Source organism: Helianthus annuus, chromosome 13, assembly GCF_002127325.2.
Source record: "Helianthus annuus cultivar XRQ/B chromosome 13, HanXRQr2.0-SUNRISE, whole genome shotgun sequence".
In the NCBI taxonomy this organism is placed as follows: domain Eukaryota; kingdom Viridiplantae; phylum Streptophyta; class Magnoliopsida; order Asterales; family Asteraceae; genus Helianthus; species Helianthus annuus.
The window spans coordinates 68,243,164-68,315,252 of NC_035445.2; the positions used below are offsets into that span (position 1 = coordinate 68,243,164).

The following is a 72,089-nucleotide window of genomic DNA, read 5'->3' on the forward strand; positions in this document are numbered from 1 at the left end:
AGTTATCGGCTCCAGTATCAAACAAACATGATGCATATATACCATTCACGAGGAACGTACCATTGACCACGTTGTTATCAGCTTGAGCCTGGCGTGCGTTGATGTTGAAGGTTCTGGCGTGAGCGGCTTGTTGTTGAGGCTGCTGTTGTTGTTGCTGGGGTTGTTGGGCTTCTTGTTTCACCACTCTGTTCGGGCACCGGTTTGCGAAGTGGTTAGGGTCACCACATGCAAAGCAGGTCCGAACATTGTTTGCCGGGGCCTGTGCAGCTTGAGGAGCTTGAGGAGCAGGTAGCAGGGCTTGGTTAACAGCGGCTTGAGCTTGCGTTTGACGAGGACCATAGCGGCAATTCGCAGTGAAATGCCCGTAAACGTTGCAGTGGACACAGAAACGGCAGGCCACACCCACCGGGTGATGATAAGAACATGTAGCACAGAGTGGGTGGGGGCCGGTGTACGCACGCTTAGCCGGCGGCGCATTGATCACTGGCGCAGTGCGCTGTGGTTGTTGCTGTTGAGGCGGTACTGACTGAAGAGGAGCAGCATTGGTTGCGGCGGCGCAATTCTTGTTCTTCTTTCTTCTTCTCGAGGACTTGGAGACTTGAGCAGTAGGGTTGTCGGTTGATGCGGTAGTAACTTGATGCAACGACTTTGATGGCTTATCCCAGACACCAGCCTTAACTCGCTTGTCGTTAATCTCGGCAGCGAGTAGGTAGGTTTCCTCGATTGATGCGGGTTTGGCGGCGAACACGTAATCTGCAACACAATCCGGAAGAGCACGGATGTATTTCTTGATGGTCATCTCGGGAGTCTTGACCTGGTCTGGACAGATAATGCTCAGTTGTTTGAAACGGGCGGTGAGACCAGCGTTGTCGCCCTCCTTCTGCTTGATGGTCCAGAACTCATCCTCCAACTTTTGGCGTTCGTGGGGAGGACAGAACTCGTCCAGCATGATAGCCTTCAGTTCCTCCCACGTCAGCTCGTAGGCAGCGTCGTTCCCGCGCTTATTCCTTTCGGCTGTCCACCAGTCCAATGCCCGCGACTGGAAGACACCGGTAGCATTGAGAGTTCGAAGATGATCCGGGCATCCGCTTTGACGAAGGGTAACTTCCACAGAGTCAAACCAGTGAAATAAGCCTGTAGGGCCCTCTTCACCGGTGAACTCCTTCGGTCCACATGCCTTAAATTGCTTGAAACTGAACGAAGCTTTGCTGGGTTCAGTGAGGGTTCGGGATTCTTCCGACGACTTGCTGGTGTTTTCGTACACCTCACTGACAGCTTTCGCTACAGACCTTGAGATGAGCTTGGCGAGACGTCGGTCTCTCTTTTCCTGACGGGTAAGGTTTTGGCGAATTCTTGATGATGACGACATGGTCTGCAATAGACATCGCCATAGGGCTCAACATAACGAATTCGAATCTCGCACGTCTTAGTTTACTAAAGCTCAGAATCACGTCGCATCTCACGTCACGTAACACATATAATCACATAAGCACATAATCATAGAGGCACATAAGCACAGAAGCAATTAGAGCACATAAGCAATTAAGCAAGTAGAGCACTTAATTTCCTAAACACGTACGCATTTTTATCACAGAGGTTGTCAGAAAACAGAAACCTATAACCACAAGTCGAGTGTCGTTCGTTTTGCGTATCGGATAGCATCACATTGTATCGTCTAACTTAGTCGTATAGCGTAGCATAGCACACCGGTTTCGTTTAGATCACATCAACAGGGATTTGAATCGAGATAAGATAGCAACAAAAGTCACACAGATTGATAACAAATGGAGTAATCAACGAATCTTAAAACACGTAAACAGGTAAATCACATAAAATCAACGAAGCAACACTCAAAATCGGAAAAAAATGGATTGTCTGCGGCTACTAGACTTTGACTAACCATGGCAATTTAACTATTCACAGTTGACTTGTCGTCACTTTCGACTCTAGGGGACATGTTTCTGCCTCGATTCTTGGGCATTACGCATGCGTATCCTAGGCCATACTCGTGGGTTCAGGTCGTTGGAGTCCGTCAATTGCCTTGGCGAGATGAAATAAAGTCGGAATAACTGCCAAGGTTAGGGTTTCACCCCTAGCTCAGCAATTTCTTCCTTGTTTTAAGAAAATTTAGAGGAAAGTTTTCATCAAATTACGGGTTTCAGCCCTAATCTGGTATAATTCTCCCCCGTTTGTTGATAGAAATTTGCACAAAGTAATTGGCAAAATTCGTAATTTTAGGCAGGAATTTGCGGGTTTCACTCCTAATCCCGTCCAAATTACGAAATTTGGCTCGGAGTTCGGATGTAATGATAGAATAGAAGGAAACAACATAAGATAAGCACATAAACTTGGTCTCTTGGTTCCTAACTATAGTCTAGGTCTCTAAGACAGCGATCCGGACTAGATCGTGTCTAACCTAATTCCCTATAGTTATGGCTCTGATACCAATCTGTCACACCCCAACCGATGGCGGAATCATCGGGGCGCGGCACTGAGCGAAACAGATTGTTCAGAAGTTTCCACAACAACTATCATACAATTCAGTTATATAACACGTCCCATACCGTGTCCCAAATAATAACAAGTTATCGTAGAAATCAACTAAACAATATGGGAACTGTTCCGACAACTCAAATTCTTAATTATTACAGACCGAATTAAAATATTGTTTTAAGACTTCTAGACGGCTAACTATAGATCTTACTGACTACAGGTGCCAGTACAAGATCTACAGATAATTATGGCCCTGGAGCAGGTATATGGACACTGTCCTAAGGTCACTGGCTCCTAGAAGCTTATTATTGCCTCGCTTCCCTAGCACGCTAGTAGCTTAAACACCTGTCACATACGTTAAAATAAAAGTCAATACATATAATGTAAAGGTGAGTACACAAGTTTGATATAGCATATAAAGTTCGAAAGGTTTACGCATAACCAAGCACGTACACAAGGGCAAACGATGCATGTAAATTATCAACATGGGACCATCGATACCAATGACTTCAAGTTGACTGTCCGAGACAGTTCGCAATACATGATTACCACCGTAATCCATGCAAGTAATTGTCCTTAGCAACCCCCGTGTGAACGGGTGCTGAGTCCAAACTATAGTACTACGTTGCTAAAGCAGGTAGATAGCACTCCACGTGTAAACATAATAAACAGCAATCATTTAGACAAGTAATACATGCAAGTAGGTTAGCGTTCAAATAGTTTGTGTTGTTCGTGAATTTGATAGATTACGTATGTAACACCCAAAAGTGCTGAAAGCAAAAAGGGATCGAGTATACTCACAGTGGTTGATCGTGGATTGAAAGGAGCACTGAGAATAGGTTAGCCTGAATAGTTCGATAACACAACGATGAGTAACGCGGAAAAAGTAAACAATGTACTTGGATCGAGTAGGCCATTCGATCGGACAGCAGTTCGATCGAGTGGGCTGTTCGATTGGTTTGAAAGTCCGTTCGAACATCCATTCGATCGGCCGGCTGGCTCGATCGGCTGGTTCCTTCAAGTGGATTGTTTCTTCCTTTGATGTGAAGGATGTGTTTGTGTATGATGGTTTGTACTACCTTTCAAGTTGGTCGATCGAACAGCTGTTCGATCGGTTAGCCCAACCGATCGGCTAGCACTTCATTGTTTTTCAAATATGTCACTCGATCGGTTGGCATGCTCGATCGGGTGACATTCCAATGTTTCGAAAAGTCTAAGTGTTTTGGAAGTATAGTATCTCATGATTCGAGCAGTAATGATTACAATCGAGTGGCGTAGTCGATCGAACAGTACCTCGTCAATATTACACTTCATGAGTTTGTGGGACTAAGTGCTAGTCGATCGGTTAGCCTAGTCGATCGGCTGGCATAGTCGTTCGGTTGGGCTGTTCGATCGAACAGCCTAGCCGTTCGGCCAGCTTCTCGATTCGGTTAACCTATCACTTAACACTTGGTTATTCCCGTTAGTTGTTGATGTTTTAGAGATATTTTGACTACGAGTTGAACCACAAAGCTGAAGTCCCTACTTAGTCTACTGACTCGAGCAGGAATCACCCAAGCTCGGCCAGAGGCGGTTTGGAACTTAAGTTTAACGTTTAACCCGAAATCGGTATATCTCCCGGTAGAACCCGAATCTTGAACCATGTGTTTGTGTAGATTGATTTGTAAATCGGTTCAAGTCTCGTTTTCACCTTTTTGAGTGTAAAAGAGTTGAAAGATAGATGAAAACCCATCTTCCAATCCTTTTTCACCGTGAAATGTTAAGATCTTTGGTAGATTTTAGGTTATTTATGTGGAAATCGGTTAGATCTAAGTTATTCATGGTGGAATGATGCCAAAACTTAGTGTTCTTGAAGAACACATGATGACATCACCCAAGAACACCTAGATCTTGGTGATTTCATGGATGAAATCCAAGTTTTGAAAGATAGAAAGATGGAGAATCGATTAATGAACAAAAACGTACAAGGATTAGAGCGAAATACTTACCGGTTTGGGAGAAATCTGAGATTTAGTGAGAAGAAGAGGCTGGTCGGTCAGAGCTTTTCCAAAAGTGGAAAGTTTGACAAGGACAGCCCTATTTATAGGCTTCCAAAAGAGGAAAGGGTCAGCTGATCGAACAGCATCTCTGATCGAGCAGCTGCCCGATCGAACAGCCTGTTCGATCGGCTAGCCTGTTCGATCAGGTTGCCCTGTTCGATCGGCTAGCCTGTTCGATCAGGTTGCCCTGTTCGATCGGCTAGCCTGTTCGATCAGGTTGCCCTGTTCGATCGGCTTGCCTGGTTTTGAGTGTTTCGCGACGATTTTTGATATTTCGACTTCGATGAACGATGATTTGAGAATGATAGAATTCCTAATCAAATTACTTTTAGTCTAAACTACTATATCTAACATACGAGCATCCTTACAACCATTTCGGGTTCGATTTCCATTGAGTTTGATTCACCTTTGAGTCTTGATTGATTTTGATTGATTCACCACACACTTTAACATAAAAGTAAACATGCACAAGTAACACATAAGGCACACACACACGTATAAAAAGTACTAAAATCCCCACACTTGAGTTTGATGATAGATTTGATTAGCTTGATTATTGATTGACTAGCTTTATTGCATTGTTACTTCCTATCATTCACAGTCGGTCGTTGATTCACAGTTCGATTATCGGCCGATTAGTTTGATTATACAACACTTACTCCAAATAATACGAAAATCAAAATGAAACTAAAATGAAATTAATCTTTATTAATCTTTAATTCCAATAACAGTCAATTCTTGACTTTGACTTTGACTTTAGGAAAACACGGGGTGTTACAGTTAGTGCTTCTATGCCTTTTACTTCTGAACAGATTTCAAAATTGTTGAATTTTGTTGGTGAGAAATCTGGTGGTAAGCAGTCTAAATCAAATATGGGAGGTGAGTCTTCAGTCACTTGTGGTTTTACTGTTGGGTTTGTTAGTTGTTCTAGTTCAAATGTTTTTGGTTATGAATATAATTGGATTGTTGATTCCGGTGCGAATCAACATATGGTTAAGTCTGATAGGGATATGTTTGATTGGGTTGACGTATCTGATTTTGATTTAAAGGTTGGTCATCCAAATGGTACTAATGTTAAAGTGTTCAAAATCGGGAAACTAAAGTTAATAGATGGTGTTATTCTGGAAGATGTTTTCTATGTTCCTGAGTATAGTGTAAATATGTTATCTGTTTTTAGGTTGGCTAGAGATAATAAGATAGCAGTTGTGTTTAATGAAACTGATTGTTTGTTACAGGATTTGAGGTCAAAGAAAGTCCTGGTGACTGGTAGCCAGGACAATGGGTTGTACTTTGTTAGGAAAAATGGTAATTCCGTAAATATGTGTTATAATAGTTTCTTAAAATCTAGTATGTGGCATAGTAGATTAGGCCACCCGTCTGATCAGGTTCTGGCTGTTTTAAAAGGTAATCTAGATATTAAAACCATTGATCATGGTCCTTGTGAAATTTGCCATAAGGCAAAACAAGTAAGAGTTCCTTTCCCTTTAAGTGAACATAAAACAAAAGAGATAGGTGATATAGCTCATTTAGATCTGTGGGGTCCGTATAAAGTGTCTAGTTATGAAGGGTTTAGATATTTTCTAACCGTTGTTGATGATTATTCAAGGTCAGTGTGGTGTTATCTTCTAAAGAACAAAATGGAAGTTTCTGAAAATTTAACCAGTTTTTATGAATTAATTTTAACTCAGTTTAAGAAAAAGGTAAAAATCTTTAGAAGTGATAATGGTACTGAATTTGTGAATAATCAAATGAACATTTTTTTTTAAAGTAAAGGAATTTTACATCAAACTACTTGTTCTTATACACCACAGCAGAATGGTGTGGTAGAACGTAAACATAGGCACCTTTTGAACATAGCCAGAGCCTTGATGTTTCAGGGTGGTCTTCCACTGAGATTTTGGTCTGATTGCATTCTAACTGCTGTTTACCTGATTAACAGGTTACCTTCCTCTGTGTTAGTAGGTAAGAGTCCTTATGAGGTTGTATTTGGCTTTAAACCCTCTTTGTCACATCTTAGAAACTTCGGATGTTTGTGTTTTAGTACCATATTAGATGAATCTGATAAATTTACTTATCATGCTGATAAGTGTGTTTTAATTGGGTATTCCAACGTTAAGAAGGGGTATAAGTTGTGGAGTTTAGATAATAAAAAATTTTTGTTTTCTAGAGACGTGAAATTTTATGAAAATGTTTACCCATTTAAAACCAAACAATTTGTTAACCAAGATTCTTTAAATAAAAGTTTGAATCATGTAACATTTTTTGACTGTTATGAGGCAGAAACATCTGAAGTTTCACAAACACCCAATGATGAAGAGGGTAATAATGGCTCACATGGTACTTCTAGTGATGATCAGCAGCCATTAGAACCCTCAACATCTGCCAGTACCAGTACTGCTGACCATTGTCAACAGTCTACAACTGGGCCTGTAGGTAGTAGTGAACAGGGGTTCAATGGCGGGGCAGAGGACAGTGGAATACCAAATGATGAGACCAATAACCTGTCTGAGGGTACTGTTTTAAATTTTAGGAGATCTGTTAGAACTTCAGTTGTTCCAAAAAGGTTTGAGGAATTTGTATTAGATGGCAAGGTTAAGTATGGTATTGATAGAACTGTTAACTATGCTTGTTTGTCTGGTGATAATCTTTGTTTTGTGAGTACATTAAATAAAACCGTTGAACCTGTTAGTTATAATGAAGCTGTTAAAGATCCGAGGTGGGTAGAAGCAATGAACAAGGAAATGGACGCCTTGTTTAGGAATAATACTTGGACTCTTGTTGATTTACCACATGGTAGAAAGCCTATAGGCTGTAAGTGGGTGTACAAAGTTAAATATAAGTCTAGTGGTGAGATAGAGAGATTTAAAGCTAGGTTAGTAGCTAAAGGGTTTAATCAAAGTTGGATTTTGGTGAAACATTTTCACCGGTTGTGAAAATGGTTACAGTTAGGTGTATTATTACACTTGTTGTACAAAATGACTGGCCTTTATTTCAACTTGATATTAATAACGCTTTTTTATATGGTACTATTAGTGAAGATGTTTATATGTGTTTGCCACAAGGTTATTATTCACAAGATGAAACTAAAGTTTGTAAGTTAGTCAAATCGTTATATGGTCTTAAACAGGCCCCTAGAAAGTGGAATGAAAGATTATCTAGTGTGTTAATTGATTATGGTTTTGTCCAAAGTAAATGTGACCACTCTATGTATGTTTTGTCTAAAAGTAGTGTGTTTGTGGTTTTGTTAGTCTATGTGGACGACATTGTGGTTACTGGAAATAGTATAAAAGAAATTGATAAGGTTAAAATGATTCTGAATACTAACGTTCAAATCAAAGATCTAGGAAAACTGAATTATTTTTTAGGTATTGAAGTGTTGTATGATAAATCTGGTATTTGCATGAATCAAAGGAAATATTGTTTGGAATTGTTGAGTGAATTTGGTTATTTGGGGTGTAAGCCAGTTAACACTCCAATTGAACAAAGTTATTTAGTGTCAGCTAAACTAACTAAAGATCAACAACCACTAAAAAATGTTACTGGTTTTCAAAGATTGATTGGAAAATTGATTTATTTGTCGTTGACCAGACCTGATATCAGTTATGCTGTCCAATTTTTGAGTCAGTTTATGCATTGTCCAACAGAAGTTCATTTGCAAATTGCATTGAGGTTGTTGAGATATCTAAAATCTAGTCCTGGCAGTGGTCTGCTGTTTAGGAAAGGTGAAAAACTTGACTTAGTTGGTTTTGTTGATTCGGATTGGGCAAAGTGTTTGTCCACAAGAAAGTCTGTAACTGGGTTCTGTATTTACCTGGGCAATTCACTTGTTTCTTGGAAAAGCAAGAAACAAAGTACAGTGTCTAGGTCAACGGGGGAGGCCGAGTATAGAGCTATGTGCTCGGCAACTTGTGAGATTATGTGGCTGTTGAATTTGCTTAGGGAAGTTCAAGTTGAGTGTGATTTACCTGTGAAGTTATATTGTGACAGTAAGGCAGCTATATCTATAGCAGCCAACCCTGTCTTTCATGAACGAACTAAACACTTTGAGTAGATCTACATTTTTTGCGAGAAAAGGTAGCAGCTGGTATTGTTGAAACTGCAAAGGTTGACTCTGAAAGTCAACGCAGATGGGTTTACAAAAGGTTTGGGTATTTCACAACACAAATTTTTTTGTGAAAAAATGAATCTTGTAAATTGGTTTTCCCATGTGAATGAAGGGGGATGTTAAAAGGGTGACATCTAAAATATCATTCATATGGCATTTATATTATTTGCGTTTCTAATCTGGTTGTTTAGTGCTGGTATATCAGGAATATAACTTGAAGGGGCTTTGTGTAACTCTGGAGGGGCTTAAGTGAAATAAGTTGCAAAGGCGGTGTACTTATCTCAAAGTTCAAGGGGCAAAGTGTTATGTGTGAAGATGCTGGTATAAAAGGAAGGCCTTGTTCCAGATGGTTCTGTTGATACTCGTTCACTACCACCTGTTATCTGGTTAGTTGTTTCTTTGATCTGTGGCGATCAGATTGCTTCTTGTGTGTTGTTCATCATCTCGTCCGTAAGATAGTATTGGATCTGATTGTATTCATCATCTCGCCTGTGAGATAGTTTAGATCTGGTTGTATTCTTTCCCTGTACACTTTTGTTTTTGCTGCTTGTATTGTGATCGGCTGTTTGTATATATCAGTCGATCTGACCTTGTTGTTAACAAGATCTTACTAAGTGTAAGATCAAGGGTTTGGTTGGGAGTTTTTTGGTTTGGGTTAATAATAAAATTTTTGTCACCGTTTTATTGCTTTTTTGTGTGTTCGATCCTGTGTATTATCGATACCATCAGTTTCTACATACCTTTTGCTTTGTGACTACTAATTTAAGAATGAGAAGGTTGAAAGAAACAGAAGATGCCTTTGGGAGATTAGGGAGATAACTTACTCATTTCATTCATATAATAGATTCAAAACATAATTAATAACCTTATAAATAGCCATACATTTAAACAAAAATTATAATAATGTTAAATATATATTTATATTTCATGACAAAAAAAATAAAGAGTTAATTGCTCGGATGGTCCCTGTGATTTCACGTTTTTTCATGTTTAGTCCCCACCTTTTGAAAATAGCAGGTATGTTTCCTATGGTTTGTTATTTTGTTACTCGGATAGTCCCCTGGGTAGATGTCAGTTAGTTTGGAATAGCAGGTATGCTCCCTATGGTTTGTCATTTTGTTACTCGGATAGTCCCCTGAGTAAATATCAGGGGACTATCCGAGTAACAAAATGACAAACCATAGGGAGCATACCTGCTATTTCCAAAAGGTGGGGACTAAACGTGAAAAAACATGAAACCACAGAGACCATTCGGGCAATTAGCTCAAAAATAAATTAATAATATATCTTATGTCATATGTAAAAAATATAATTATAAACATACATGTGCAACTCGAGTTCGAAAAACGACTTAAAGAGCCAAACTCAAGTTTTAGAAATAGACCTTGAAACAAGCCGAGCTCAGATCGTGATAGGAATCATGTTCTAGTTTCTAGTCTAAATGTCATTTGTCTATTCTAGGAGGGGGTAAGTGCATATAATATACTATAAGTATGAGTCATTAATTACTTGGAGAAGGGGGATAGGAAAATACGTAGTTTGTTAGGCTCTGTTTACAGAGAGAGGGCGTAGCCCTGGGAACACTTCGGTGTTAGTTATCGAGTCTCTATCATCTTCTTCGTATCAATTTCAATTCCAATATATTGTACTTTTCTCAATTTCAGTTGAATTGTTAATAATCAGAATCAAACCCTATCAGATCGTTTACACCCCTAATGTGCAGTGGCATCCAGACTATTTGACAACTTGCTAAAGTTGGCATAGTTCCACTTAGATTGACTTTAGACTTTTAAACGTTTTAGACAAGCTTAAAGTCTTTTTTTCCAATTTGTATTGCAACAATTTTAACTTTGATTAAGAAAGTTTGTTGTAAATTCCATCTATCACGCCTTGAAAGACTGATACAACCCCCCCCCCCCCCCCCCAAAAAAAAAAAAAAAAAAAAAAAAAAAAAAAAAAAAAAAAATCTAAGCTATGGTTTTGTTTGTCTCTAGATATGGATTTAATAGTTGGTATGGTATCAAAAATCCCCAACTTTAAACACACTATCCCTAATGGAACCAAAGTTTTAATACAACAAAAAAATGGAACCACTGGAAACAAATAACCAATGTTTCATGGTTCAAACAAGAGCACAATCCTAAACAATTTTTTTACCAAAACTTCACCAATGGGCAAAGGGTGCAAAAAAAGAACATAGAAATTACAGAAATGACCAATTGACAAAAGAGAATCCAAGACAATGGACACTACTTTCATCCGCTGCTAGAACCTTCCACGCTACGGCTTGTTCATATGTTACATGACGTCCCATCGTCGACATACAAATTCCACCGGGTAAATGAGCATATCCCTGAAAATCCCACATAGTTTTACATAAAAAGATGCATAATTAAGATCTTTAATTTAAAAAAAATGCAAAAAGATATGATCTTTTTCTAAAATAGCGCCTAAACTTGCGATCTTTTTCCTTACAGATTTAATGAAAAGGTGCATATTTATGAATTTTAATTAAGAAAACATGCATAATGATATGATCTTTTACTAAAATGGTGCCTAAAGTTGTGATCTTTTTCCTTAAAGATTTAATGAAAAGGTGCATATTTATGATTTTTAATTAAGAAACATGCATAATGATATGATCTTTTACTAAATGGTGACTAAAGTTGTGATCTTTTTCATTAAAGATTTAATAAAAAGGTGCATATTTATGATTTTTAATTAAGAAAACATGCATAATGATATGATCTTTTACTAAAATGGTGCCTAAAGTTGTGATCTTTTTCCTTAAAGATTTAATAAAAAGGCGCATATTTATGATTTTTAATTAAGAAAACATGCGTAATGATATGATCTTTTTACTAAAATGGTGCCTAAAGTTGTGATATTTTTTGTTAAAGATTTAATGAATGTTGTTATAAAAGTTGAATGTAATATACCTGTTGCATTATCTTGGCGAACTCCGGAACTAAGGCTTTTCGCCCAGATTCATCGAACATTTTGTCCAATGTGATGTCTTGTAGAGAAACAAGAGTTGTCTCCAACATGTCCAGCCCCGATTGATTCGCAAATATGAAAACAGGTTGCGACTGCAAACCATAGCGTACACATATTTCAATAAAACCTCATCTTCTAAATTTATAAAGGATATACATATAGTGAAAGTGTAAAATACAATATTGCTTAAAGTACGTTGTGGAAATTACGCATGTTGAAACATAATTACGCATGTTGAAAGGATGAAGATTCCGAGTTTGTGAATGAATGAAGGTTCCGAGTTTATGATCTTTTACGCATGTTGAAAGATAATTACGCATGTTGAATGAAGGTTTGCCAAAGAGATTCTGAGTTTATGAAGTGGGTTCCGAGTTTGCGAAGTAGTGTTCCGAGTTTATGTCAACATGCTTGATTATATTTTTCACATGCGTGATTAGGGTTTTGAGTTTCACAATGTGCATAATTTCACAGAGTACGCTCGTACGTTAAGGAATATTGTACGTTAACCGGCCTCTCTCTCTATATATTTTATAAAATATAGAGGCCGGTTAACGTACAATATTCCTTAACGTACGAGCGTACGCTGTGAAATTACGCACGTAAAACTCAAAACCCTAATCATGCATGTTGTGAAACCATAATCACGCATGAAAATATAACATGTGGATTAGAGGTTATAACATGCGGGATTTGAAAGTACAAACTCGGAATACTCACCGTGCGACTTAACAAACCCGGAAGGTTTCCAACATGCGGACTCACAAACTCCGACTCACAACCTCGGAAGGTTTCCAACATGCGGACTCACACACTCAAAATCTCGGAAGGTTTACAACGTGCGAAATTCTCATCGCGTTCGCTCGTACGTTAAGGTCAATTGTATTTTACATATATAATAAGACGAGGAAATATGCACATTGTGAAACTCAAAACGGGTTAAATAAAAAGTTCTAGCAAGGAACAGGTCATATGAGTCGAAATAAGTCGGAAAATACCCTCATTTGTATTTTCAATACATAAAATCTTATTAATTTCCTTTAAAAAAAACTGAAATATTATATTTATGTACTTTACTCATTTGACCCGCTAAATTTACACCTCAGAAAGAAAACAAGCTCTTCTATACCTTTAGAGAACAACATAAAATGGCATCTTGATGTTGCCAAAGATCTTTCAATAACGACTCCCCAACCACCGAACCCGAGCTTAACAAGTCCGCTCCTAAATGATACCTGAAAAAATAACCAAAATTAGAATCAAACGTCTTCAAATCGTTGCATTTGTTTGAAGAAAAAAAAAAGTAAAATTTACATGTAGCTCTGGCAGATCCATTGCGCTAAAGTGAGTGCTTCGGGCGAGCCAGGAGACGTTTTGGGGCCCACACAAGGGCCCAAACCAGACGGAGATATAGCCATCGCAACTCTCTGAACCGAGTTGATCACGCTTCGAACATATTGTCGGGCCATTGTGGCCACACTTTCGGCTAGACTATTCTCAAACGGGAACTGAAACGTGATCGTTAGAACCGATCGTGTGGTTTGGCATGTTGACATATCGGTTGAACCTTGGTTAGCTGTAGGTGTCACGTCTAGACTGGAGGTTAGGTCAAGTGTTCTATGCGTGGTTACCAATGCATTCTTAGCGTCACCCTGATTAGCATGGACCGGTTAGTCAAACGGGTCAAAGGAGAGAGAATGTAAAAAGAAGAATGAAATTATGAACTCAACTGATTTGGGTTCTAACGGGATTATACGAAATCCCGACGGTATGAGTGGTGCGTCATCGGGAAACATTTCATCAATTGGAGCGAAAATTAGTTCGGAACAAGCTCCAACGGCATTTTCATCAATTCCGTTGCATAACTAAATCAAAACGATAATAATACAATCACGAGATTTTAGTAAAACTGATTATTTGACAGAGTAAAGTGCCATTTTCGTCCCCTGAGGTTTGGCCAGTCTTGCGACTTTCATCCAAAGGTTTGTTTTTCCGCATCTGGATTGAAAAGGTTTGAAATCTTGACATTTTCATCCGGCTCGCTAACTCCATCCATTTTTCTCCGTTAAGTCAGGGGGTATTTCCGTCTTTTTTGTTAACTTAAATGGCAATTCGGTTTTTTGGGTATCTGTTTTTTTACATAAAGTGAAAAGGACCGAATTTCCCTTTAAGTTAACAAAAAGACGGAAATACCCCTGACTTAACCGAGAAAAATGGATGGAGTTAACAAGACGGATGAAATTGGCAAGATTTCAAACCTTTTCAATCCAGATACGGAAAAACAAACCTTTGGACGAAAGTCGCAAAACTAGTCTCAGGGACGAAAATGGCATTTTACTCCTTGACAAACTATTGGAAACAAATTAATAGAAATAAATATATATTATATAAAAAGAACCTGCAAGAGATGAATGTCACGTGACGTAAAAGGATCCTCGTTTCCAAGTGGTTGACCTTCGAGTCTTACGACTTCAAGCATCTACAAGAACGTATGCGGCTTAGATATGATATACACGCACATACATATATATATATATATAAATAAACACGGGAAAATATTTTTTTAACTACCTCTTCGTGTTCAATTGTATGGCCAAGAGGCATGATAATTTGGCTGCCGGTAAACCGTGTAGGCCTCATTCCTGGATGTGTGTTGTACGAGTTGGGTTTAACCGATGCAGCAGAATAAGCATCTACGTTAAAATCAGCCCATTCTGACCGATGCTCTCTTAGAAAACGAACTAGCACCGCGGGTGGCACGTTCTGGACAATAAAAATGCAAAATAATGTTCAAAAAGATGTTTCGGAACTAAATATTTTTTCCATTTAACAAGAAGTCGATATTATTTAAATATCACAAATACTCACCTCAAATAGCATGGACGCCTTTGCACATAGAATCCCGCCAAGATACGGTGGCGAAGCAGAGGGATTCATAGAGTTGTTAAGATTCTTGGTTGAATTCACCGCAACGATTACATCTTCAGCGCCGTCACAATTCATTAACGACCACCCATCGTCACTAAATCCATTTACCGCATCATTGAAGCCTCTGTAATTCGAAGAAAAAAAAGAAATTCAATCCAAATTTCACGAATGATGATAAGTATTATGTTATATAAACATATCATAAAATAATTTGGTAGGTACCTGCTTAATCTTTGAGTTAACGTTCTCAAAACAGCCGGTTGCCGTCCCAATCCATAAACTACCTCTCCGCTTGACTCCTGAGCTATTTGTTTTATATACCGCATTGCCTATATATGAGAGAGATAAATGTCATTTTACAAAACGAAAAAGTGTTGAAAGATATCGTAAATAAGATTCTACTTACCGCTATGGTCATTTTTTGGGCTACAACTTTGGAAGATTCGTAAAGTGGGCGAAGAACCTCTGGCACACTCCATGCCTAAAATAAAAAAGAGTATTTTTTTAGCAATATGTTGAAAATTCACATATATATTAAACCAAATAAACGAAAAATCCTACAGGGGCAAATTAATTGGTTTGTTATCAACTTTTTTTGCAAGGACGGAAATGTAACCAATGTTTTCAGGACCGGACCGGATGTTGAACTGGTCTCCTTACCGGTCCATTGCTTGGGCCGGTCAAACCGGCCGGATCGGATGTAAGAACTAGGCATGCCGTAAATATTATAAAAATAAATAGGGTAAAACTGAAAAAAAAAAAAAATTAATCAAAATTTGTTTCAACCTCTAAAAAATCCGGTTTGACCACCCGGTTTTCCGGTCCGACCGCTGGTTCAACTCAACACCAGTCTGATAGCTCCCAGTCCGGCCGGTCCGGTTTTCAAAACATTGCATGTGATTCCGTTGGTTTATCTTGAATATATATATTGCACCAAATGCATATTCGGATAAAATATCAATGATAAAAATGTAAAATAACGGTATTACCTCGAGATTTAGGTGATCAACTATGTGTACAATGGAACCGCCACCGTCACAAGGCCGAATAAGGTAGCCACTCGGTAACATCTCCCCTCTTACAAATTGTGTAGCAGCAGCCGGATTTGGGCCCGCACCGGAGCCCGATAGGGATCTCTCACACACCTTACACATACGGAAAATCGCGTCAAATTTAAATTTAAATATATAGAAATTGATAAAGGAAAGGGTAAAAGGGTAATTATAAACGTACCACAAGACTTCCGTTTTCTAAACTTGTGGTGTATCTTAAGGTCCAGAAATCCCGCGCAGGAGCAAGTGTTGTTGGAGCAAAAATCTAAAATACACGATTACAAAAAATGAGTTTGTGTGTGTGTGTAATTATTTATTTATATCTATTTCTATATTTATATTTATATTTATATTTACCTGTGTATATACAAGTTCAATTGTTCCGCCATTTCCAGCAGGAAACATTGTAAAAACTTCAAGGTTCCGGCAATCGCGGTGCCAAGAAGGGCGATCTTTAAGAATCTCTAAAATCTAAAATCATGGAAATCAAATATAGTAAACAAAAACAACCTCGAACAGATTTTTTTATCCTTGTTAAAACTAAGACATTATATTATTACCTTTGTGGGCTCCAAACTTACAAGACCGCAGGCTCTAGCTGCCACTCCACTACAACTCTGTGAAATCGTAAAGATCCCAACCGAATCCGGACCAGGCTGCAAAAAAAAAAAAAACAATTGATTTTGATAATTAGTTGGAAAACTAATTTTTTTTGTTGGAAAACTTGATTTTTTTTTAAAGATTTTTAGTTAATTTCTTTAAAAATTTCACTTTGGCCGAGTTCTCTTAAGTTCTCACAACTCATAGAAGTTTTCATTTTACCTTACCCCCCCCCCCCCCTCTCTCTATATATATATCACATACCTTCATCCCAGGCATCTGGACCCAATCGACAGCAGTTCCTGTGGCCTTTGAAAGGAACTCTGCCAAGGTCTCTTCTGCAATCGAGAGGAGTCTGCCGAAAATAACAAACAATAATCAGATCACAATTAACAAATAATAATCGAATACGAAAGCAGAATTACCCAGCCGGGTTATTTGCATCTCTTAGAGACTGCTGTGGAGTGGTGATCACAGATTCACAGCTTGCATCTGTAGCTGCTGAACCCTGCAAAATTCAATTTTTTTTTCAAGAATATTTAGAGACAAATAAAAATAAAAATAAATAAAGCATTTTCATTTTTATAAAACTTTTAGGTGTTAAACTTATATGTATAAACATACTGTGTGCAATTGTTGGCGCATATATCCGTTTTCGCATACAAGCTGAGACACTTGTTTCTGCAGGCGATCGTTTTCCTCCATTAATAACTTGTTCATTGCAGATAGCTTCTTGTTAACTGTCTGAAGCCTAGACGATTCTTTCCGTTGCTTCTCTCGGCATCTAATCGCAAATTTATATAACAAAATTGTTAAAAAAAATATATATGACAATTTTACATACATTCCAGTTTTCCCTTTTGATTTTAAACTATAAAAAAATAAAATATAAAAAATTAAAATCACCTGTTCTCCCTAATTAGTTTATCACATATGAAATTCAAAGATCCATATAACACAAAATAATAAAATTAAAGTGTAAATTATTAACATATGTTACCTACATTACATTTTCCCTTTTTGATTCTAAACTAAAAAAATGTATAAAAAAAAAAAAAAACTGTTCTCCCTAAATAGTTTATCACATGAAATTCAAAGATCCAGATTCACTCTACATCTAAACACAAAATATAATAATAATAATAATAATAATAATAATAATAATAATAATAATAATAATAATAATAATAATAATAATAATAATAAAATCAAAGTGTAGATCACCAACCAAATTTACCAACATTCCATTTTCCCATTCTGATTATAATATTATATACACAAAAATATAAAATCACCTGGTCACCCTAATCAATGTATCACATATGCAATAAATTCAAATATCCAAATTAAGTCCAACAAAAATTATAAATAATAAAAAAAAACAGAAAAATCTTAAATCAGCATATTCAGTCAAATTCAACATAAAACATAGATACCCAATTACAAAATCCAATTTATTTATTTTTTTATTTATTATACCTGCGATTTTGAAACCAAACTTTGATTTGTTTAGGTTCTATGTTGGACAAAATAGGGCATTCTCGGATCAACTGTTGTCTCCTCAAAGAACTAGGTTTAGGACACTCTGCATAAACTCTTTCCAAGGCCTCAACTTGCTCAGTTGTATACCTTACATATTTTCCATTATCCAGCTGGTGTTTTGTGATGCTGTTATTACCACTGATCTCCTTATACTGTTCAACAGCCATAGCCATAGCCATTTTCCACCAAACCCCACCTCAAAAAACCACTAATTTCACCAAATTGTTTCAAGATTTGCCACAAGATTCAAACTTTAAGTTGTTATAACTGATAAAGAGACCAAAGATTGTGTCTTTTTTTAACAGGGTTGATCAACATATGTGTACACAGTTATACTGGGCTTTTTGGGTTGGAATTTTCAAGAAAATGTTGAAGAAATGTAAAAAGATGGAAGCTTGTGAAGAAAGATGTTGAAATTAAGTTGATTTTTGCAGACCCAGAAAAAAAGATTGAAAGATTTTGATGGGTGTGTTGAAGATGTAGCTAATTAGCTTCCTGATGTGTAGAAGAAGAAGAAGAGAAGGATGTTTGAAGCCCTAGACATGGTGTGTGTGTGTGTGTTACAGGTGAAATGAGAGAGAGAAGGGTGAAAGAAATAAATGGAGGAATTAGATATAGAGAATAGAGATAGAGACAGGGGTGGGTTGGTCTGAATGAGGAGAGAGAAGAAGAGAGAGGGGGATGGTCTTGGAAATCCAAAATATGACATTATATGCTGCTGCTGGTGCGAGCAGCCTCGAGCCAGCCTTTGCCTTTGGCTTGTCAAATATTAATATATATGTTTTTTAACGGTAAACTTGGATTATTGATAAGTAACTGGTTTATCGTCGTGTTATTAGCGAAACCATTAAGTCATATCTATTTTCACCATGGTTGTAAAAGTCCCGACTAGTCTTCGAGTACTCCCCGAGTACTCGCTACAAGGTAGGTTGCCGAGGCACGAGTACTCTTCTCCCAGGCCAATTACTCCCCGAATACTCCCGAGTACCTCCCGAGTACTCCCGAATCCGACTAGGGAGCGCCTAGCGACTTTTGCAACCATGATTTTCACTGGACAGTAATGCTTATACAACATTAACATTAATATTTATTGTTTCTCTTTTGTTTTTAAGTATATACATGTTCACTTGTTCTTTATTTATCTTTACTTTGTATTCTTTTAGAAGTTAATAGTATTTCTAATTAAATAATTGTACTTATTGGTATGACGCTTTCAGCCATATCAACTCTTTAACGTCTTAAACACTTTAAACACTGGTTTAGGGGCGTTAAAAACGGGTGCTAAGGAATCTCTCGTGAGTGGGCTAATAGGAATGAGAGTATGGGTTGATGGCAGGGTTTTCCACCAGATGGCTGAGATAGTGTGTTAGCAGGGGTAGCACGCGCTACCCCTCAACCCCGTCTGCGTAGTGTAAAAATAACTCTCACCTTCGTCTTTGTAGTGTAAAAATACCACTCAACTTCGTTTCTGTTATACAAAGGATACCCTTGATCCTAAAAATTTTTTGAGATGCCCTTGAATTTTTAGGCTACATCAGCCAATCCTCCATTTGAAGGAAAGGTGCCAATGCACACCACAGTCTTACTGGTTGGTTACAGTGATAGAGGCGAAACCTCTAAGAGCATTATTTAAAATCAGGTTTTAGGTTCTATCATTAGATTAGTAATAATATATAAGGTGTAGCTTAAGAGTACAAGTATGATAGAGTTTCGTTAGAAAAAAAAAGAGAGAGAGAACTTTTATGTTACTTGTTTCATTTTACTAACTTTATTTAAAGTTGTACTAATATTTGAAAATGGATCATTTTCATCTCACCTATCCCTAAACTATTTTTTAAATAGCTAAGTTGATAGGCAAAACAATATAGAGAAGAGAAGAAAGAGATATATGTTGTATGCTCGATATGGGGGGTGCAAATCAAGAAGAAAATCTAGGTTACCAAGGGCACCTGGCGGTGTTACTTTGGCATTCTTATCTCATCCTAAATATGTAACGTCCACGCTCAATTTTCAATAACAAAATCTTATTTAGGGTTGTTTATGTCTTTGCACGATCCATGACGCTAGTAACAAACCAATATCGATTTCTAATCAACCTAAAATCAAAATAAATCCTAGAGCAGATTCACTTATTTAATCCTAAAGAATATTAAAGAGACATCGTTACATGTGGTTTCGAATAAACTAAGTTACATGTGAGGGATTTGAGGAAGTGGGATGGGGTGGATGTAGACAATGCTTCTTAATGCTCTTGTTTTTGTGTTGCAAGTTTGTTTCAGTCCCGGGTGCCGCCCATTATCTTGTTGGTCTGACTCGAGTCCTTTGTATTGTTTCCTTTTCGTTCTAACGAAAGCCTTGCCGTTCAAAAAATAAAAAAGTCATAATAGATATTTAATAAACAAGTTAAACAATTATTCTGAAACACCTATGAAATAATTTATTACCTTTGTAATAAAAAGTTAAAACACAATGGAAAGGGCTATAACCCAAAACATCCTAACACATGCATGTCATAATATTTATTTATTGCATCATAAAATCTCGTAGGATCATTGTAGTTATAGCAGTTTTTTTCCTAAAAGAAACAATAAAAGATATGGAAGATGGGGGGTGGATTTTTTTATTGAATTAGGTGGCAGAAAAGCAGGGCAAGGGGAGGTCTCACTTTATTTGGGTCAAATCCAATCTTGACGCAGCTCCGCCTGCCTGGCCCATTACCTCCCCTACCATTAGCCCTCATTTACACTATTTTGCCGTTTCAAAAATGATTTTTTATTTATTTTACCAGCCAACAACAAAAATTTTATTTTATATTATATTATATTGTATTATTTATAAAATATAAGTTAGCAACATTTTGTTGATTTAGATTGTTGTAACTTATGAATTGTGTGTTTTTCAAAAAAGTTTTTGTATTTTTCATTTTTAACCTAAAGGTCTTCATCTTTTGCATTTAATCTCTTTAACTTTTTTTTACTTTTAACTCACATCTTTTCATCTTTTACAATTTAACCCCACACTTTTTATTTTTAACTTTCGGTCCCCCATACTTTTCATGTTTTGCAAGTTTTTCGTTTTACGTTTCGTTCTAAATTTTGCGAGTTAACACGCCGCAACGTGCGTGTGAGGTTCAACCGTTTTTCGTCTGCTTTTTCCTATTTGACAAAACAGTCACAATGCGTTTATTTTTCTTCGTTTAACAAGTTCGTCGTAACGCGCGGGTCCTAGATCGACTTAGTTATTATTTTCAACGTTTAACGTTTATGGCTAATTTCTTCCCATTAACACGTCGCAACGGATGTGCGTGGTTGAACGATTTTACGTCTGTTTTTCGTTTGGTGTTATTTTTTTACTTTTTTATTTTATTTTTACGAGCTCTTCTAATGTTGGTGGTCGTTGTCAGTGGTGTGACATTAGTGCTACTTGTCACGATTTTAAGAACGTATTTAACCTATTAAATTATTACTAATAATTTGTTTCGAGTTTACCACCATACCCCCTTTACTTAATAAAAAAAACTATTTTTACGTGCATATTTTTGTGTACGTGTCAGTGTAAATTCGATTTTCTCTATATTTCGACGTAAACTTTTCCTGGAAACGATTCAGGTTAAATATAATACGTTTTCATTTAAAAAAAAACCCTTTTTTCGTGCACATTTTTTATGTACGTTTCAGTATAAATTCGAGTTTGGTGTATGTTTCGACCTAAACTTTTTTGGAGAACGGGTCAGGTGAAATATAATATGTTTTCGTGATTATTTTATGAATGTTTTGTAAATTTTGTTTCGATCGGAGTGGAGTCAAATTGTGGTTTCTTTTTTTTCCCTTTTTTTAAACGCTCTAATTAATCTCTTTTGATTATACGTGTCAACTTTTCCGTTATACCCATTACATTTTCTATGTATGACTAGGGTCACATGTAATACGTTATGATTGTATGGTATAAATTTGATTTACTTTATGTTTTGATCCAATCACATTGTTTATATATGTTACATTGAGTTCAATCGATTACGTCGGAACATGTGTTTTCATACGGTTAACGCATCACATAACGTTTGGACTAATTTATTTGATATTTGCGATGTACCTGCGCCGCAACGCGTGCGGGTGTTAATGCTAGTTATATATTAAATTAGAACTTTAATGAAATATATTAAATTTTTAAGTGTTTTTTCCTAAATAGTAAACTAATATATTTGATTTTTTTGTCTTTTATATTTTTATATACACGTTATTTAAAAACGAACAAGACAAATATAATTTATTTTACCCTTGACAAATTAATCTGATTTTGGACGAATAACATTGGTATCAACATTGGTATTCATGTTTATGGTTTTTGATAGATGTAAAAATAAAATGTCACGGCCCCCGCGCCCGGTTTGACCCGGTCCAGGAGCCGCGGGACAGAAACCTGTGGTACAGCGGAAGTCTAGCAGGATCGTTTAAACTTGAAAATGCCCGAGTATTATTTTATTTCATAATTCAGGACAAACCCCGTAATTTACAGTAGGGGAATTTCCTAGGAATTCCCTTATTTTACAAAACATGTTTATTTATTTATTTATTTGAGCCACTACTTCAAGCTTGGGAGTGCTCCGTAGCACTAGTTCTTGATTCACAGTGGGTCACCTGAAACATGTTTTAAAAATATCTTTGTCAGCGGGGAAATACTGAGTGAATCATTCATTTTGATAAAATGACACATAGTTATAAATTACAGCATAAGAGCGATTACAATGGCATTTATCTTATTTTTATCTGGCCTTGCCACCCGTGTGACGATGGTCATACCATTATTGGGTCCAGTCACCCAAGTAGTGACGTTTGTCACTTTTAAGATTTATTAGCTTAACCGTGAGAAATTAGTAATGTGCACAATACCCCACTAGCCAGTGATTCAAGATCACCACGACTTAATCCCTATAATTATAACCTTTGAAAATAATTTGAGGTATTGTAAAACAGTTGATAAAAAGAGAATGACTCACATTGCAAGTTTATACGGGCAGGGTTTAGCCTACTGATAAGCTGAATAACCTAGTTTAAACAATAATGCACACGAACCAGGTTAGTAACTAATACAGCATTTACGACAACTCACGAGATACAACCCTCACAACGAATGACAAAGTGCTATACTAAACATCCATCGAATTAACGACGAATGACAAAGTATAACCCTAATGCGGGCAACACTTAAACATCCATTGGATAGTTTCAATCGATCGGATATTTAATCGTAGCAGCGATCGAGTTAATACCCGGTATTGTGGCAGTACCTTACTATAGTAATTTATAGTTTTGAGCAGAAATTCTTCGTTTTCGAAAGTTTTCGTCGACACAGAGGGACTGCTCATGATCCAAGCTATTTATAGCTGAAATATGAAGTTCTCGCGGCCTGCGTAACCCATAAGCTAAACTTTACGCGGCCCGTGTGGCCGCCTAGTCTAGGCGTAGGTCTGGTTGGTCACAAGTAGGGTCAACAGGTAGTCAACACGTGGTCCCGGAATACTTATCCGGTCAAATATAAGTTGACGCGGCCCGCGTAAACATCCATTATGGTTTACGCGGCCCGCGTGAAACCCATTTTTCTTGATTTCTTGGTTTTTCAAGCTTGTTAAGGTTTTAGGGTTCCGGGTTTTCACTTATGGGTCGTCTAGGGACATTTTTGAAGGTCCTTACGTCCTCCCCACCTTATTTAGAATCTCGTCCTCGAGATTTATTGAAATAAGTGAGGATACTTTCGTTTCATCTCCGATTCCAGCTCCCAAGTATATTCAGGTCCTCTCTTTGAATCCCACTTGACCTTGACCAGCACCAGTCGTTTGTGCTTGAGAAACTTGATCTTTCTATCTTCTATTTGAAGTGGTTTTTCAATAAACTTCAACTTTTTATTTATTTGCACATCTTGGAGAGGTACTACCAGGGATTCGTCAGATAGACATTTCTTGAGGTTGGATACATGGAACACATTATGTACCCCGGCTAACTCTTCTGGTAGTTGTAGGCGATAGGCATGTGACAACTCGAGTTTCCAAGATTCGATTTCCGCATTAATTGCACGTTGACTGTTTAGTTGTTTGCTTGCTTGCCTTATAATTGTACACACTGAATTATATGTAGAGATGTTTGTTTGATATGTTATGTATGATTAGACTGTTTGGTTGCATGAACTTGTAAACTATTTAAGATTAAAAACCAAACCGACGAAACAACTCGACGAAACAAAGAGTTTCGCTGTCAATCAACCCGACGAAACAACTGTGTTTCGCCTTAGATCATTTCGACGAAACAGGGCGTTTCGTCATCTTCGCCTCGACGAAATAGGCGTTCCGCCGGCCCAATGTACGCCGAAGCCCAGTTAGGGCCCAGTACGTTGTTTCGTGTATAATTACGTGAAATGGTTTCAGTTTCACACACTTTTGGCAAAAACCAACACCCTAGAGCTCTCTCCTTTGTGTGACGGCAGTTTGAAGTTCTCGAAGCTATTCTTAGCAATCAACCCGTTATTTCTCCTATCTCGGTTAGTGTTAATCATTGTGTTTACTTGTGTGGAATCATCATTAACTGTGTAATTGAAATCAGACTGGATTGATTACTAAGTAATATTCATGTTCATGTTAGATGATGAATCAGTTATAATAGGGTCTAGGTTATTGGATTACAGACTCGTATGTCGAGATTTGGATTGCTTGATGATTTGTTGATTAGTAGATAGGGTTTTGATATGGTTGAATCCGTGAACCGTATGCTAGATTGTTAAGATTATAATACATGATTTCTGTATGATTGAATGTTTGCTGTAAACTGTTGATCGGCGATTAGGGTTTGCTATGATTGAACTGTTATGCGACGTAACTGACATCTTGGACGAAACGCATATCATGGCGAAACTGGCACGGCGAAACAAATATGTTTCGCCGAGGGTAATTGCGACGAAACAAGGGGTGTTTCGCCAAAGATAATCACGACGAAAGGGATGGGTTTCGTCGAAGGGTTGCACGACGAAACAAGTGTGTTTCGTCAAAAGGGTAATCTGCACATTAACTTAGTTAAGTCTGTTAAGAGTTAACTGGGTTAGTTAACTGCCGTTAAATGTTAAGCATGACTTGTATGAGCTTGAATACGTGCTTTGTGCTATTCGTGATTGCTGATTCAATACCACGGTGATTGTATATGCATACGTGAACTTCGTGAATATAAACTGATTATGTACACGTGCGTACTTTAGGACTTGACTGATTATTTGCGAGCACATACTTTAGCATACCGAGCAAACCAAGGTGAGTTCACACTCTTACCAAGGCATGGGATTCCCGGTGGGTTGGGAATGGGATTGAATGATTACTCGTACTGTCATCACTACTGGAATACGTACCACTGTCCTCGTTCGGGGAAGGACATCTATAGATACAACTAGACTAGTAACACATGGGAAGCCCCCACTAATCTTCGCAAACATGTCTGGGAGACCGCGATACAAATACTAATCTTCGCAAACATGTCTGGGAGGCCGCGATACAAATACAGATACAACTAGTCTAGAACACATGGGAAACCCCCACTAATCTTCGCAAACATGTCTGGGAGACCGCGATACAAACTAATACGATGCATAGTTTACAAAGCAAACAATTGATTTACGTAATGAGTACTATAACTAAACAACCAACTGTGAACTCGCTCACTTTGTTGTTGACTCGTTGTTACATGCCTTGCAGGTCGATATGTACTCATGGAGCTTGCACAGGGAGGCGCAGTCGTTGTGGGACATGGATCGTGGATGCCATGTTAAACGTTTATGACATTTCAAACTTGTACTTATGTTGGGTTTTCATACTTATGCTTCCGCTAAATACTTAACTACGTTTGCAAATTGAAACATCTTTCATATTGGTTGGTTGAATTTTATTTATTACTTGTTATGTTCAATATGATTGGTGGCTTGATCCTGGTCAGTCACGCCTCCTAAGCGATGGTACTCCGCGTGTGGATTTTGGGGGTGTGACAGATTGGTATCAGAGTCATTGGTTATAGAGAACTTGGTTTTAATTAGGGGAAAAAGTTTTTGTTAAAACCATACTATAACCAGAACAGTGCTCAACGATCCATAACGACGCTTCGCTCCACGTGCAAGACTCAACACTATAGGTGATATGGTTTATGTTTTATTGCCTACTTGTTAGTTACATAGAACTTTGCTCATGGTATGCTTAGATTAACGTAACAACTATTGCATGAGAACACTTGTGTGCTTACCCTCTTCTGTCATCGCACTTTTGCGAACCTCTCTCACTCATGTTTCCTTTTTGGTATGAAGATCATGAGTGGACGCGTTAACATGACTCAAGCCCAGTTGACGGCTTTGATCAACGAACAAGTTGCTGTGGCACTTGCAGCCGCACAAGCAGGAGGTATACCCTGCAGTCGTAACACACGCTAGGATCTTTGGATCCTACCCTCATGAACCCACTCTTGTGTTTAACCTTGTCCTGTTCTTATACACAACAGGTCAACACGCTCAGCAACCTGTATGCACCTTCAAGACTTTCATGGACTGTCGTCCTAGCACATTCAGTGGCACTGAAGGAGCCGTTGGACTCTTCCATTGGTTTGAGAAGCTCGAGTCCGTCTTTGAGATGTGTGAATGCCCTGAGGCTCGCAGGGTGAAGTATGCCACTGGTACTCTCGAAGGCATGGCGCTGACTTGGTGGAATGCGCAAGTTCAGATGCTGGGGTTGGCGGCTGCTAATGCCACCCCATGGAACTATTTCAAGGAACTGATCAAGCGGGAATACTGCACTCGTGATGACATCCACAAGTTGGAAGTGGAGTTCTTTAATTTGAAGATGACGGGGTCAGAGATAGAGGCGTATACGAAAAGGTCAAATGAGTTGGCCATCTTGTGTCCAACTATGGTGGACCCTCCTATCAAGCGCATTGAGTTGTACCTCAAAGGCTTAGTACCAGAGATTCAAAGCCATGTGACGTCTGCCAACCTTGCTACAATTCAGGATGTTACCCGTCTTGCTCATCGTCTCACAGACCAGGCAGTGGAACAGAACAGATTGCCTAAGCGTATCAGTGCTACTACTACTACTTCTGCTACCCCCAGTGATAACAAGAGAAAATGGGATGGGGATTCCAGCAAGGGTTCGACTACAGTTCAGTCCCAGGCACAACAGCAAAAGGTTAATAACTACCAGAGTCCTAGTCAGCAATCTTCGGGTAGTCAAAGGCAGGGTGGATATCGAGGAAACCTTCCAAAGTGCAATACATGCAACAGGAACCACAATGGTCAGTGCAACAAGGGTCGTTGTCAAAGGTGTCTCAAGATGGGTCACGAAGCTAAGGATTGCAGGAGCTCACGACCTACGAATCAGAACCAGCAACAACAACCACCGGCTCCACAGAACCAGCAGCATCAGCAGCGAGGCAACAGGGGATGCTTTCAGTGTGGTGCTGAAGGCCACTTCAAGCGGGACTGCCCCCAGTTAAACCAGAAGCAGAACAACAACAACAATAATCAGGGCAATGGGAACAACAATGGGGGAAACAATAATGATAACAGTGCTAGGGGTCGTGCGTTCATGCTGGGGCAGGGTGAAGCAAGGAATGATCCTAATGTGTTGATGGGTAAGTTCCTTCTCGATGACTTTTATGTTACTGTTTTATTTGATTCGGGTGCGAATACCAGTTATATGTCTCTGAAAGTTAGTCAAATGTTAAAGCGCACGCCAACACTTTTTAACACCAAACATGTCGTAGAGTTAGCTAACGGTAAAAGTTTAGAGGCCACACAAATAGTCAAGGGTTGTAACATCGTTTTAGCTGGTCAGACTTTCTCTATTGATCTCATTCCTATAGCTTTGGGTAATTTCGATATCGTCATTGGGATGGATTGGTTATCCCAACAACAAGCAGAGATCCTATGCAAGGAAAAGATTGTTCGTATTCCCCGCTCTGGTAAAGAACCTCTTGTGATTCAAGGCGACAAGAGTGGTGCTGTGGTAGGCATCATCTCCTTTCTTGAGGCCCAGAAGTGTTTGCGAAAGGGTCACACCGCTATCTTGGTACTTGTCACTGACGCGTCAACGAAAGAGAAGAAGATCGAGGATATTCCAGTAGTACGCGACTTTCCTCAAGTATTTCCAGAGGATTTACCTGGGCTACCGCCTCATCGCCAGGTCGAATTTCAAATCGAGCTAGCTCCCGGAGCAGCACCCATAGCTCGAGCACCGTATCGCTTAGCTCCATCAGAACTGGAAGAACTATCTACACAACTGCAAGAACTCTTGGATAAGGGTTTTATTCTTCCTAGCTCTTCGCCTTGGGGAGCTCCAGTACTGTTTGTGAAGAAGAAAGACGGTACCTTTCGTATGTGCATAGATTACCGTGAATTGAACAAGGTGACAGTGAAGAATCGCTATCCTCTTCCACGTATTGATGACCTGTTCGATCAGTTGCAAGGGTCGAGCTACTATTCAAAGATTGATCTGAGGTCAGGCTACCATCAACTGAGAGTCCGGGACAAGGACGTCTCCAAAACAGCATTCAGAACTCGCTACGGCCACTACGAGTTTCTGGTCATGCCATTCGGGTTAACAAACGCGCCTGCAGTCTTCATGGATCTTATGAACAAAGTGTGCAAGCCTTACTTGGACAAGTTTGTGATTGTCTTCGCCGACGACATCCTGATCTACTCTAAGAGTCAGGAGGAACACGAGCAGCATTTACGGCTTATTTTGAAACTCCTTCGAACATAACAGTTATATGCCAAGTTTTCGAAATGCGACTTCTGGCTTCGCGAAGTTCACTTTCTAGGCCACGTGGTAAACAAGGATGGGATTCATGTTGATCCATCCAAGGTAGATTCGATAAAGAACTGGCCTGCACCTCGCACACCAACAGAAATTCGCCAATTCTTGGGTTTGGCAGGCTACTACAGGAGATTTATCAAGGACTTTTCCAAGATTGCGCAACCTCTCACCTCACTAACGCAGAAGGGCGTTACTTATTGATGGGGTAATTCACAGGAGTCAGCATTTCAGCACTTAAAGGATAGACTTTGCAGTGCACCTATTCTTTCATTGCCAGAGGCCACAGACGATTTCGTGGTTTATTGTGACGCATCAATACAGGGTCTTGGTTGTGTATTGATGCAACGGGATAAAGTCATTGCTTACGCTTCGCGGCAACTTAAGATTCACGAAAGGAATTATACTATGCATGATCTAGAGCTGGGAGCTGTTGTTTTCGCACTTAAGATATGGAGACATTACCTGTACGGTACCAAGTGCACCATCTACACCGATCACAGGAGTCTCGAGCATATCTTCAAGCAAAAGGAATTAAACATGCGTCAACGTCATGGGTCGAGTTACTGAACGATTACGAATGTGCCATCAAGTACCATCCGGGCAAAGCCAACGTTGTGGCCGACGCCCTCAGTCGAAAAGATACTGCACGTAAACATGTGCGAGCACTACAACTTACCATCCAGTCTAGCCTTCCTGCACAGATACGAGATGCTCAGGTAGAAGCATTGAAACCAGAAAACGTCAGGACTGAAGCCCTACGCGGTTCAAGGCAACGGTTAGAACAAAAGGAAGACGACGCCTATTATGTAACAGGGCGCATTTAGGTCCCACATTATGGAAACTGACGCGAGCTGGTGATGGATGAAGCACATAAGTCTCGCTACTCAGTACATCCGGGTTCAGATAAGATGTACCACGATATCAAAACTACGTATTGGTGGCCTAGCATGAAAGCCCACATAGCAACTTACGTTAGCAAGTGTTTGACTTGTGCGAGAGTCAAGACGGAATATCAGAAACCATCAGGCCTACTCCAGCAACCAAAGATACCACAATGGAAATGGGAAGAAATTTCCATGGATTTTGTTACTGGCCTACCTAGATCTCAACGTGGGAATGATACTATTTGGGTGATCGTGGATCGACTCACTAAGTCTGCACACTTTTTGGAAATTAAGGAAACAGACAAGTTTTCTACTTTAGCAGACATTTACTTAAAAGAAGTGGTTTCGAGGCATGGGGTGCCAACCTCCATTATTTCCGATCGTGATGCACGATTTACTTCAGAGCTTTGGCAAGCGAAGCATAAATCTTTTGGCTCTCGGCTAGACATGAGCACGGCTTATCACCCTCAGACGGATGGGCAGTCTAAGCGCACTATCCAGACTCTAGAAGACATGCTTCGGGCATGTGTTATCGACTTCGGCAACGGCTGGGAAAAACATCTCCCGTTAGTGGAGTTCTCGTACAACAACAGTTACCACACCAGCATTCAAGCCGCTCCATTTGAGGCATTGTACGGGCGTAAATGTCGATCACCTCTGTGTTGGGCAGAGGTGGGGGATAGTCAGATCACGGGTCCAGAAATCGTAGTCGATGCTACAGAAAGAATTGCTCAGATACGACAACGAATGGCGGCAGCTCGTGACCATCAGAAAAGCTACACTGATAAGTGCAGGAAACCACTCAAGTTCCAGGTTGGGGATCGAGTGCTACTCAAAGTCTCACCCTAGAAGGGTGTAGTTCGTTTTGGTAAACGAGGCAAGCTCAATCCGCGATATGTCGGACCGTTTGAAATCATCGAGAAAATAGGCAAGGTGGCCTACAAACTGGACCTACCAGCAGAACTTGGTGGAGTTCACAACGTTTTTCACGTGTCAAATCTGAAGAAGTGTCTGTCAGATGAGACCCTCATAGTTCCTTTGAAGGAGCTCACTATCGACGAGCAGTTGCGATTCGTCGAGGAACCTGTTGAAATCACGGACTGGGATGTTAAGGTCCTCAAGCACACCAGAATACCTCTTGTTCGAGTTCGCTGGAACTCCCGTCGTGGCCCAGAGTTCACCTGGGAACGAGAAGACCAAATGAAACTCAAGTATCCCCAGTTGTTCGGAAACAATGCAACTACTACTGAGGCTGAAGCTACTACAGAATTTCGAGATGAAATTCCTAATCAACGGGGGGATGATGTGACACCCCAGGATAACCAGTAAACTACACAACACAACTAGCTTCCTCAGTAACCGCATGCTAAATTTTGGGACGAAATTTCTTTCAAGTTGGGGATAATCTGACAACTCGAGTTTCCAAGATTCGATTTCCGCATTAATTGCACGTTGACTGTTTAGTTGTTTGCTTGCTTGCCTTGTAATTGTACACACTGAATTATATGTGGAGATGTTTGTTTGATATGTTATGTATGATTAGACTGTTTGGTTGCATGAACTTGTAAACTATTTAAGATTAAAAACCAAACCGACGAAACAACTCGACGAAACAAAGAGTTTCGCCATCAATCAACCCGACGAAACAACTGTGTTTCGCCATAGATCATTTCGACGAAACAGGGCGTTTCGTCATCTTCACCTCGACGAAACAGGCGTTCCGCCGGCCCAATGTACGCCGAAGCCCAGTTAGGGCCCAGTACACTGTTTCGTGTATAATTACGTGAAACGGTTTCAGTTTCACACACTTTTGGCAAAAACCGAAACCCTAGAGCTCTCTCCTCTGTGTGACGGTAGTTTGAAGTTCTCGAAGCTATTCTTAGCAATCAACCCGTTATTTCTCCTATCTCGGTTAGTGTTAATCATTGTGTTTACTTGTGTGGAATCATCATTAACTGTGTAATTGAAATCATATTGGATTGATTACTAAGTAATATTCATGTTCATGTTAGATGATGAATCGGTTATAATAGGGTCTAGGTTATCAGATTACAGACTCGTATGTCGAGATTTGGATTGCTTGATGATTTGTTGATAAGTGGATAGGGTTTTGATATGGTTGAATCCGTGAACCGTATGCTAGATTGTTAAGATTATAATACATGATTTCTGTATGATTGAATGTTTGCTGTAAACTGTTGATCGGCGATTATGGTTTGCTATGATTGAACTGTTATGCGACGTAACTGACATCTTGGACGAAACGCATATCATGGCGAAACTGGCACGGCGAAACAAATATGTTTCGCCGAGGGTAATTGCGATGAAACAAAGGGTGTTACGCCAAATATAATCACGACGAAAGGGATGGGTTTCGTCGAAGGGTTGCACGATGAAACAAGTGTGTTTCGTCAAAAGGGTAATCTGCACAGTAACTTAGTTAAGTCTGTTAAGAGTTAACTGGTTTAGTTAACTGTCGTTAAATGTTAAGCATGACTTGTATGAGCTTGAATACGTGCTTTGTGCTATTCGTGGTTGCTGATTCAATACCACGGTGATTGTATATGCATAGGTGAACTTCGTGAATATAAACTGATTATGTACACGTGCGTACTTTAGGACTTAACTGATTATTTACGAGCACATACTTTAGCATACCGAGCAAACCAAGGTGAGTTCACACTCTTACCAAGGCATGGGATTCCCGGTGGGTTGGGAATGGGATTGAATGATTACTCGTACTGTCATCACTACTGGAATACGTACCACTGTCCTCGTTCGGGGAAGGACACCTATAGATACAACTAGACTAGTAACACATGGGAAGCCCCCACTAATCTTCGCAAACATGTCTGGGTGACCGCGATACAAATACTAATCTTCGCAAACATGTCTGCGAGGTCGCGATACAAATACAGATACTACTAGTCTAGAACACATGGGAAACCCCTACTAATCTTCGCAAACATGCCTGGGAGACCACGATACAAACTAATATGATGCATAGTTTACAAAGCAAACAATTGGTTTACGTAATGAGTACTATAACTAAACAACCAACTGTGAACTCGCTTAACTTTGTTGTTGACTCGTTGTTACATGCCTTGCAGGTCGATATGTACTCATGGAGCTTGCACAGGGAGGCGCAGTCGTTGTGGGACATGGATCGTGGATGCCATGTTAAACATTTATGACATTTCAAACTTATACTTATGTTGGGTTTTCTTACTTATGCTTCCGCTAAATACTTAACTACGTTTGCAAATTGAAACACCTTTCATATTGGTTGGTTGAATTTTATTTATTACTTGTTATGTTCAATATGATTGGTGGCTTGATCCTGGTCAGTCACGCCTCCCAAGCGGTGGTACTCCGCGTGTGGATTTTGGGGGTGTGACAAGGCAACCGGTCCTATTCGTTGGATTTCTTGAAATGCTCCTATGTACCTTGGGCTCAGCTTTCCTTTTTTTCCGAATCGTACTACTCCTTTCCAAGGAGAAACTTTCAAGAGTACCTTGTCTCCGATTTGGAATTCGAGTGGCTTGCGTCCATTGTCTGCATAACTTTTCTGGCGATCTCGAGCCTTTTTTAATCTTTTCTTGATTTGAGTTATCTTGTTGGTGGTCTCTTGCACAATTTCAGGACCTGATAATTGGCTTTCTCCTATTTCTGCCCAACAAACTGGAGTTCTACACTTTCGTCCATACAATGCTTCGAACGTGGCAGTTTCGATGCTTGAATGATAACTATTGTTATAGGAGAATTCAATTAAGGGTAAATGATCATCCCAATTTCCACCAAAATCTGTTACACATGCCCTGAGCATATCTTCCAGGGTTTGAATCGTTCTTTCACTTTGTCCGTCTGACTGGGGATGATAAGCTGTACTTAAATTTAATCGTGTACCCATGGCTTCTTGGAAACTTGTCCAGAAATGTGAAGTGAAACGACTATCCCTATCTGATACAATGGAGAGTGGAACTCCATGTAGGGATACTATTTCATCTACATATAATTTTGCTAATCTTTCCATGCTGAAAGTTTCTTTCATGGGTAGAAAATGAGCTGACTTGGTTAATCGATCTACAATTACCTAAATCGCATCATTACCTTTTCTGGTTTTGGGTAACTTAGTAACAAAATCCATGGTTATTTGTTCCCATTTCCAAACAGGCATTTCTAGTTGTTGAAGTAACCCTGAAGGTTACTGGTGTTCTGCCTTAACTTGTGAACAAGTAAGACACTTAGATAGATAACTAGCTATATCCTTTTTCATTCCTATCCACCAGAAATTATTTCTTAAATCTTGGTAATTATTTCCAGGATGCATGGTATACCTAGATTTATGGTCTTCCTCTAGAATTTTATTTCTTAAATCTCCCTGCTTAGGTACCCAAATTCTTTTCTTATGGAATCTCCAAATTCCATCCATCCCTTGCTCTAATTCTTTTATTCGTCCTTTTATTTCTTCAGCATCATCCTTGATTGCTGTAGTTTGAACATTCATTAATTGTTCCATTAAATCTAACTGGAGATTTATTCTAAGTGCACAAACTCGCTTTTGTTTTTCATAATACTTACGACTTAAGGCATCTGCAACTACATTTGCCTTTCCTTCGTGATATTGAATATCACAGTCGTAGTCGCTTAGAATTTCCATCCATCTTCTTTGCCTCATGTTTAATTCTTTCTGCCCAAATATATACCTTAAGCTTTTATGATCCGTATAGACAGTAAACTTACTTCCATACAGATAATGCCTCCAAATCTTAAGGGCAAAAATTACCGCTCCTAATTCTAAGTCGTGAGTCGTATAATTTTCTTCGTGCTTTTTCAATTTCCTTGAGGCATACGCAATTACCTTTTTGCGTTGCATTAACACACATCCTAATCCTAGCGTAGAAGCATCGCAGTAGACTTCAAAATCTTCTGTTCCTTCTGGCAAAGCTAAGATTGGGGCGTTTGTTAACTTTTGCTTTATAGTTCTAAAGGCCTCCTCCTGTCTGGGTCCCCATTCAAATTTTACGGCTTTACATGTTAGTTTAGTTAATGGTATGGCTATTTTAGAAAAATCCTTAATGAATCGCCTATAATATCCGGCCAATCCTAGAAAACTTCTAACTTTCGTAGCCGATTGTGGGGCCTTCCATTTAGTGATCACTTCTATCTTGTAGGGATCTACGTGAATACCTTCGTGATTCACCATACGTCCTAAAAATTGCACCTCCTGTAGCCAAAATTCACACTTCGAGAATTTGGCATAAAGCTTTTCCTTTCTTAACAAAGTTAAGAGTGCATGCAAGTGCTCGCAATGTTCATCCTGACTTTTGGAATAAATAAGTATGTCGTCGATGAAAACGATTACAAATTTATCCAAATACGGTTTACAGATCCTATTCATCAAGTCCATGAATGCTGCAGGAGCATTAGTTAATCCGAAGGGCATGACTGTAAACTCGTAATGTCCATACCTAGTTCTGAAAGCAGTTTTAGGTATGTCTTCTTCTTGTACTTTCAATTGATGATATCCGGAGTGCAAATCTATTTTAGAAAAATATCTAGCTCCTTGCAATTGATCAAAAAGATCATCAATCCTAGGTAATGGGTATCGATTCTTAATTGTAACCTTGTTTAATTCTCTATAATCGATACACATTCTCATCGATCCATCCTTCTTCTTTACAAACAACACTGGAGCTCCCCATGGAGAGGAACTTGGTTGTATAAATCCTTTACTTAGTAATCTAACTGTTTCTTTAATTCCAACATTTCAGTGGGTGCTAATCGATAGGGTGCCTTGGCTATTGGTATAGTTCCTGGAATTAGATGGATTCTAAATTCTACCTCCCTATCGGGTGGTAATCCTGGTAGGTCTTCTGGAAAGACATCTGGGTATTCTGATACTATTGGTATGTCCTCCAGTTTCTTACCTTTGGTATTAACAACTACCGAAACCATATAGGCTATTCCTTGTTTTCTTGAATAACTGGCTAACTTCATTACTGAAATGAATTTCAGTGGCTTTTGTGGCTTGTCTCCGGTAATCATTATTAACTCTCCTGTAGGTGTACGGATTTCTATGGAATTTTTATCACAGAAAATTCGAGCATGGTTGGCTACTAACCAATCCATTCCTAACACAACATCGAATCCGACTAAATTCATAGGTAACAGGTTTGCAGAAAATTTATGGCCTAAGAGTTCTATCTTTCCTTCTCGCAAAACCTTATCTATTTTAACAAAATTCCCATATGCCGTTTCGATTGTGAAAATCTGCCTAAAGTTGGTTAAAGGTAATTTAGGAGCTTGGCAGAACGAAGTATTTATAAATCTTTGGTTTGCACCAGAGTCAAATAATACTTTTGCATAAACGTTGTGAACTAAGAACGTACCAGCTATGACGTCAGAAATTAGTTCGGCTTCCTAAGTGGTCAATTGAAAGGCTCTTGCGTTCTTTTTAGTATTTCCTACTGCAGGTTTAGCCTTGTTATCTGTTGGTTTAACCAATTTCGGGCAATCTGGCTTGAAATGCCCGGCTTCTCCACAATTGTAGCAGACTGTCGCCTTCTTTTTCCTGCAATCTTCTTCTCGATGTCCTGGAATTTTGCAGTAGTTACAGCACCCTTTGCATTTCCCAAAATGCCTTCCTTTGCAGGTACTGCAAAATGGGGCAGTAGAAAATCGCCTTGTTCCTCTTTTCCTAAAGTTACTGCTATTACCCACACGAAAATCCTTGGGTAATCTTTTGGGCTACTTCCTTCCTTCTATTTTCTTCTCGAGTGCGCACCAGTCCGTCAGTTAAGGTGTTGGCTAACTCCACCGCATCGTCAATCGTGCGGGGCCTAGCAGCTTTGACAATGTCACGAATCTCGCTAATCAAACCCCAGATATAGCGAGAGATAAGTACCGGCTCCGGCGAAGCCAGAGTAGGTACAATTCTGGCATACTCAAAGAATTTTGAAGTATACCCTCGACAGTCAACATCCACCATCCGATGGCTCAGAAACTTATTCGTCATTTGCTCTTTTTCGTATTCAGGGCAGAATTTCCTTTCCACCAGACATTTAAATTCCTCCCAACTCATGGCATAGGCCATGTCACTTCCCTTAGCTTGTAATACCGTGTTCCACCATTTCAATGCTTCTTCCTTGAAAAGGTGAGAAGCGTACATGACTTTATCCTCCTCAACACATTTACTTATTTTGATTACTGCCTTAGTTTTCTCTAACCAACGCAGTGCCGCAGTCGCCCCTTCATTGCCTGCGAAGTCAACAGGTTTACAAGCAAGAAATTCTTTATAGGTGCAACCAGGTGTTGCAACTTTCATTCTTTTGTATACCGGAGCTTGAATTCCATTATTATTGTTGCCGCCTCCATTAATACTATTACTAGAATTATCATCGTGCGTGCGTTTACTAGGGTGAGCTTGCGATGGTTCAACAGGACTTTTAACCGCAGCGACGATTGCTGGAATAACATTAACTATTCCTTGAGCGACGATGTTTTCCATATCTTGCCGGTTTAGGAAGTGATCCTCGTTATGGTGTTCCGATTGATTAACTTCATTAACCGGTTCATTAACAGCGTGTTCCATCTGAATATTTATCAATCACAAACTATTATTTAGTACAAACATTTTGGTACACTGCACAACCAGACTTTATTTAATATAGCAAACACAACAATCCTATATATTCATTACAACTTACAACTGAAATACGGTTTATCTAATTTAGTTATGATAACTATGCTCCACATTTATTTCATTGCCTCGTAGTTATCTATATATACTTTTCATGGTTGGTCTAGGTTTGGCAGTTTATCTTAATTAGGATCAAGATTCACTGCTGTAGTGGCTAACATATAAAGATTTGACCATTTCTCGTCTAATTCATCTTCCCATGGCGGGTTTTTGACTATTTCCTGAGTCTCCTTATTAACTATCACTTCTTTCGAACTGGACGTCCCTATTTTCTCTTGGCTTTTTCTAATAATCCAATCTCTCTTCTTGGTAGTAAGTGGGTTTTCATAGTGTGCCTTACGAATAAATATTCCTTCATTAGTATTTACTGAATATCTTGATTGGGATGAGGTTCTCTTATCCTTTTGGGCACTATCTAGTTGACGATAAATGTCCGAAAGCTTTTGCTTACCCATACTGTAAATTAACAAGTAGTTAAATAACACGAAAAGACAAATAGAGAAACACATAATCACACAAACATGTACATCCAAAACGGTCGACCTTGCGACTATCTGATTTTATATATTTTATTTTATATTATGCATCCGTACACACTGATTATCTTACAACGTTTTATTTTTAAGCTATTTTACAAGATTGTTATTATTATTATTATTATTATTATTATTATTATTATTATTATTATTATTATTATTATTATTATTATACACTACAACCATACCACCCCATGCTATCCCTGTTAGCTGGCAATTTAGTAACAACGTTCCCTCTCGTCGTACTTCCAGGAGATCTGCTCTCCCACCTCACGGATCCTATTTCCGGCATCCACCAGCTCCTCGCCATAACGGCGGAGTTCAGCTAAATTTTTATTGCTCATTGGTGGGTTCGGTGCAGGTTCCAGGTCGGATTGAGGGAGAAAAGTGTTAGGGTTATTCATAATGTTCTGAAATTGCCAGTCGGCAGTCCACCATTCCTCCAGTGCTCCTGCTAGAGGTCTAGGGTGAACAATAGGGTCTGGAATGGCAGGTTCTAGGTTAACAGGCAGTAGGGCTTCAGCTGGGTAGTTAAAGAGAGTTTCATCGGCAGGTCCGATGATGTCAACAAATGCTAGTTTACGGTCCAACTCTTCTTCCCAAGATAACATCTCCTGGTTTTGCCTGGAACTCTCCCCAGTTTCTATTCCCTTTCCTTTATCTTTTGGATCTTCCTTTTTCATAGTTTTCTGTGTTGCTGGCTTCTTCCTGCGTACACGCCTCCAACCTACCCACATATGTCTCTTTTTCACTACTTTTGGTTTTTCCTGAGGTTAGGCTTTGAATACCATAGGCTCCTCCATATCTGCCTGGTACCCAGTAGTAATACTGGTGGTATCCATATCTGTACTATGGATAGAGAAATTTTAAAAGGCTTCTGATAGTTCGTTCATGCTGTTAGCACACACGAAGACGCACACAATCCTAAGTTAAAATTTTGTAAACTAAAAATTTCACAAAATCACAGAATGGCAATCAGATAAATTAAGTATTTCTAAATACTTAATTGGCTTAAACCAGTGGCTCTGATACCACCTTTTTCTGTCACGGCCCCCGCGCCCGGTTTGACCCGGTCCAGGAGCCGCGGGACAGAAACCTGTGGTACAGCGGAAGTCTAGCAGGATCGTTTAAACTTGAAAATGCCCGAGTATTATTTTATTTCATAATTCGGGATAAACCCCGTAATTTACAGTAGGGGAATTACCTAGGAATTCCCTTATTTTATAAAACATGTTTATTTATTTATTTATTTGAGCCATACTTCAAGCTTGGGAGTGCTCCGTAGCACTAGTTCTTGATTCACAGTGGGTCACCTGAAACATGTTTTAAAAATATTTTTGTCAGCGGGGAAATACTGAGTGAATCATTCATTTTGATAAAATGACACATAGTAAATTACAGCATAAGAGCGATTACAATGGCATTTATCTTATTTTTATCTGGCCTTGCCACCCGTGTGACGATGGTCATACCACTATTGGGTCCAGTCACCCAAGTAGTGACGTTTGTCACTTTTAGGATTTATTAGCCTAACCGTGAGAAATTAGTAATGTGCACACGAAAATAATTTGAGGTATTGTAAAACAGTTGATAAAAAGAGAATGACTCACATTGCAAGTTTATATGGGCAGGGTTTAGCCTACTGATAAGCTAAATAACCTAGTTTAAACAATAATGCACACGAACCAGGTTAGTAACTAATACAGCATTTACGACAACTCACGAGATACAACCCTCACAACGAATGACAAAGTGCTATACTAAACATCCATCGAATTAACGACGAATGACAAAGTATAACCCTAATGCGGGCAACACTTAAACATCCATTGGATAGTTTCAATCGATCGGATATTTAATCATAGCAGCGATCGAGTTAATACCCGGTATTGTGGCAGTACCTTACTATAGTAATTTATAGTTTTGAGCAGAAATTCTTCGTTTTCGAAAGTTTTCATCGACACAGAGGGACTACTCATGATCCAGACTATTTATAGCTAAAATATGAAGTTCTCGCGGCCTGCGTAACCCATAAGCTAAACTTTACGCGGCCCGCGTGGCCGCCTAGTCTAGGCTTAGGTCTGGTTGGTCACTAGTAGGGTCACCAGGTAGTCAACACGTGGTCCTGGAATACTTATCCGGTCAAATATAAGTTGACGCGACACGCGTAAACATCCCTTATGATTTACGCGGCTCGCGTTAAACCCATTTTTCTTGATTTCTTGGTTTTTCAAGCTTGTTAAGGTTTTAGGGGTCCGGGTTTTCACTTATGGGTCGTCTAGGGACATTTTTAAAGGTCCTTACATAAAACTTTGATGAATAGAGTTTGGATAATATTGGGTTTTGACCAAATCTTGAAAAACCATAAAAACCAACAAAATTGACCATAAAAGTTACTTCTAATCGATACAATGTATTTGAAATGATCAAGAACACCTTTAATTCTAAGATTTCAAGCAACAAGAATGGTGGAGTAGGGTTTGTTCAAGAAGGCGTAGGTTGTAGGGAGAGAGGAATAGAGATTACGCGAGTGTGTGTGTGTTTGCGACATGGGTTATAGGATTGTAACACCCCAAAATTTCATATGTCATAACATAATATTATAATCGTAATGTTTTGATGATAAGAAATGGTAAATATAGATTTTTACCATCGTCAAAGTTTTATAAACTATGGTAAGTCTAAATCTTATGTATATATGAAATTAACCAAAGAAAAGCTAACTAAGTTAGTATGTAAATGAAGTAAATGGCATGCTCTAAAAGAATGAGGGGTGGAAGTTAAAAATATGAAAATTTAGTGATTAATAAAAATTTGGTCAGGGTTTGTGGTGGGGGTGTGTGCGATCGAGAGAGAGAGCCAGGGGGAAAACCTTCACCTAAAAACCCTGCAAATCCATCAAATTGAGGAGGTTTAAAGCTGGATTTTAAGTGCATGGGCTAGGAATTACGATCTCTTAAGTGTTATTGATACCAAGTAAGTTAAATTTCATGTTTTAGTGTTAGTAGATGGAATGGGTTATGTGTATTCACTGGTTATATATGAAATTGAATATGAATGTTAGATGATATTAGCAAATAGGAGTTGAAATTATGCTTGAATTTGTCTATGTTGATGATTTGGGGTAAAACCCACTTGTATGTCATAGAATGATCAAAATTAATGGAGTCTTATATGCAAATTAGTATTGATGATTGAAGCAATATGTTGATGGCATTTTGGTGGGTAATTGTTGTAGAACTGCATGTAGATAGATAGGATGGCAAATTTTGAAGTTGGGGATTGTTATGCTAATCAATTGATGAAATATGGAAAATGTGCTTAAGGTACTTGTACATTATGCTTTGTAGATAGTACGTACGGCACATGTTCGATGAAATGCCTTAGATTGATTTAGTTGTGTTTTGATATGAATTCTTGATAAATTGATGTTGTAGAATGAAAATGGATGTATGTATAGTTGTGTAACACTATGATGAATAAGCAAAAATGCATATGTAAAGGAATGCATATGAAAGCTAAAAGTGTGAAGTTGTAACATATAGGCACGAAGAAGGAAGAAGGCACGAGTCATTTGAAGTTGCAAGCAATGCAAGATCACGGTAAGTTCATATGAACTTCATCTATCCTTCATGTAGTTATGAATATTAATCTTAGTATATATGAATCCTAGTGTGAAGTTGTATTGTAGAAAATAGTAAAATACGATGCGATGAGTATTGAATGATGATTAGGAAATGAAAATAAGATGAATGTGAAATGACCCGTTTCGAATGGGTCGAATGTTTGTAAAGTATGATGATTTTATGGTTTAAGTAAAGACTCGTTATAAACGGGTCAAAATGGTAATGGTGTGACAATAATGCATGATATATATATATATATAGGGAGAGAGAGAGAGAAAGTATATCGTACCTTATGGCTTAACGTACGTCACGTACAACAACATGCGTGATTTGTTATATAACATGCGTGATTAATGTTTTCAATATGCGTGATTATTGTGTTTGAACATGCGTGATTTTGGATTTTTTAGTTATAACGTGCGTGATTTTAAAATGAACGTGCGTAATTACCTGTCGTACGTAATGTACGTTAACCTTCCTCTCTCTCTCTCTCTCTCTATATATATATATAGATCACCATGAATGGGTCAATCTAGACTTGTGTGGTGATCTAGGATGTTGGTTAAACCTTGACTCATTGCGAATGGGTCAAAAGGTTCCTATACTTGAATGATAATGAAATGTTAAAAAGGAATGTACCAATCAGAATTGATGCTAGTACGGAAAGGATGATTTACAATATGGATGTTGACAAAAAGGGGTAATTTTGTTAATGGGTCGGATAAAGACAAATAAATGAAAGTTATAACCTGTGTATGTATAATGAACTAACTAACATTTGGTGATTGATAATGATAGGTAAATCTCACTCTTGAAGATGGCGAACTTGGAACGAACACGCTTCACCGCCCTATTTACGCTTCCAGTTTATGTTTAATTCCAAACGGGTCAAAACTTTCTATTGGTTGTAAATGTTAACTAAATATTTAGGATTTTCGCAAGTAACTTTAGGAACTTTGTATTTTGCTATGATGGTTCGGGTTAACACTTGTGATACATTTTGGTGATTGTGTTTTCTCGAACTATACAAAAAGGACATTTTGGTAAAAATGTAAGTGATGAAATGAAAGTCTTAAATTTTGACGTTTTTACATGTTGTTTTGACCTTATGAAATTATGGGCGCTACAAGGATGGGGACTTACGAGACTAACAAAAGTTGTACAAAATATGATAGGAGTGTTTATGATCCCTAATGGTGAATACCACCTTAAGGCTAAAGATAAAAGTTAAAGTTTAATGTATGTTATGTAAACGTATATTAAATGAATTTAATATACCTTTACCATTTTATTTAATTAAAACTCACTAAGCGTAGCTGACTTTTAGTACGCACATTACGCTAAAGTTGGATAAATGAAAGCTTCCGGTGATGGTAATGGCACTTGTGGAGTCTACGTGACAAGAGACTGACATCACATACTATCTTGTTATGTTTTCGTTTGAGTCATTCAGACTGTGTTTGTATTTGACTCCAATGTTTGGATCGTATGAATTTCTGATGCGCATGCTTTAAATTACCACTGGGTTACAACCCATGTGGCAGATCCCAATGGGTATATCAACAAACCATGTCGATGTGTAACATCTCACATGATGCATGATAACTTAACCACCAATAAAAATTGAGATCTCAACATCAATTCGATTATACCGTCGTCGAATGGCCCCTCGTTTCTTTGCCAATGTTAGGTTACAATACGTAGCATAAATACTAGTGACCTCATGTAAGTTCATTTAATCTCTCTCTCAAGTCTCTCTTTTACATATTCGTATATATTTACGTTGATAAACAAATATTCATTCTCACATCATAGGGTTGTTAAAGGGATAATTCTCTTCCTCTAGCGAGGCTAAAGATAATTTGTTTTGCATATTAGATCCAATCAAAGTGTTCATCGATACTCAAAGAACCTTCTTATGGAAGTCAACGTCCCTACTTAAACCAATTTCAAGTCTTGCTTCTTCAGTCCACGACACAAAATTTCCATAGGTATATGAAATTTGTACGCGGCTTAAGACACTTCTTAACTTTTTTTGTTTACCTACTTAATATGTAGAGTAAACTGCAATTTTACCCCCTGGGGTTTAGGCCAATTGGCACTCTTACCCCCCCCTAACGAAATAATTACAATTTTACCCCCCAACGTTTGGTGTTATGTCGCAAGTTTACCCCCGGAGTCAATTTTGTTAACAGATCTGTTAACTATAACTTGAAATGACTATAATGCCCTTTCATATTACCCCGTGTGTTTTGTTCTACTCTGTGATATTACCCCCTGCCACCGCCATTCACCACCCTCAACCACCTCAACCACCACAGCCACCTCTAGCCACCACCCACTACATGAACAAGATTAATTTAATAGATGCTAGATCCATAAACATAGTTGTTCTATTTGACTGTTATATAAATACATAAAAATCGAACTGTGAAACCCTAGATAATGATAGATTTGAACATATAAACATCAATAAGTCACAATCAACTTGATCTACATGTATGAAACTAAAACTTAAACGAATCGAATCTAACTTACATGATAAACTTCTAGGGCACAAACAGATCATGAAAACAACAAATTATCAGTAAATTAGAAGAAGAAGATGAAATCTATCACCTGGATGAAGAACAACAGAGATCTGTGGATGCTAACAGAGAGTATTTTCTAGAGAGAGAAATCATTGAAAACCACAACAGATTTCATGATTTCATCACTTGCTGTGAGTTCATGAAAAGCATAAATTTCTTATCGCTTCAATAAATTCAGTTGCCAGCTGATTTCACTCGATGGTTTCGAAAAACTATGGTACTGCACTTTCGTTATCTGAAATGATTGTTGAATGCGTAGAGATAATGATCAGAATCAGTTAGGATGAGGATTGAGTTAGGTTAATTTCGTTATCCGATAGCAGCATTAAAGGGTCCTAATTTCATTAAAACGGAAGGAATGAATCTTTATGTATGAACAAGATGAATTAAACTGATATTTGATAACAAAATTGACGGTGGTGGCTGGAGGTGGTTGAGGGTGGTGGCTGGAGGTGGTTGTGGTGGTGAATGGCGGTGGCAGGGGGTAATATCACAGAGTAGACACTACTAGAAAAGTGCATAATTTCCTACGGAAATTTCCTACACAATGATTTTTGTCACAGATTCAAACACATTTGTGACAAATTTCCTACGATTTTTTTTTCCAAAATTCTATGTCAAATTTTTGACGCAACAATGACAGAAAATAAAAAAACCTTAATTAATTGACAGTTGCGTCACAGGTCTGTAAGAAATAATCTACAAAAGGTTGATTATTAAATCATTTCCTACAAGTTTGTGACAAAATATTTATTCTTTAGTTTAATTAAACATTCCGTCGGAACTGCGTCACAAGTTGCGACACATTTCCGACAACTAAGTCATATTACTTAATTTTATTAAAAATAAATACAAGGATATACACTTCTATATTTATATATAATAGTAAAATTAGTATAATAATCAAAAATTATTATATTTCCTACACATTTGTGACAAAATATTTATTTTTTAGCTAATTTAATCGTTCCGTCAGAATTGTGTCACAACTTGTGACATATTTCTGACAAACAGTTTATTTTTTAGTTGATTTAATCGTTCCGTCAGAATTGTGTCACAACCTGTGACACATTTCCGACAACTAAGTCATATTACTTAATTTTATTAAAAATAAATACAAGGGTATACACTTCTATATTTATATATAATAGTAAAATTAGTATAATAATTAAAAATTATTATATTTCCTACACATTTGTGACAAAATATTTATTTTTTAGCTGATTTAATCGTTCCGTCAGAATTGTGTCACAACTTGTGACACATTTCCGACAAACAGTTTATTTTTTAGTTGATTTAATCGTTCCGTCAGAATTGTGTCACAACCTGTGACACATTTCCGACAAAAAGTTATATTCTAGTTAGTATATAAAAGGAATTAAGTTTCATATTCTAACAGCTCCTAGTAGGAGGATAAACTGGTTAAGGTGTTGCGGTTCTAAACGATAGGTCAGTAGTTCGATCCTTGCCAAGGGCCGGTTCTTTAAGGAAGAACCCCCTTTTTGATAGATTTTTGAAATATTTACACTTTGGTCCCTGAAGTTTCAGTTTTTACAAAAGTAGTCCCTGTAGTTTCTAAAATTTTTTCTGTCGGAAATTTGTCACGAATAATGCTTTTGTCGGAAATTTGTAACAACTATTTTTATATTTCTGTCGGAAATTTGTCACGAATAATGCTTTTGTCGGAAATTTGTAACAACTATTTTTATTTTTCTGTCAGAAATTTGTCACGAATAATGCTGAATGAAATTTTTTATTTTTTTTTGTCGGAAATGTGTAGCTAAAAAAAATCCGAAAATATAATAATTAATATTTATCATAAATAATATATTAAAAATAACTATGAATTGTTGTAGGAGATCTGTAGCAGTTTGTGACATGGCGATTTTGTAGGAAATGGGTAGGAAATTGCGTAGGAAATGCGTTGGAAACAGGTTTCCTACGAGGCATTTTCCTACATCATGTATTTGTCACAAATGTGTGGGAAAGCCTGTTTTGTAACGCATTTCCTACGAAAACTGTTGTAAGAAATTTCAGATTTTCTAGTAGTGAGAACAAAACACAGGGGGTAATATAAAAGGGCATTATAGTCATTTCAAGTTATAGTTAACAGATCTGTTAACAAAATTGACTCCGGGGGTAAACTTGCGACATAACACCAAACGTTGGGGGGTAAAATCACAATTATTTCGTTAGGGGGGGGTAAGAGTGCCAATTGGCCTAAACCTCAGAGGGGTAAAATTACAGTTTACTCTAATATATGTATTATCATCTTCACAAAACATGTAAATCTGTTGACCACCTAACACAAACCGTTATAAATTATAAAATAGCTTTGGATATAGAATTCACACCATAAATTTTGAGAAAATCCAACTCAAACATTTGGTCCCATACGAGTAAATTAAAGTGTTTTGGATGATTAAATATGGAGGAATATATACAAAGGTAAGTGATCTCGGACCAAGGTGGCTGACAACACAACATAAGTATGGTTTCTTAATTCCGGACCAGCATTATACAAAACCATTTGCGCTTGTGACATGGTCCCACTTTTCATTATTTTCTCATATATTTTTCTAATTTTCATTGTTATATAAAATCAACATTATACGTACATAATAGTATATAATCAACATTATACGTACATAATAGTATATGTTATATGTAACAGAGTTAATTGCCATTTTCGTCCCTGTAGTTTGTCCAATCATGTCAGTTCAGGTGAAATTTCAAATTTGTACCATTTCTGTCCATGACATTCTTAAAACATGTCAGTTGTATCCAAAAAACTAATGTTGAATAGAATAATTGGACAAACCACAGGGACGAAAATGACAATTAACTCATGTTTTTTTGGACGGAACTGACATGTTTCAAAATTTTCAGGGACGGAAATTATACAAATTTAAAATTTGGTCTGAACTGGCATAAATGGACAAACTATAGAGACAAAAATGAGAGTTAACTCTTAACATTATTAGATCATTACATGTTAGATTCTAAACATTAATATCTTCTAGAACAAACTAATTTAGTCATTAGTTCATGTAATTAACATTATTAGATCATTACATGTTAGATTCTAAACACTAATATCTTCTAGAACGAACCAATTTAGTCAGTAGTTCATGCAATTATTCATTTTATATTAAAAGATACTTAACAATATAGATAAGAGCGAGCAACATGGAGTGTGGGATTTACCAACGTTTGTCCTCGGTTGCATATGGCAATGATGGATTCTTCTCTCTCCCGTTGTTAACAAAGCCTTAAAAGTCACAAGGATGTCAAGTGTCTAGTTGTCTACTACATCTCTATGTGAGTGCATTGTGGAAAAAAGTGAGAATTTCGGCATGACAAGAACCTAACACTAAATTAATAGGTGTGGGTTTAGTGTAAAGAAGTTTGGCTCAAACATGAGGACACATTTAGCTTGACAGTCGGTAGAGTCAACCAGACCATAATACATGACCTATGTACACCCTTATTAATGCATGTGTTGTAAAAAGGTGTTTCCCTTATCTTATTATTTTATATGACAAAGCTTCCTCTTGTTCTGTTACATCAATAATCCTAAATTATTCCCCTTTAGCTTATTTAATACCAAGTTTATTTATGGTTTCGAGCTTGTGAATCTAAATAAGCATATCTAAGAAAACACCCCACATTGATTTTTTTAAATAAACCAACAAATTTCTCTTTTTCATGTGTGATGGGTTTTTAATGGAGTAGGGCGTTGGTTTTTTCGATGCATGGCAAGTGGGGTCGACAGAAGCCATACACGTGGCTGCGAAAAGAACGTGGGCCAATTGAATGATGACACGAGATGTGTGCCACTATTCATTTGGCTTGTGTTATTAATAGATATTATTTTTTTTAAATAAACCAACAAAACTCTCTTTTTCATGTGTGATGGGTTTTTAATGGAGTAGGGCGTTGGTTTTTTCAATGCATGGCAAGTGGGGTTGACAGAAGCCATACACGTGGCTTCGAAAAGAACGTGGAACAATTGAATGATGACACCAGATGTGTGCCACTATTCATTTGGCTTGTGTTATTAATAGATATTAATTAATAATAATTAATATTAACAGATATTAATGTTTAAGGGATATATTATACTGTCACTTAATTTAGCTTGAGTATTTTATGAGACATAAAGATTAAGCGCAATCAATTTATCCACTTTTGTGTGTGTTTGTAAATATGCAAAATAAATAAAAGAACAAAAAAAGCATGTTAAAAGAATAAAAGGATTCTATTTGTATGTACTTGCAAATACTAGAGTCGAGTTCAAATTTATATATGATACGATTTTTAAGCTCGTGTCGGTTTCAACTCTCAAACCTATAATACACAATTCCATGTAACACCTCTAACTACATGTGTTATAAAAAGATGTTTCCGTTAGGTTATTCAATACCATTTTTTATATCCAGCTTTTCAGCTTGCGAATCTAAGTTTTTTTTTTTATAATACAAGTTACACTTGATTTCTTAAATAATGTGTTTAACATATGTACACTCAAAACAATGTATTGTATTTAGATGATATAATAGGTTGTATACTTGTATGAATAAGCTTAGCATCCCATGTGTTGATTTAGTGTATTATGACTTTAACATCCCTTGAGTTTATTTAGCGTGTTATGACTTTAACATCCCTTGAGTTGATTTAGTGTGTTATGACTTTTAAATTGATTTACGATGTATTAGTTATTGGGAACATGCATAATTGTCACTTTGTCTAATTAGTCAATGTATATAGCAAAGACAACTTGATATTAAGCATCTTGTAAAATATATACCTCTTGTAGATCTTTATTTTTTTTATCTATTTATATAATCATGGGAGGCTTTGATGGTGTGCGGGGAGGACCTCCGCACAAGGCCCACGATTTTGAGGGGCATGCGATTTAAAAAAAATCTGATACGTATATGTTATTTTTTTAAATAGTAAACAGATACCACTTTCAATATAGGCTCCTTTACAAATCATTTTTTATGGTTTAGAATTTAGCCCACATGCAATTAGGTTTATTAAACCTGATACTGATTTGATCTTTTTAAATAATAACAAAACATAACAGAAGGGCACATTTTTTCAATCTCGAACAGGGTACGTGAATTCTCATAGACGCCTCAGTATATAAGTAGTGTGGAACTATATATATTGGTTCGTGAAATATTGGTTCGTATAATCTTCTAGATATACGATCGCTAGTTGTTTTATCTTAATTTTATACAACAATTGCACTTTTGCTATAGAACATGACACTCGTTTCTATATTAAACTTGATAGTTTTTAACATGATACGTCCACAAAAAATTGTATACAAATGAACATGTTTAGATAATTGCTTCACGAGTTTGATTCGAAACTCAACCCAAACTTATTTACTACTTATACATTTACTACTTATACATTTTCAAGATGGGGGAATAGTGCCAGGCAGCTGCCTGGCACTCCCCCATTGGACCAACGCGTTTTTTGTTTTATATCCATTTTAAAATTACGTTTTCGCCCCTGGCTCAAAATAAAATTACCTTTTTGTCCCCATCTCAAAATTACGACTTTGCCTGACACTCCCCTATTGGACCAACCAGTTTATTATTTTATATCCATTCTAAAATTACGATTTTGCCCCTATTTAAAATTACGGTTTTACCCCAGCTCAAAATAAATTTACGATTTTGTCCCCATCTCAAAATTACAATTTTTCCTTCTATTCAAAATAAAATTGTGGTTTTGCCCTCAACTCAGAATTACCTTTTCGCCCCCAGTTCAAAATAAAATTTTGTTTTTTGCCCCCAGCTAAAAATTACGATTTTGCCCTCTGTTCAAAAATGTGATTTTTCCCCGTTTAAAAAATTGTGATTTCGCCCTCAATTCAAAATTACGTTTTTCCCCAGTTCAAAATAAAATTATGTTTTTGCCCCCAACTCAAAATTACGATTTTGCTCTCGGTTCAAAATAAAATTGTGCTTTTGCCTCTAGCTTAAAATTACGATTGTGCCCTTAGTTCAAATTTATATTATGCTGTTACCCCAAGTTCAAATTTACGAATTTGCCCCTGTGAAAATTTACAACTGCCCCTTGGTTTAAATTTATAGTACTGCCATTACTTTATCTTTTGACAAATTACGATTTTACCCCAGTCAAAAAATACAACTTTCACTCAGTTAAAAATTGTAATATTGCCATTGTTTTAGTTTTTTTTTTCAAAACTATAAAAGTGTTTTGTTTTAATTGGTTGACTGGATTTAATTGTTTTTCGTGTCAATGAGCTGCCTAACACTCGCTCATTATTCGGCCATCGCCCCGCAACGTGGGCGGGGCATCAACTAGTTTAAACTAAACTCAAGCCCATATATTTTATATTAATTTTGTATCCTATCTGAATTTTATATAGTATATAATTTTCCTTAACAATGATATATACATACAAAAATAGAAACATCTTACTAGCATTTACATATTCCCAACAAATTAATGTGTTGGCTCTCCAAAATGAAATCTTTATATCTGATTGAGATGAACTATAATCAATTATTTTTTGAGTTTGACAAGATAATGATTTGTTTCACATGTAATGTTTTCTAAAAGTCTTGTTTATTTTTTATTTTTGGCAAAAATATTAAAAAAAGTATATAGATAAAAGAACAACAAAGTTCCATACCGAAGGTGTAACACCTCCAAAACGGGTTTGGTAATCAAACCACGTTAATAGTAAAGACCGGTAAAATATCGTTAGTGGTAAAAATTAACCCGGTAAATATTAAGAATTGAATAAATAAACTTTATGTTAATTAAAAAGGATGATAAATACTTTGAGAAAAACGAAGTATATAGAATGCCCGAGTTAACGGGACTTAAAATAAAACGGGTTACGACTTCCTGAACCCACTAAGTGAATAGGAATATTAACCTAGTTAGTTATGTGTTGTTAAAATAATAAAGGAAACTAGTAATAGTTAAACCTTTTATAAAAACTAAACATGAGGGGCCAAAATGAGTTAACTAAATTAATAATTAATAAAAAAAAGGAAAAGAAACACTCACATAGTGTGTGTTCGTGTGAGCGACCAGGAGGAGGAAGAAAGGGTTAAAAACCCTAGTTCAACAAATTCATCAAATTGAAGCTTGATTCAAGCCCTAAATCGATGCATGAATACATAGAAACGATCACCTAGTCACGGGGATCATAAGGTATGTCATAAAACCTAGATTGGTTAAAGTTGAAATTTGAGACAGGTGGGTTACTTGCAAATAGATTGTTGGGTTATGATCCAAAGCTGAAATTGAATGTCTATGTATGTTTAATTTCGTTAGTTTTGAAGATATTATGAAAAACTTGATGTAATGTTACTTATAAGTGATTAACAAGTAAACTAGGAAGTGGGTTTTGATTTAATAGTGAAGATGATGATAAGTTTGTGTTTAAAATCATCATATTTGATAGTAGAAACAAGGTACTTGAACAAACTACATGATTGGGTACTTGTTCATACATGATTAAAATGGGTTTTAGAATGTCAAGACAAAATTTGGTAACTTTGTTCACTTAACTAGGTGTATCGTGTATGAGATCATGTTATATACTAACTGATAGATAGAACTTGATTATATTAGGTGTTCGAGTGAACACTAGTGATATGATAAAACGGGTTTCACTCGTATATGAGAAACCCTTAGTTCTTGCAAAACGAATGAATAAATTAGTCTGGATAATCGCTTGAACAAGATAAGGTGATGGAAATGATGATAAACTTGTGTTTAAAATGATATTGATATCATCATGTGTTAAGAAAGATTAATGTAGTGTTAATTCGATGGATGATGGTTATAGAACTTGGTTAATAAAGGGGATAAACGGTAGACTATGAAGGATGCTACCGGGTAATTGACCAAGTAATTAAACGAGTAGTCGAGCTACATCGTGTAATTACTGATGTTACTGGGCCGTTGACTTTTAAAAGGTTAAACCGGCCTGTAATACGATGAATGATAATTTTTGGATATAAAATGCGTAAGATGGAAAAAAATCATATTAAGTTGTGATAAAACTAACCATCTTGTGAAATGATGAATAATAGTTGGCGCTTAAACAAGCTAGGTGAAGCTTGGGGTCAAAGCGGGTCAAACGAGTCAAGCATAAAGGAAAAGTGTATTCGGGATGCGAGGTAAGTGAAACTTGCACATTTATGTAGAATACTTGTTTATTCTATACGTTATAAATGCGATAACGATAACATCAAAAATATGGATTTCCGTTAAGAATATCTTGTAGTGTAATCTAATAATGAGGAAAAGGGTAAAAATGGAAATTAGTCAAGTGTTGACTAATGTAAATCGAAGTTAAAAGGATACCCATGGCGTAAGCTGAAATGGGTCGAATTTGTGAGAAAAGAATTTAAGAAAAAAAGGATTTGGTAATAAAATACGGGATGGGATGGATGTATGAATTGGAAATCAAAAAACCATGTTTTTGATTAAACAGGCAACGTTCGGCATACAGGCCAAACGGGTCGAATGGTGGTGATAACACCATTTGACAATATCGACTAATATGGTTGTCAAGTCTTATGTTAACAGGAGCGATTAGCAAATCGGATAATTGTGTCGCCATAGATTGTGTGATAATTAAAGCGAGGTATAAATCGGGTCTATTTGTTGACCCGGGCCAGGTACGCTTATATGAATTTATAGTTAAAAGTGAAAGTAAGGTCGAATATTTAGTGAAGTCTTTCATCGCAAAAATGAAGGTTTAAAAATGACCATAAAGCCCTTGATGGGTAAACCGGGTAAAACAACCCTTAGAGATTGTTTAGAAATTATTATTATGATTTTATAATCCTTAGATGCGTATAAAATTTGAAGGCATAAACTTTCAAGGGTTGAATGCCCTAAATGTGTCTTGCCGTAAAACGACACATTCGAGAGGTAAGAATTCGGAATAAATAGCCTATTACATTAAGTCCACCACAATCATAGTTGTGATGGAAGACCAATCATTATGAACGGGTAAAATTATGAGGCATACGAGAAATGGGCGTGAATTATGCTTAAAAAGGACATAAATACCCTTAATGGGTCAAAATAAGACTTTAAACAAAAACGGTCTATAATTCGTAGAAACCAGTGTTCGGAACCTAACATGATAGACAATATTGGAATTAAAGGGTTCATGACGAATGGGGGATCAAACAAACTTGTTTGTTTGAAAAATACATAGACGGGTCAAAATTTGGTAAAAAGATAATAAGCCGAAGGCTTAAAAGTCTCAAATTTATTTAATCCGGATGACGGATTTTATCTCCATGTGATGGGGAATTAAATTACGGACGCGTAGGAAAAAAGAATCGTGTAAAACGGACAAATAACGAAAGAGTTATGCTTGTTTCCGTAAACTTAAGGTTGGCTGGGAATATGCAGCTGCAGATCAAACCAATTCTGTCGAAATGGAGGCGTGGCGTCGCGCGACGCCCAAAAGGGTTTACCGTGGCGCGCGGCGACGGCGTAAAAACTTGAATTTTTGTTTATTTTGATTATTTGACCCATTTACCTTGTTATACTTGTTATTTAACCATCAAAACTAACTTTTAAGTTTGTTTTGATCATAGGTGAATGCCAAGATGTCCCGAATGAAGATCAAGCCCATTGAAGAACCGAACATGATCATGATACTAGCTTTCGCACATGGTTTCGTCATCATTTTAAAACAACGAATTTATACATATTGTATTGTATTGTTTCAAATCTGAAAATGTTTTAATAAACCCGTATTTTTATAGGGATGTGTATTCGTAAATACACATTTAATGGTCGTATTTGTACAAAAACCGTTATATAATAGTAAGGGCGTTATAGAAGGCCAGGTTATAAAACAACTAGCAACAGAGGGACAATAATACTCTCATAATCGTAAATTGATGATCATAACATGAACCTACTTTTGTGGCTTAAAAAATGAACTCGGATGAAGTATACTCCAAACATAACTTCTAGGTAATACACACGTCATGTCACATAAGAAGTCGTTTGATATGGTATCACTTGTTTCAATACATTGTATACGTATTCGACACTTGAATCACAACGAGTGTGTATTAATTTTTGAAAAGTGACACATGTAAAATGGTTTGGAGGTTTAAAATGTTTTCTTTTTCAAAATGAAAAAAATGATTTATTAATATATATGTAAGAATATACTTGATAGGGGAATGATTTATAGAAAACTCACTTGTGGTGAGAAAACCTAGAAAACTCAAAGCTCCCGATTTTTTTTTAAATTTATACATATAATGATTTTTTTTTAAATTTATACATGTAATATACATGTTTTTAAGGGTTTTGAGCAAAAAAATCAAAAAAGAGCCGAGTGGATATTTAAAAAAAAAATAAACAAGTTTTGGTGTAACATATGTTACATTCATCTGACATATGTTACCCAGGAAACTTGTTTATTTTTAAAAAAATATCCACTCGGCGTTTTTTTGATTTTTTTTTGCCCAAAACCCTTAAAAACATATATATTACATGTGTAAATTTAAAAAAAATCGGGAGGTTAGAGTTTCATAGGTTTTCTCATTTGTAGGGGTTTTCTCCAGATACTTACATATACTTAATATATATATATATAGGGGAGGGTTATCTTAAGAACGCTAAATATTGCGAGAACAGTGAGAACGAATGAAAAAACCAATCAAAACCGATTTTTTTAATACAGGCATCATTGTAATTAAAATACAACATCAAAAAAATTACAACATCGAATAATTAATTTCTCCTCTTAAAATCACTGTTACTAGATTTTTTACGCATGTGTAAATATAACAAATTTACACATGTGTAAATTTTCTTTATTTACGAATTCACGTAAATTATACCTGTAAATTTAATCTCTAACTTTGTATTCGAACAATAATGATAAGTGTAAAAATAAATTTTGAATTTGAATTGTTTTTAACCAAGTTCTCGTGGTTTTTTCGTTCGTTCTCACGGTTTTCGCGATATTTAGCGTTCTCATTTAAACTCTCCCCTATATATACAGGGTCAGGATTTAGAGAAAATGGTGGAAAGTGTGAGAACGGAGAGAACGCTTATGGATCGTCAGCTCAAAACAATCCATGTGGGACGCGCTTCATTAAGGGTAAAAAGGGTCTTTTACCGCTCAAATTCAAAATGCCATCAAATGATAACACGCTATTAAAAAACGCCATTAAAAACAAAACGCCAAAAATTAGTGATAAAACGCGTTGGATATTACAGGAAGAGGAAACAACACAGTAGCTGAATTTCAGTTATTAACATTTATTAGAAGAAATTCCCTCCTAAATTATGCGCCAAAAACATCATTATATAAACGACGTAAAAACATCGCTTCCATAATCACTTCAATCTATCCATTTCTGCAAAAACATCTTTAACCAAAACGCCAAAAATGGCAACAATCGTTTGGTGGAGATACACTCTGGCAATCAGGTGATTCGTCCTGCGTTTTGACTACAGAAGGAGGGTGTATGTTAGGACGATCAAGGCAATTTTGAAGATGGAAGAAGAGGTAAAGAGAGGTATCATATCCCTTGGCATCGCTCTGGACAACGAATGCTATGAAACATATATGCTTATGAAAGCATTAACAAGGAAATTTGGACCAATCAAAGCAGATGTAAAGCCGGACCCTATCATGACATCATGGCGTTTTGATGATGAAACAGACATGGTTACCGTTATATACTACAACGGAGAACAGGAAGTCTACTGGCTTGAAAACATCATGACAAAGCAAGGGCTTGGTTTCACGGAAGAATTGCATAACGCCACTTGTTTGAACACAGAAATGGACTCAAAATTGGAGTTAATGCAAGACATGTTCAAGTGCAGGCTTCAGAATCTTCAGGAACAAGAAGCCGATGAAGGTGAATGTGATGACATGGATGAAGATCCAGATGAAGACTCCGAGGAAGAAGATGACGCAAGTGATGGATACTTTTCGGATAAAGTACCTTCTGACGAAGGGTTTTAATTTTTTTTCTTTTTTTTTCTTCTGTGTAATCTTCTTCTTTTTTTAAGATATTTCGATGATATATTTCTCTATTTATTTGCAAAACGCCAAAAAAAATACTAAAAAAGGTTATTGCTTACAAAACTCCAGAAATAACAAAAAATATGTTTCCTGCTTAATATTTTATTTTCTCCGTTATTGTATTTTGCCATCTTGGTACGCATAACGCCATTTAAAAAAACGCCAAACTTAGAAGATGGTGTAACGCCCGGCTCTTTTGTACTTTCCATTTATAGAAAGTTTGATTCGTAATTCTATTTTTGTAAACTTGATTTCTTGTAATTGTTTCCTTCTTTGTAATCTTTATCAAATCGAGACTTGGATCATTAATGAAGCTTATATTTTGTTACATCTATGTTAAACGCATTCTATGTATACTCGTATGTTCGATTTGGTGAATCAGTCTATGTTTAATCGTGATTCTTGGAAACTATGTGCGAAACTTGTAATTAAACTAAACTTATGCATTGAACGTGTTTTGAACGAGAACGATACTTAATTTCGACATTCATGCACTCAATTATACTTGGTTTATGATAAACATACTTGTCTTGCCCTTAAACAATGCTTATATGACAAGAACATCCCCTAAAACTCTTAAAAACCCTAAACTATGAACTACAGGGGCCAAATTGTCATTTTTCAAACTTAATTTCATAATCCATGTGCTAGCGTAGCGCGACGGGTATAGGCTGGTTGCTAGCGCTACGCGAGCGCCCTGTTTCGGCAGACTTGTGTTTTCTTTCAAATTTTGCACGAAATCCAACTCTCCAACCTCACCCAATCACCTTTAATCCACCTCTAATCACCTCCAATCACCTTCTAACTCATTCATTATAAATACCCACTTTCTCCAACCCTCTTTACACTTTCACAACTCCTAAATCTTCACTAACTTGCTCTCTAATCAGCTGAGAATCTGAGTTTTGGACAGATTCGTGAAGCTTTACTAAAGTGAGTGTAACTTGCTCATTTCTCAACCAAATCACTTGGTTCTTCTTCCTATTGCTTTGTTATTTCCTTGGGTTTGAATCCTTGGTTTTTCCTTGGAAGAATCAGGCTTGGATTTGCCCTAAAATGGACTAAAACTTTATGTTTTGTTTCAAACTTATGCAAACTTCATCTAACTTGTGTGAAACACATCTCAAACCAATGTCCTAATGCTTACAACCCCTCTCATGGTTGGTTAAGCTTAAAAACATGGTTGAGACATCTAAATCAGAGGTTAAAACCTCATAAACCTTCTGTTTTAATTAGGGTTTTACCCACAAGTAATGTTCAAATGTGAAACTTGTTGAATGTGTGATGGTTGGATTAGCTTGGGCTATCCTTCATAAGAATCCACTCATTACTTGATGTTTTACCATAGATTAGTTGTTGATAATACCTTAATACTTGTATGTTCATGACCCTACTTGTTGTTTATAACAACAAGTGTAGTGGTGAACAATAGAGGTGCCTAAATGGAAGCTTGTTCTTCCTACCTCATGTATGTATTCTATGACACAAAGAGGTACCTAAATGGAGACATTAATCTCCTACCTCATGCTTGAATCTTAAGACTTGTAAAACTATATAATATCTAAGTTATTCTATATGTATACATCTAAGTAACTAAGACTTGATGACGACTTAATAGTTATTTGTTAAGTGGACGTTACATCATCTATGACCATGCCCTTGTTACGACTCTAATGGATCTTAGAATCCATGAAATCATACCAACTCTTTTGAGTTTCAATAGTGTCAAGAACAAGAGTTATGTGTACAAGATGATTATTTTCACCTATGTTACTTTCTTTATATTTTAAAAACTCCGAATCTGTAATCTTCCGTATACGCCAAACTCAGACACCTACGTTTCCTTGTGTAGAAGGACAAGGTGCTCCAAACTAACTCATCTACAAACTTGCTCTCGGAACTTCAAGTCACCACTTGTAAACCGTGAGTATACTCGAACCCATTTCTACTTTTAACACTTTGGGTGCAACATGTATTCTATATTAAACGCACACGACACTTGAAACTTATTTGAAACTTACTCTATCCATTCAAACATGAAACATGAAACTTGTGAATCTTGAGACTTTTTGTGCAATGTGAACGTTTAATTCTTGTGTGTAGTTCCGCCTTAACAATAGTAGCGCTACAGGAGTAATGCACCTCCCCGTTAGTCTTTGGGGTATTATTAGGAGGAGACATAACAACCTCCCGTTAAACTTTGGGTTAGGTACTTTAAACGCATTGGGAAACTTGGGCTATCACTTGGACTACGTAAACTAGCACGTTGAAACTATTTTGTTATGTTCATGTTGGATATGAGTTTTTATTCTATTATGCTATGTAAACAAACTTGTATACTCGCTCTTTGCTTTTGCATTGAAACTCTATTTTAATACATGTTGCAGGTTGATTATTGAAGTATGGATGATTCATGAAACAAGTTTAGGGTGGACTAGATACACACCTAGATTAATCTATCATTTTGTTTGTTATGTTATGTTATGAAACAAAGTTGTTATTTCCTTTTGAATTATGTATGACATTTAGTTTTGAAATGAAATTTGAATTTAAATTAATTATTGTCACATAGTGTTATGACGTTTTGAGCAATCTACACACTTCGTCTCATCCCGATGTTTCCGCCATCGGTTGGGGTGTGACAGATGGGACGTCTATCACCTATAAACTGATAAAGCTGATCAAAATAGTAAATACAAAACATTAACTGAAAAGACGGTTACTTTATTACTATCATTTATTACAATAAAAAAATCTCGCCTAAACTACGCGCCAAAAAACTCCTATAAGAGAGGGGTCTATACACTATGAATTGATCACACCCAGAAAAACAAACGTCACATCCTTTAGAAAACACTCACTTTAAAACGCCAAAAAATGTTAGTTAAAATAACCACAGATGGCAAGCTTTCACTGAATGGATTCTTCTTCTGAGGGGGTTATCTCAATAATCTTTAGCTGAATGAGATGGACAAATATTCAAGAAAAAGAGACTGATGACAGTGATATGCCATCATGTGAGCTTTGTTCTTGATGAATATCAGCATGGAATAAAGAGATCAACACAAGTGTAAAATGCTATAGGAGTAACGCACCGCCCGTAGTCTTGTGGTCATGTTAAGTTTTCACCCTATGGTCATATTTCTTAAAGTCCTTTCCTTACGCGTTTGACCCATAATGGCTTACGCCATAGAGTGCCTTTTCAAAACTTTAATCTTTATTCTTTAACACGTGACTAATTACCGTTTTACCCTTTCAACCATCAAATTTAGATTCCTACCATTTTTATTTGTTCCGATCCGTATCGATTCGCGTCGGAACGTCATATTTCAAGGATTCATTTCAAATGCTAAGTCGCTTTGTCCTTAATCAAATACATGAATAAATATTCTATTAAAAAGATGTAAGCTTTACTTACATGTGTCCGTTTGAGCTTTCTCACGCGCTTGATCTGTTTGACCCATTCCTTCCCAAGCTTCCACCTTAGCTTGACGAGGTCAAACTTAACACGATGTCCACAAGATTCATTAAGTCAGTAATCATATAAAATGACCACGACATCTCATGGAACCTTATTTAAACAAGTACATTATTTACGCATACCACTCAAGTACGAAGTACAAGTTGTTAATGTGTGCTTGTACCAAATCACATAATCAAACCGCATTCTCATATAAGACACATTGTCTCATGTTAGTTTACTAACACGGACACACATTTAACTCTTTCTTGAATAAACTTTTGCATATTCTAGTCACCTAGCCATTTCATCAAACACTTGGCATGCGTACCACATTTAATGCACAAGGTACAAGTGTTGCATGCTCATATTCCTACCAATTAGTTGTGGGTTCATCTTTCATGTCAAAACTCATTTCATAGTATGTATGCATCATTAAATCAACTCACTAAATTATTCAAGTATTTTATCCATACAAGCAATTATGCTTGCTATGAACATCAAAACATCACTAATTTCGTCAAATCACCAAAACCATTTGATGGCAAGTATGAACATATACTCAAACTCATAAATTGTTCAAATATCTTCCTATTACTACCATTCATGGTGATCATAAACATAAGTATATCATCAACTTAATCGTATTATCAAAACTCACTTCGTAATCTACTTGTTAATCACTTGCAAGGAATCTTACATCAAATATTGCATAATTTCATTATGTCCAACGAAACCAAGCTTACATATGCACTCAATTTCATCTTTGGATCATAATCCAACAATCTAATTGCAAATATTCTACTTATCTCAAATCATATCTTTCACAAATCAAGGTTTTTAAACATACCTTATGATCCCCTAGTCTAGGTGATCGATAATTCATGTTCATGCACGCATTTGAGACCCGAATCTTCCTTCAATTTGGTGATCTTATGATGAACAAGGGTTTCCCCTTGTTTCTCCAGCCGTGATCGACACACACACACACACACACACATACACACTTAGTGTGTGTATTGTGTTTTCTTATTATACCAAGACTTTAACCCTTTTCCCTTTTTGGCCCCTTAAGTTTGAGATTTTAATTATACATGGATATCATCCAATATTTATCACTAACAATACAAATAATCAACTAGGTTAATTACTCTTAGTTACCTATTTCTCGTTAATTATCAATAAGCATGATAATTCAATCTATTAAGTTTGGGGATGCTATAACCCGACTTAGATCGTGTACTGATAGCCTCAGGCTTTTTTTTTATGAACTTTATTCAAAAAGGCATTCATCCAGGGGCGGACCTAATGTAGGTTGGGGTGTAGCACGGGCTACGGCTCAACTTTTTTCCGGTAGTGTAAAATTTTATTTTTTTTTCGATTTTTATACTAAGGACACCCCTCAACAAGTACTAGGACACCCCTGAAAAAAAAATGTACAAACTGAAATCAAGCCCAAATAATACTGATTATATTAGCCCAAAAAAACAAATGATAGCTCAATAGTAATTAGCCCAAATAACCAAATAATAACCCAATATTGTATTAGATTGTTGTGCTAATTGTGATTGTGAGTATTCTTTATTTCTTTTCTTCTTGAGTTCTTGAATTGTTTAATTTCGATCTAAAAATTAAAAATAAACCTATCCCAATCTAATATCTAAAAACTTATTGCCAATATTAATTCATAAAGCCTAGCAATATTGATTCGTTAACCTAAATACTAATAACTTAAAAAAAAAAACTAGTTTATAAAATTTAATTTGGTAAGGCCTAAGGGCCTTTTTTTGGCTCACCCAGGGCACTTGAATTTTCAGGATCGACCCCGCCCCGTAATGTAGGTAAAAAAAAATTATGTTCTATAAATGTATCGTAAAAAAATTTGGGATACCCCTGAATATTTCTTCTAGTTCCGCCACTGCATTCATCTATCTTTTATTTAGCATTTGGTTTATTTAATTAAATCCTAATGTTTACCGGGTTAGCTTTTACCACTAACGTTATTTTACCCGCTCTTCGATATTAACGTGGCTTAGTTTCGAAACCCGTTTTTGGGGTGTTACATTCTGTCTCTCTATCTCTCTAAATATTATGATCTTCGAGATCATATTACCCCATCATAACCATACACCAAAACGAAAACCCGATCAATGAGTGTCATCCTAATCTTCATCAACATGGTACACTGACTAAATCTGATACACACGTTCTAACCTTTTTTTTTCATGATATTTATCTAAAGAATTGATCAACAATGTGTAACCAACTATTTAAAAAATGAATAAATAAATAACAAACGTTAAATAGATAGTTTCAATTTCAAACCATCGGTCTGAATTTATAAACCACCTGTCGAACAATTCCATGAATTGTAAAAGTCGAACTACAACAAATTGTATAAATTTCAAGCCAATAGTTTATATTGCCTTCAAAGGCTTTTAAAAAATACCTAGTTAAGATATAGCTCTAATCAGGTTTTGAAAATAATAATAACACTAATTATCGAGCAACACAATTTTTAAGTTAAACACAACATATTTTTCCGAATAAAAGCAAATTGCATTTCTTTTACTATTAATTTGGCGCCGCGAACCGGGCCCGTTTCCTTATCACATTCCCAACTTTCCGTCCACATAATATTATATTCTTTATCAATTATTAATTTATCATTAACTTTTTCTAATTTGATAAAAAGCTAAAACACTACCATAAATCTTAAAATACCATTAATCTTCAAAATAAATTTTGTTTGGTACTATAACGTTGGTATATATAAGACGTTAATTTAATATAATCTTAGTTTTTTCCTTCATCAGCTATATATGATGACATCATATACAGATACCTATGTGTTTTTTTATTCTCTTTTTAAAAACTAACTTATATTAAACAAAGTATATATATGTTTGGTAATAAAATAATATGAATGATAAATATAATAACAAGAATTGTAGCATGCGGGAAAAGAGTCTCACGTGCTCCCCACCTGTCAGTATTTATATAAATTCATGTGTATATAAAATTATAAATTCTAGATTAACCCCAAAGTATATAAATTCATGTGTATATAAAATTATAAATTCTAGATTAACCCCAAAGTTTTGTTCAGTTCTCACATATTTTATCATAATTATGAGTAAATTGCTAAAATAGTCCCTAACGTTTGTTCACACTTGCTAGATCCATCCAAAAAAAGATTTTTTCTCATATGAACCACTGAGGTTTCAAAAAAGTTGCTAAATCCATCCAAACTTCAGGGACGATTTTAGCAATTTAATAAAACAAACTTTTTTTGGATGGATTTAGCAAATGTGAACAAACGTCAGGGATAACTTTATTTTTATAATAATATATAGCTTTTCAATATTTTATTATTTAATATTATAATATTTTATTATTATATTCACTTTTAAGTTTTGACATATTTCATTTTTTTTAAACTATAATTTTTTTTCATTTATCATTTGTTTTTACTAACTTTTTTTTCTTTTCATATTAACAATATATAATTGCAAAGGGATCTTGAATTATATGTGTATATATATGTTTATATATTATTGACGAAGAATAATAATTTGTAACTTCTTTTTTAAAATAATATATAGCTTTTTAATATTTTATTATTATATATTATAAAACTTTATTATTACTTTCAAGTTTAACATATTTTTTTAAAAACTTTGTTATTTACATCATTATTTGCATATTACCGCGATCTACCAATATAGGACAATACTCAATAGTCAATTCAATACGATACGATACGCCGTACACGGATACAGGCAACATGGTTATGATGTTAACAACAATTAACAGACTAATAGTTTAAAAATTAACACTAAACCGATGAACGAACCTTTTGAGTTCTAAATCTTCTGATCAATGTTCTTGTTCACGTCTCTGATCGATGTTGTTCTTGTTCACGTCTCTGAATTTTCTGTTGGCAGCAGCCCAGGCCCAACGATTCACTGAAGTTCTGATAAAGTGATGATGTTCGACTGTTCGTTACTCTGATGAGTTTGTTCGTCTCATCCATTCAGATTCCAGGAGTCCATGAAATTGCCGTCATGTGTTATAAATTTTATCAAAATCATATTAGTATTGAGCCAATAAACCTAATGTGCAGTGGGTTAAATTATAAATCATTAAAAAGTATTTGATAATGGGCCTATATTGGAATTAGTATGTGTTTACAATTTTTAAAAAAAATAACAACATATATATATCGAAGTGTGTTATAATTTTTATTAAAATCATATTAGTATTGGGTCAATAAATCTAATATGTAGTGGGCTAAATTATAAACCATTAAAAAATATTTGATAATGTGCCTATATTAAAAAATATGTGTTTTTTAAATCTAATATGTAGTGGGCTAAATTCTTAAAAAAAATCCATGCCCCTCAAAATCACGGGCCTTGTGCGGAAGTCCTCCCTGCACACCATCATAGCCGGCCATGCATTCTAAGCGCGTCATTAGAGCATCACGTTGCGCCATCGCCCATGCCAAGTGCGAGCAACCCATAGGATTCCCATCTATCTTTATCCTTCGTCTCGTTCGCCAAATTTATTGTGTTCGTTTGTGTTCGTGAACCGTTCGCGAACACACTCATTTCCTTAATGAACGAACACAAACATAAAATCTCGTTCGGTAAGTGTTCATGAACCGTTCGTGAACACATTTATTTCCTTAACGAACGAACATGAACAAGGCCTTGTTCGTATTCGTTAACAACAACTACATATATTTATTTGTGTGGAAAGTTAGCAAAACCAATAATTATTTGTTGGAAAAAGAAAACTCATTTTTCCAACAATAATTACAAACCAATTGAACTATTTTCTTAGACTTGAAGTTGAATCTATTTTAATTAATAGTTGAGATCGCCCTCTCTTATTTGTTCTTGGATCCATAATTTGCGAGTATTTTTTAGAACATGTAACTTGCATTCTCTAATTTTTTATAACTTTTTTTAATTACATAAGGTTTTCTTGAGTTTTTGTAACTTAAATGAGTTTTCTCTCTATAATTCTCTTATATCTATATATATATATATATATATATATATATATATATATATATATATATATATATATATATATATATATATATAAAATATTATAGCTTCTATCTAGTGGTTTTTATAAAGGCATGCCATTAAATATATGTATATAATTTATACCCTTAAAAATTATTTATAGCCTTTTTAAATAACAGGTACGATGTCCAATAAAAGCAGCTTTGATATCTTTTATTGCATCTCAAGCAATGAAGCAAAAAAGGGAGTCAGAATAGTATTATTCTGTAGTGGCATAGGGTTAAACTTAATCTTTTCGACTCAATGATTTGCATATTTTATTTAGTACTTATTTATTATAAAAGTGGGATTATAAAGCATGATCAAACAAATCATAGAATCTTTGATAAATAAACTGAATAATAATAATAAATACATGATTGAATCCATGGTATGACAGAAAGGGATCCGAATAAAGAAACAAAAGAACATGGGTAATCTATAAGGTTGAACGTAGTGGGCGCCATGTAGCGCCGGAAATGGAGTTCGCGTAAATCAAGATAAAGCAAAAAAGTATATCTATATGTATATAGATTATATAGAGTTATTACTCAAAAATTTGTTTATCAAATAAGTGTAGTAAAAATATGATAAGTTACGAAGAGTGAACTGAATTTTTAGTATAAAAAGAAGTTGAGCTGACTATACGATAATAAATTTAACCAACTAGTCATTTATAAATAAAAATTTGCAACTAAGAATGTAAACGAGTCAAGCTTAAACAAGCTTAAACCTGAGCTCGAGTCTAAAGTAGAGCTCATTTAAAAAACAAGCTTGTGCCCGAGAATCACATACCAAACTCGAGCTTGAGAATTAGAAGTAGCTTGAGTAGGCCCACGATACAGATATAATAATTTACACAGTAGATATCTGATAACATAATATTATATATATATAGGGTGTAGTTATTGTAAAAAAGACCAAAAGTGTGAGAAATGTAAGAAAGAATCTCAACCATTTTAAAATTAATTGAAAAGGGTAGGATTGTAAATGCATTAACAAATTCAAATATGGTAATCCTTGATTTAAGGATTTGGAGAGAGAAAAACCTGGATTTTAGGACTTATAACCGTCCATAAATATAACACCATTCAGAGCATGTTCATACATGATGATTTAAATATAACACAATTCAGAAAATATAACACCATTCGGCACAAAAATAACACCATTCAACAGTAAATAAAAAAAACATCATTCAGTACAAGAATATAACACAATTCAGTACAAAAATAACACCATTCAGCACAAAAATAACACCATTCAGCAGTAAATAAAAAAACACCATTCAGTACAAAAATAACACCATTCAGCACAAAAATAACATCATTCAGCACAAAAATAACACCATTCAGCAGTAGATAAAAAACCATTCAGTACAAAAACAACACCATTCAGTACAAAAATAACACCATTCAACAGTAAATAAAAAACACCATTCAACACAAAAATAACACAATTCAACAGTAAATAAAAAAAACACCATTCAGTACAAAAATAATACCATTCAGTACAAGATATAACACCATTCGGTAAAGAAAAAAATAACACCTCTGTATCATCTTCTCCACTTCCGGCACCACCACTGGCGCTTCCGGCACCACCACTGCTGCACCACCGCTGCCGATCCGCACAACCACTCCTGCTGCCCGCTCGCCGTCGCCGCTCGTCGCTCGCCGTCGCCGCTGCCGCTCGTCGTCGTCGCTGTTCGATCGATATGAAGGTTTAACGGCATTAGGGTTTTGAAATTGTAGAGAGAGAAACTGTACGATCAATTGGAGAGAGAGATCGGAATTATAGGAATTTTGATTTACAGTTTCCTATTTTGAATGGATATAAAGGCTTTATTACCCCTATAATTTTCAATTCAGTCCCAATTAAGAAAAAATATTTTACATTTTGGTCCCTATTGATCTCAACCATTAGATCAAAAGATCTAATGGTTGAGATTCTTTCTTACCCTTCTCATACTTTAGGCCTTTTTTACAGGATCCTCTACCTATATATATATATATATATATATATATATATATATATATATATATATATATGTTTGTGTTACAATGATATGACGTGGTAGTAAGGTGTATCCCCTCCATGAGATGGATGGTTAAAATACAATAAAGCGCATGCATTGGCGAATAATAGAAATATTTGGGACTACCTTATTTGTCGTTCAAATAAATGCTTGTGTGTAAAAATATTAGAAAAATAATTAATGATATAACTTTAGTATCTACAAAAAATATAATATTTTTGAAAATCTAAATTTTAATTTTAGAAAATAAAATGTTTCCTTTAAAAGAAAATTGTATATTTTTGAAAATCTAAATTTTAATTCTTAGAAAATAAAATGTTTCCTTTAAAAGAACAATGTATAAAATACCAGATCTAACAAAATATTTTTCTTAAATTTGTATATAATTTTTTTCAAACATAGAAAAAAAGTTTTTAAAATGGACACATATTTTAGTTAGGATATTTTTAAAATATTCTTTATTTATAATGGACTGACTAAATAATTAAAAAGAAGTATAATGGATTCACTGAAAAAAGAAAACAAAATGTACAAGAGCATGTAGAATGGGGCTCGGGTGACACCGGGAAAAAACGGCACCAACCGGGAACACTATTGTCCATACAATTCACGTTAACCTTTGATCGGATTTTATCGCGCATTTATAGAATCTCTACCAATTGAATGACTAGTGTTACTTTTTATAAATATTTATAGAATTTGTACCAATTGAACGAATAGTTTTACTTTTTATAAATAAAATGTTGCATGTTATTTTATTTTTAGGTTATAGTATTTTGTATTTTTTGTTAAGTTAAATTATTAAAATTTGCTTGAATTTTATATATTCATTTCAAATTAAGTTAATCATTAAATTTTTAACTAAGTTAAATTATTTTAGTTTTCGAGGAAAATGGGGATTAGGGACGACCCCTTCAAAATAGGAAGAATGGGGAAATTAAAGAAAAATAAGAGAATGTTGACGTGACGCTGATGTGAGAAACGAGAAAAAAAATGAGAAACTGGGATCATTCTGTATGTTCTAATGCGATTGTTACAAAAAAAACACAAAAATAAATAAAACTTCACCAATCTAACAAATTATTATAGAAGTACACATGTTTGGTTAATAATTTTCAAATTATTTTGATTTTTTGGATTTTGGCTCGATTTTTTTACCCTTTTGTAATGAAGCACCATTTTTCAAATTGTTGGTTTTGTTGCTATGATCCATGGGTGCGTAAAACGATAAAATTATATTGAAAAAAAAAAAGAGAAAAAGAGGTAATTGTGTAGAGTTTGAAAAAGAAGCGCGGATAAAATTGTAGATTAGATAGTTAAAAAACATTGTTTTTGTAAATGGCTAGAAACTAATGGTCGGGTTTCGGGGAGGGATTCCTCTTGCTTTCCATTGGTCAACAACACACCTCCACACCCTCACGTCCCACGCCTCGTTTGAGCTCCTCTGTCCTAGTGTACATGCCCCTAGGTGCAGTGATGTGGCTGGTGGTGTAAACGGGTATCACTCACATAATCTCACAACACATAGTCTAAACCGTTGTTTCTGTTTTATTACTAATGTGTATTGTATTCATTAAAGTACACAAAAGATGACCTAGTATACGAATAAGAGGTAAACACAATTACCAACAGGCATTCTACATTTGAACTTGTTCGATCACTTTGAAATTTGTTTTAGCCATATTTTTGTGTCTTTCAACTATTGACAACTTTTATTTAAAGACAAATCGAACGTTGGAAGGACCTACATCTATCTTACAATTAAAATATAGTCAACATCAACTTTAATTGGACCAAATGAAAACAAATTATTATTAATATGCTTATATCAAGCAAAAAATTCCTACCCATCAATCAAATTTAATGTATAGAAACAAATTATTATTAACTAGAATTGCGACCCGCCGCAATGCGGCGGGAATTCTTTAGTTATAACTAACTAAACCGTTGTTTCTGTTTTATTACTAATGTGTATTGTATTCATTAAAGTACACAAAAGATGACCTAGTATACGAATAAGAGGTAAACACAATTACCAACAGGCATTCTACATTTGAACTTGTTCGATCACTTTGAAATTTGTTTTAGCCATATTTTTGTGTCTTTCAACTATTGACAACTTTTATTTAAAGACAAATCGAACGTTGGAAGGACCTACATCATCTTACAATTAAAATATAGTCAACATCAACTTTAATTGGACCAAATGAAAACAAATTATTATTAATATGCTTATATCAAGCAAAAAATTCCTACCCATCAATCAAATTTAATGTATAGAAACAAATTATTATTAACTAGAATTGCGACCCGCCGCAATGCGGCGGGGATTCTTTAGTTATAACTAACTAAACCGTTGTTTCTGTTTTATTACTAATGTGTATTGTATTCATTAACGTACACAAAAGATGACCTAGTATACGAATAAGAGGTAAACACAATTACCAACAGGCATTCTACATTTGAACTTGTTCGATCACTTTGAAATTTGTTTTAGCCATATTTTTGTGTCTTTCAACTATTGACAACTTTTATTTAAAGACAAATCGAACGTTGGAAGGACCTACATTAGTACATCATCTTACAATTAAAATATAGTCAACATCAACTTTAATTGGACCAAATGAAAACAAATTATTATTAATATGCTTATATCAAGCAAAAAGTTCCTACCCATCAATCAAATTTAATGTATAGAAACAAATTATTATTAACTAGGATTGCGACCCGCCGCAATGCGGCGGTGATTCTTTAGTTATAACTAAGTCGATCTAAGACCCGCACATTATGTTAAACCTGTCAAACGGGGAAAAAATAGACGATGTAAAATGTTTACCCACACACGCACGTTGCATCGTGTTAACTCACAAAATTTAGAACGAAACGTAAAAACGTTAAGCCAAAGACACACGTTGCGATGTGTTAAGTCACAAAATTTAGAACCAAAGTTGAAAGTTAAAAAAGTTATGAGGATAGATTGCAAAAGATAAAAAGTTTTGGGTTAAAAGTAAAAAAACAAATAGTTTTGGGTTAAAAGTAATTTATGAAACACTTTTGGGTGAAAATTAAAAAAAAATCATTTTTTTGGAAAACCCCCAAAGCCAACGTTACGACAACCATATGCATAACTATTTTTTCTTTGAAAAACCCCCAAAGCACACCTCACGTTGTAGCGGGGCGTAAAACGGTGTCAAATAGTACTGATGTCACACAACCGTCATCGACCACCAACACTGACTCGACCTAGGATATGCGTGTTGCGACGAACCTGTCAAACATGGAAAAATAAAGGCAAAAACGTTGAACCACACATGCACGTTGCGTCGTATTAACTCGAAAAATTTAGAACCATACGTAAAACGAAAATTTGCGAAAGATAAAAAGTATCAGTGACAAAAGTTGTGAAGTTAAATTGCAAATAATGAAAAATTTTGGATTAAAGTTAAAAAAACAAATTATATAGGGTTAAAATTGCAAAAGGTAAAAACCTTTGGGTTAAAAATAAAAAAATCAAGTTTTTTTTGAAAAATGTGTAAAGCATAATTTACAACTTGTTATGCACAAAAAAGTTGCTAATTTATAATTTATAATATGCTTATATCAAGCAAATTGATTGATTGTGTTTTCATATATTATTTTTTGAGTTTATTACGTTTTTTTTAACCGAAGACAAACGTGACTTTGCGCGTTGTCTCCTCTAAGACACGCGAACAAGAGAAAAGTTAAAAAGACAATTTGACTTTCATCCCACACCAAAAAGCCATCACACCACTGCAGTAATGGGTTTTTCTTTTTTGGATTTTAATTTATATTTATATTTATATTTATATTAGTAAATATTATTTGCCCGTTTAGGTCAGGAGTGTTGTTTGTTGTTTGACTTTTTGACCGTTTGGATCAAAGGTTTGTTTTAATGGAGTTTACTTTAAAAAAACAGTAAATATTATTAAATGGCATGAGAAAAAATACGATAATTGTTTTAAATGTACACAAGTATTATCAATTATATTAAAAATAATTTACCTTTAAAATGATATAGTTTAGTTAATAATGTTTGGCTAATTCTGAACAAAGTGACGAGATGAAGAACTAATTTAAAATTAATTTTAATGTTTTTTTTTTTCGTATATTTTGTTACTTTTTTACTCGAAAACAATTAAAACCTATATAAATTAGCAAGTTATATGTGCATTTATCACTTGTACCCCATGCTTAGGAAGTGTTTCAAAAAAAAAAAACTTTGATTTTTCTTCTTCATCCTCTATCCCCAATTTACAGTTACAACAATGGATACAACCTCACTTCTAATCTATTCACCATTATCATGCTCATTATCCTCTTCTAAACCTAAAATCACTCTCAATTCCTCATCCTTCACCTGTTATCCGTTCGGAAAATGCTTGTGGTGGAACTTTCTCCCGCCAACAACCACCGTCATTTTGCGTCACCTCAAGCGTCACTCTTCCGCACATCGGCGCTTGCTGTTGGTGAAATACTGGAGAAATCTAGCTTAGAGGACTCGGTTTCGTGTGTTTCTAAATAGCAGATTCCCAAAATTGATAAGAGTGGGAGGTTTTGTAGCCCTAGAGCCGCCAGAGAGCTTGCAATGTATGTTCATTTCACCTCAAATTCATGCGATTTCATTGAATTTTATTTGTGTATTGTATTATACACAAAGTGAGCATAATTGTGTTGTTTGAGACAAATTCTTTGTTAATTGTACCTCAAAACTTTTCACTGAGTTTTTAGTTTTCATCATGTATCATACTCTGTCAAAACGCAATACACAGAAAACCATCTAGAGAGAAAGAGAAAGAGAGAGGAGTGATGGGAGGTGGCGGTGTGATGACGGTGGTGAAAGGTTGTGGTGGTGAAAGGGGGTTGTGGCTGTCGCGGTGATGGTGACGGTTGCTACGGCGACAATTGTAATTGACAATTTTTCTGTGGATTACACTCGTCGGGCATCTTCTCTCTCTTCACCGTATCATCTCCGATCTACCATTAAAACACCTTTTACTTCATCTCATATTTCAATTCTCAATCATAAGTCATAGGTTTCAGGTATTAACTATGAAATTCTCCTTTATTCAACTCCAATTTCACCATATCTGATCAATTGCATCAACTCACGACTTTTGTATGACGTGAATGACACATTGCGTGCAAGTTAGGTTTCCGGAGACAGAGTTGACCGGCGATCTCTCACAAGGTCTGTTTTTTGATTGTGTGATTAGTAGATTTGAGTGATTGATGAGTTTATATTAAATGGAGATTTTCGAATAGAGCCCAAAATTTTATCTTGCACATTATAATGTTCGTTGTGTGATGCAGCCAATGTTATAAAGTTTTTCATGAAAAGTTTATTGTTTTCCAAAAAAAAAAGAAGTTTCTTTATGCTAATCAAAGAATACAATAGCAAACCTTGAACCAACACGGCTGCACAGGAGGTGTTTGATGAAATGTTTGAATGAGGTGCATATTCTGATGATTCCTGTACTTTGA

General features: G+C 36.1%; 1 protein-coding gene across 1 annotated transcript; it reads right to left on the bottom strand.

The window, feature by feature from the left end:
* Positions 1 to 10,652: 10,652 nt before the first annotated feature.
* LOC110898062 (homeobox-leucine zipper protein REVOLUTA) lies at positions 10,653 to 18,430 on the bottom strand. Its single transcript, XM_022144794.2, has 18 exons — positions 17,691 to 18,430; positions 16,836 to 16,995; positions 16,637 to 16,719; positions 16,476 to 16,566; positions 16,172 to 16,267; positions 15,969 to 16,082; positions 15,793 to 15,876; positions 15,549 to 15,704; positions 14,966 to 15,040; positions 14,782 to 14,888; positions 14,500 to 14,683; positions 14,203 to 14,394; positions 14,030 to 14,110; positions 13,362 to 13,496; positions 12,946 to 13,283; positions 12,761 to 12,866; positions 11,577 to 11,726; positions 10,653 to 10,990 (listed from the first exon to the last, which is right to left on the bottom strand). The coding sequence occupies exons 1-18, from the start codon at positions 17,930 to 17,932 to the stop codon at positions 10,841 to 10,843; spliced, it is 2,544 nt and encodes an 847-aa protein (XP_022000486.1). The 5' UTR covers positions 17,933 to 18,430; the 3' UTR covers positions 10,653 to 10,840.
* Positions 18,431 to 72,089: the final 53,659 nt, after the last annotated feature.

Coding starts and splice junctions, on each gene's coding strand:
- LOC110898062 (XM_022144794.2), bottom strand. CDS start 17,932: ATGGCTATGGCTATGGCTGTTGAACAGTATAAGGAGATCAGTGGTAAT. Junction 16,720..16,835: donor TGCGCCAACAATTGCACACA/GTATGTTTATAC, acceptor TGAATTTTGCAG/GGTTCAGCAGCTACAGATGC. Junction 15,877..15,968: donor TTGAACTTGTATATACACAG/GTAAATATAAAT, acceptor CGTGTATTTTAG/ATTTTTGCTCCAACAACACT.